Source organism: Diospyros lotus, chromosome 8, assembly GCF_014633365.1.
Source record: "Diospyros lotus cultivar Yz01 chromosome 8, ASM1463336v1, whole genome shotgun sequence".
Taxonomy (NCBI): Eukaryota; Viridiplantae; Streptophyta; class Magnoliopsida; order Ericales; family Ebenaceae; genus Diospyros; species Diospyros lotus.
The window spans coordinates 32,391,676-32,451,498 of record NC_068345.1 but is presented as its reverse complement, the minus strand read 5'-3'; the positions used below and the strand labels follow the sequence as shown (position 1 = coordinate 32,451,498).

The 59,823-nt window shown below is 34.6% G+C and overlaps 3 protein-coding genes and 1 long non-coding RNA gene across 7 annotated transcripts; 2 read left to right on the top strand and 2 right to left on the bottom strand.

Annotated features, from left to right (window-relative positions):
* Nucleotides 1–26,401: 26,401 nt before the first annotated feature.
* Nucleotides 26,402–27,653, top strand: LOC127808929 (phosphoprotein ECPP44-like). The gene is made up of 2 exons (XM_052347662.1): nt 26,402–26,812; nt 26,976–27,653. Exons 1-2 carry the CDS (start codon nt 26,561–26,563, stop codon nt 27,363–27,365), a joined length of 642 nt encoding a protein of 213 aa, XP_052203622.1. The 5' UTR covers nt 26,402–26,560; the 3' UTR covers nt 27,366–27,653.
* Nucleotides 27,654–28,453: 800 nt separating this feature from the next.
* Nucleotides 28,454–34,479, bottom strand: LOC127808930 (uncharacterized). Of its 3 annotated transcripts, none has more exons than XR_008025009.1 (4): nt 34,344–34,479; nt 31,958–34,085; nt 29,014–29,165; nt 28,454–28,827 (listed from the first exon to the last, which is right to left on the bottom strand). It is a non-coding gene; the product is annotated as an uncharacterized LOC127808930 (long non-coding RNA). The 3 variants fall into 3 exon arrangements; XR_008025008.1 differs by lacking the exon at nt 34,344–34,479 and having other exon boundaries at nt 31,958–32,026; nt 33,744–34,329; XR_008025007.1 differs by lacking the exon at nt 34,344–34,479 and having other exon boundaries at nt 31,958–34,325.
* Nucleotides 34,480–34,561: 82 nt separating this feature from the next.
* LOC127808928 (neutral ceramidase 2-like) lies at nt 34,562–45,096 on the top strand. Of its 2 annotated transcripts, none has more exons than XM_052347660.1 (8): nt 34,562–35,377; nt 35,462–35,670; nt 35,786–36,088; nt 36,219–36,745; nt 36,851–36,976; nt 37,116–37,179; nt 37,718–37,887; nt 38,496–45,096. In XM_052347660.1, the coding sequence occupies exons 1-8, from the start codon at nt 35,043–35,045 to the stop codon at nt 39,048–39,050; spliced, it is 2,289 nt and encodes a 762-aa protein (XP_052203620.1). In that variant the 5' UTR covers nt 34,562–35,042; the 3' UTR covers nt 39,051–45,096. The 2 variants fall into 2 exon arrangements, with proteins under 2 accessions (XP_052203620.1, XP_052203621.1); XM_052347661.1 differs by having other exon boundaries at nt 36,228–36,745; nt 38,496–45,095.
* Nucleotides 45,097–51,221: 6,125 nt separating this feature from the next.
* Nucleotides 51,222–58,786, bottom strand: LOC127808927 (alcohol dehydrogenase-like 7). Its single transcript, XM_052347659.1, has 10 exons — nt 58,634–58,786; nt 58,365–58,501; nt 57,954–58,000; nt 55,565–55,890; nt 53,989–54,071; nt 53,745–53,820; nt 53,390–53,454; nt 52,993–53,088; nt 51,885–52,049; nt 51,222–51,620 (listed from the first exon to the last, which is right to left on the bottom strand). The coding sequence occupies exons 1-10, from the start codon at nt 58,683–58,685 to the stop codon at nt 51,504–51,506; spliced, it is 1,164 nt and encodes a 387-aa protein (XP_052203619.1). The 5' UTR covers nt 58,686–58,786; the 3' UTR covers nt 51,222–51,503.
* Nucleotides 58,787–59,823: the final 1,037 nt, after the last annotated feature.

The following is a 59,823-nucleotide window of genomic DNA, read 5'->3' as shown; positions in this document are numbered from 1 at the left end:
ACGAAATGCTTGGAAAGATAAATAGATCAAAGAGCACAACCACAAGAAACACAAGGATTTATAGTAGTTCGGCTTAACCCAAGCCTAATCCACTACCTTAGTTCCTCACTAAGGATTTTGCAAACAATCCACTAAAACCCCCTACTTAAACCAAGTAGGTCCTTTAGTCCAAGACTAGGAATTACAACCCCTTGCTTATACAAGCAAGCCCTCTAGCACCTAGCTAGGAATTACAGCCCCTTGCTTTAACGAGCAAGTCTTCTAACACAAAGCTAGGAAAATAAAAGTGATACAAATGTAAACGAAATGTTAAGAGTTGGCACTCTTAGTTACAAGTTCTCTCACAAAGAAATTAAGGCTTGAATGAATTAATACAAGTTAAAATCAAAGCCTTGAAGAGAGAAAAAAAATTGAAGCCCAATCACTGTAAATACAAACGAAAGTAACAGTAAGCTCAAATTATTTCATTCTCGTCCATTAGTCTTCTCTTGATCTCCTTGATATGTATATATAAGCATACCAAGAATCTTACACAAAACTAGCCTTTATTGAGCCGTTGGAGAATGAGAAACTAGCCGTTGGAGATTGAAAAACTAGCCGTTGTAAGTTTCTGTGAAACACATAGTCGACAGATCAAATGGGTTAGTCGACTATTTCTTCAAATAAAAATAGGCATAGTCGACAGATAAGAAGACATAGTCGACTATTCCTCAACCAAAACTTCTCATAGTCGACAGATTCTTTTACATAGTCGACAGATCAAATATTATAAAGAAAATTTTGAAAAATAGTCGACAGAATAAATAGCATAGTCGACTATTCTTTCACAATAGTCGACATAATAAAAAATAGTCGACAGAACAATAGGCATAGTCGACTATCCTTAAGCACATAGTCGACTATTTATGGGCATATTCGACAGATTGAATCACACAGTCGATAGATGAAGAAAATTTTCAACAGAATGAAGCTTGACAACATTACAACATATTTACATTTACTTTAATACATAAATGTAAATAAGAAAGTACCCCCCATTTGGATTCAATAAAAATATCAAAAAAATCAAAATCCATAAGAATAAAAAAGTAGAATTTGGGTTTTAGTAGGAAGTTAGGATTTTGTGATTTTACCACCTTCAAGATATACACTTTCTATTTCTTGAAAAATTCGTTAAAAATCATTTTATCACTAATGAATGTTAACTATTGAATTACCGGGAGTTAGTTTTCTAAAACTAAAACATTTTCATATATGTCTCCTTATAAGATGCTCTAACCTTCCAGACTTAAAAAAATATGACTTTGAATTCTCGATTTTTGAAATTTATTTGGTTTTCATTCTCACAAAATAATACTTGATTTTGAAATTGATTTATGTTGAAAACCACAACATTGATTCATAACTTAGGGATTAAATAAAATATTATTTTTCATCATCAAAACTAAGTATATAAAAGTAAAACAATAGACACAAACCCCCGTAGGCAACCAACAAATAAAATCCACTTGGCCAGTTTTTAATAAATTAAATTTAAAGTAAATCGTTCAAAATTCCAAAATCAATTAACGGTCGAAACGAACGAAGGGAGGTCAAATAAATTGACAACGAAAGGGACGTTGTATAGAGCATAAAGAACTTGCCTTTACAAAGATATCCTTAGACTTGTTTCGACCCAACACGGTAAAAATTATACAAATTGCAATATCCTAATAATTTGCCAAAATTAACAAAATCGGACTCGAAACGAAATTTCGACCGTACAAAATATTTATTACTAGCTTGTCTACATACTTGGCAAATTAAATCTTCAATTAAATTTGATTTAATCTGAATTTCTTCACCAATTTATCCCAATTTCTCACCCGCGCCCGCTGTTTCTTTTCTTTAATTTGCTTGTTGTTCGTTGCAAGAAAAATGCCCGAAACAGGGCTTAAATAGGAGCAAAAATGAGCGGAGGAGGAGAAGCCACGTGGCAGCCGCTGGGAGGCCACCACCTTAACCGAAACAGCGTCGTTTCCGACGCCCAAGGCTGATTAAAATCAGCTAAATTCCCTCAGCCTAGCGCGCCTGCCCGCGGATTCGAACCCACGGCTACCCTCGCGCCCGCACGCCACCTTCAACATTAATACGCCTTACATTATATTTGAGGTGACTTTTCGGCCCTTTCTGAAATTCGCACCAGCACCCCCCTAACTTTCATTATTCACACACACACCCCCTATGATGCGGTCACCAATCAAGACTCGGCCCAAGGCCGACCCAATCAAATCAGAACAGTATCACCAAAATAGTAGTATCATAATGTTATTTTAATACTTCTTAAGTTTTAGAATTCTACTTGATTTAGAATTCTACTTTATATTTCTACTTGATTTAGGATTCTACTTCATGTTTCTACTTGATTTAGGATTCTACTTCATGTTTGATTAGGGTTTTATTTTTATTAGGATTTCAGTTGACTTTTATTTATGATTTATTTTTATTAGGATTCTAGTTGGATTTTATTTTCCAAATATTAGATTGATTTGGATTAGCCAAATACTATACATATGCATAGCATCTAGAGTTTGTAATCAAGTTTTAATCAATCAAATTTCAGCAATTTATTTGGGTTTTCTTAGCAAAACAGTCTTGTTTTTGCGTCTTCTTGAAAGTCAAGGTTCGGCCATTAAAGTTTGCTCTTTCAAGGGTTTGTTTTGGTGTGTTTTCTTCACACTCGCGCTACACGCTGCGTCACCCTATAATATTTACATTAACACCCGGAACTTATAAAAATTCCACAATTTAATTTATTTCAATTTTTTCTTATTATAAAATATTCTAAAATAAATAATTAATTACCCTAATTTCTTATTTCCTTAAAACCACATAATTTATTATTATTTATAACAACAAGTTATATTAATATTCCTTTTAAATTAAATTACCCCAATAACGAATAATTAAATTAAATTTCCATTTACGGGGCGTTACAACCATGTTTCTGGTTTGTCAATGTAAACGGATTTTGTGTAACAATTTAATTCTTTGGAAGTCGTCCCAGCATTAAAATTTTCAATTAATAATTATTTTTTAACTTTAAGTTTTATAAGAGCAATATGTAAAATCATGTATGGATAATCAATTTTCAAAATTTGATTAAATTGATTATCATCATTTATATAATTAATTGATTATTTAAATTATCTTTATTTTATATATAGTATAATTATTTTATTTTTTTATAATTTTAAATGTTATAGTTTTATATAATTTTATATTTTAATTAATTTAATTTATTTTTTAAAATTTTAAATGTTATAATTTTATATATAACTTAATTGATTATTATCATTTATTTAATTAGTTTAACCGTGCTTTTGGTTTTCAATCAATTAATTTTAATCATGTTTCTGGTTTGTCAATGTGAATAGGTTTTGTGTAACAATTTAATGTTTTGGAAGTCGTCATAGCATTAAGTTTTCCAATTAATAGTTATTTTTTAACTTTATTTTTTTTTGTTACTTTAAAAAAAATTTGACCTGTCTTAAATGTGGTAATTAATTGTGAACGAGAAGATGTGAAATCATGTATAGATGATCAATTTTAAAATTTTGATTATTATAATTTATATAATTAATTAATTATTTAAATTATCTTTATTTTATATATGTCAGTTAATTAATTTAATTTTTATTAAATAAGTCGTTTAAGCTATTTTGACAAAATTAATATTTTATATAGGTTATTTATATTTATTATATGTTTTTATATTTATTTTTAAAAATTTATTATGTTTTATATTTTTATTATCGAAGGAGAGAAATATGTAAAGTCATATATGAATAATTAATTTTAAAAATTTGATTATTATCATTTATATAATTAATTGATTATCTAAATTATGTTTAATTTATATATATATTGTTTAATTAATTTAATTTTTTTTATAATTTTAAATAAAAAATATTTTTTATAGGCTATTTAATTATATTTATTATATGTTGTCATATTTTTTTTGAAAAATTTATTATGTTTTATATTTTTATTATTGGTAGGAGGAATATGTGAAGTCACATATGGATAATTAATTTTAAAATTTTGATTATTATCATTTATAATAAATTTATTATTTAAATTATCTTTATTTTTTATATATATAGTTTAATTAGTTTAAATATATTTTTTTTATAATTTTAAATGTTATAATTTTATATATAGCTTAAATATTATAATTTTATTTTTTAACTTTTTTTTTTGGTTGTTTTCTTAAAAAACTCATGTATGGATATCAATATGTAAAGTCATGACAGTGTGAACAGATTTTGTGTAACAACTTAATTTTTTAAAAGTCGTCTTAACATTAAGGCTGCGTTCTCTTTACTTTTAATTTTTAGTTTTGAATTTAAATTAATTTTTAATTTTCTGTTTTGATAGTCTATTTTTAGAAAATTAAAAACATATTCTCTCTGTCATTTTAAAAAATTATTTCTCAAAATAAAAAATTAAAAAAACGTGTTCTCTTTAAAATCTTGAAAATAATTTTTTAATAATATTTATTCAATAAATTTGATTATGCAGTAAATTAGAAATATTTAATATTAATATATTATTAAAAATATATATACATTTTAAAGTTAATGAATTTTATAATATTTTTCTCATTATAATAATAAAATATAAATAAATGTATTTTGAGTTTAGAGTTTATTTTGGATGAACTCAAATCAACTTTTGAGTTCATCCAAAATAAATAAATATGTTTTGAGTTTTGAGTTATTTGTTGTTTTGAGTTTTCTTTATAATTGTTTTTTGTTTTCAAAAATGCATTTTTAAAAACAATAAAAAGAACGCATTTTCATTATTTTAGAAAATCAAAAATAAAAAATAACTTGAAAATAACAAAGAAAACGCAGCTTATGTTTTTTAGTTAATAGTTATTTTTTAATTTTTTTTGTTACTTTCTAAAAATTTTGACTTATCTTGAATGTGGTAATTAATTATCAGAAGAAAGATGTGAAATCATGTATCGATAATCAATTTTGAAAATTTGATTATTATAATTTATATAATTAATTGATTATTTAAATTATCTTTATTATATATATAATTTAATTAATTTAAATTTATTTTTTTATAATTTTAAATGTTATAATTTTATATATAACTTAAATGTTATAATTTTATTTTTTAACTTTTTTTTGTTGATTTTTTAAAAATTTGACATGTTTTGAATGTGATAATTGATTATAAGGAGGAATATGTGAAGTCATGTATGGATAATCAATTTTGAAATTTTGATTATTATCATTCATATAATTAATTTATTATTTAAATTATCTTTATTTTATATATAGTTTAATTAATTTAAATTTATTTTTTTATAATTTTAAATGTTATAATTTTATATATAACTAAATGTTATAATTTTATTTTTTAACATTATTTTTTTTGTTGCTTTCTTAAAAATGTTACCTATCTTGAATGTGATAATTGATTGACAGGAGAAATATGTGAAGTGATATATGGATAATCAATTTTGAAAATTTGATTATTATCATTTATATAATTAATTGATTATTTAAATTATCTTTATTTTATATATAGCTTAATTAATTTAAATTTATTTTTTATAATTTTAAACGTTATAATTTTATATATAACTTAAATGTTATAATTTTTTTTTAACTTTATTTGCAAACGTAGTGAAGTTCTTAATATGATGAAGTTGGTAATTAATCCTAATTTGATCTTTAAGTGCACGTGTATGCTAGAAGTAAGTCAGGTTAGTATAGTGTTTAAGGTTTTAAGATTTGCAATGTGTTAAGAATGACTATGTGCTAAAACATGTTCTAACGTGTTATGCTCACTTTTCTCAAGAGTAAGAGTCTGATCTTTATTGAAAGATTGAAAAGACCGAAATTGTGGAGAAAAATGTGCTTCATTAATTTTTAGAATTTAATATCTATATTTGTAAAATAAGTTTGGGGGTTCCTAATATATATGATGTAACTATTAATTAATGACATTATATTCTAGATTTCTTAATCTAATGATGAGATTACTACGTCGCTGAAGTTGGGTCGTGAGTTATAGACACATTGAAAAACTATGAAGGGTGTTTTGCTAAAAGGTCTCTCATTGGCGATTTGTTGACTAATGCAACTAAGAAGATTCGATCGATGATCAAGAAGGAGGATAACTGAAAAAAGTTTATTTGATTGGTTTCAGATTACAATGTTTTTTTTTTATTTTTTATTATGACCTATTCTTATAAAACTTTTGAGGTTGTTTTGTTAATTGCTACTGAATTTTATTTGTTGGCTTTTGTTATAATTTCTTAGGTTTAATTTTATTTATTGGCTTTTGTTATAATTTCTTATGCAAGATAAACTTGGTTTGCTGATTTTTTATTTCTAAATATTTTGGTTATTGCTGAATTTATATCTAGGCAATTTGTTTGATCTACATGTTTTTTGTTTTATTTTATTATTTATTTATTTTACTGATTCACACTTATGTATTTGCTCATTTTTTATGTTCTTTCACTTCTATTTATTTGTATATTTTTTTTAGTCCACTAATTTATAGTAGGTGTTTAACGTTCCTAAGTACATTCTTACTTGCATTCTTTTTTTTTTTTTTCATTGCACAAATTATTCTTTTCATCGTATTGTACAAGAATTTACCATAATTGAACTATAGTTTAATAACATACACAATATTGAAATCATAACGAACGAAAAATATTTTCAATCAAATAATTAATAAAATGGATCGAGAAATCATCATTTATACTAAGTAATCAACTACCTTGCTACTAAGAGTTCAGAATAAGATATGCCACATTTTTAGTGTTTCATGCATCAAAGTGAAAATAGTGTATTAGAAATGGTAGACATTAACCTCACTCTAACAAATCACGAATACTATAGACGTTGGATATAATCTTTTGTTAAAGACACACATATGTGTTAGTAGAAAGACTATAATAAAAGTATAAAAAAGGTCAGACAAAAAGGGCATACATATTTCCAGAATAATTGAATAACTAATTTTGTTGTATGTTTGTTCATTTCCCATCATTGTAATATGATTATTTTGTTTATTTTCTACTTCTTTATTATGATGTTCATTTGTTATAACTACTAAATTATGTAACTTTCACTTTAACGGTTAATTTTTTTGTTGTGATATCTGTGTATCGTACGGATGATGCACTAGTAAAAATAAAAACACCACTTGTAATAATAAATTTTATAAAAAGGTAAATTCATTTTCAAATGCATTGATAACTTATAAAATACTATTAATCATTTTTGTTATTGTAGTTTTAGTAGAAAGAATTTTTTTAAAATTAAAATTAAAATATTTTTATTTACGTTCAACTATATCACAAGAAAAATTATGTAATTTTGTCATATTGTCAATTGAAAAAAAAATACTTTATAAACTTGAATACAAAAATTTAATTAGTGATTTTACATCTCAAAAAATAAGAAAAATAATTGTTCAATATTTCTTATTATTTTGTATATTATTAAAGGGTCACTAAAATAAAATAATTGTCCCCTACAGCTTCACAAACTTTTAAGCCGGCCCTCTTATAGTTGAGAAAAAAGAACAAAGAAGTAGAGAAAAGCGAAGATGGAAGCAATCAATCATTGAACACTACAGCCCAAATGAATAAGACAAATACAATAGTGGTAACTGTTGCAAAAGATGATTCACCCATAATTTCTGGCAATGGTTAGAAATTATAAGTGAATCACTAGGTAGAACTAATCTCAAGCAAACAATGATAATTTTTAATTTTTGAATTTTTATTTGATTTTATTGATTAAATATAATTTAATTTATTTCATTTGAGATTTAATTAACTTAATTTACCTTTAATTAATATGTTTATAATGGAAGGAGGTGTGCAAGCAAAATAAAAAAAAAATTGATAAGGATCTATAGGATTATTTTCAAACCATATGCAAATGGCTAAAACTATAGGGCACTTGAAGACAAATTACCCTTTGAGACTAAGAACAAAATTTAGTATATTGTTTAAAAAATTAAAAGTTTATTATAAAATTGAAACAAAACTAGAAGTTAGGTATACTATTGAAAAAAATTAAAAATGAATTAAATTGAAATAAATAGTATTTTTTAGGTAACTTACCATTTATTATTCGACAAATGAATGAATACAAATTTTTTTTCACGAATTTTTGTTTTTTTTTATACCGATAAATTTCACTCTTTTGAAATTTGATTAAATTGTACCAACTACTCCAATATTTTTTGAAATACCACTGACCTCCCAATGAAATGAATTAACTATTTTACTCTATGTATAAACTATTTTTCTTCATCTCTCTACTCTTTTTTTCTTTCTCCAACAGGATTGCCATTTATGATCGCCAAACCAAATATAGCAATCCAAATCCAAATCCTTGCGTCCAACGCTGCTCGCCATCACCAAAATGGTTTGCCAAAAAATTGACGAAGATCAAAACCATCGTCTCATATGGAAACCCAAATTTGCCCAACTATCTTCGCCATCTCTCCCCACCACAACGACTATTAACGTCGCAGAGGGTCGATGCATGTAGTGATAATGAAATCAATTGTCAACAAAAGTTACAGACGCAGCGAAAACACATTCAGAGAAGACGTGCTGAATGATCGACGGAAGCAGCGACGGGGACTGGCAAAAGAACGATCGGCGAAAGCAGCAGTGTGGACCAATAAAAGAATGATCGACAGAAACGACGACGACAACCAACAAAAGCTTCATCGGCAGTGACCTGCTAAACGAGCAGATCGGTTTGCTATTCATCCTCATCCAGCAGATTGGGTTTGTGATATTTCCTTCTTGTTTTATTTATTTATTTTTTTTATTTTATATATGCGTGTATTTGATTATTTTATATATTTAATTATTGATTATGTGTATGTGTGTATCTAATTATTTATGTATTTAAAAATTATAAGTAAGGTAAAACAAATATAATTGAAGTTTATTAATAAATAAATTAAATAAGAAGTGAAATGGAGAAGAAAATAGGGAGTGTGATTGGAGCACATATAGTTTTCAAGGTAAAATCAAATTAAGGTGTAAACTTTATATATATAAAAGTAGGATAGTCTTGAAAAAAGAAATTTCCCTCCAAAACTTATATTAATGATTTACAATTAATACTTATTGCATTAATAATTTATATTTTATAATTTACATTAATAATTTAAATATTTCAATTGCTTTGAAATAATTAGTAATAAAATTTTCCCCCAAAACTTGCATCAATGATTTGCATTTAGTATTTATTGCATTAATAATTTACATTTTATAATTTGCATTAATAATTTAAATATTTCAATTGTTTTAAAATAATATGTACTAATTATTGTAAAATTAATAATAAATTTTAAATACATGAATTTTTTAATGTTAATCATAGGTTTTTCAATACATTATTATGTGAATATTAAATATTTAATTAATCTGTCAATCAATCAAAAATAAATACTATTTATGAGTAATATGAATAGACACTTAAAGTATTAATTAAGTCACAGAAAATTATCCATTAAATAAGATTTTATCTTTGTATAATATAATAATATATAATATATATTATATTAAAATATAATAGTTTGCAAATTTTTGTTCCTTCCAAAAATTTGCCAAACTGTTTTTTGTCTCTAAAATTTGTATTAAATTTTCATGGGTTTTATGAGAAATATTAACAGACAACTTAAACTATTAATTAAGTTATAGAAAATTATTCATTTATTTCAAATATTATCTTTATATCTTTATTCTATATATATTTATATAATATTAAAATATGATAGGCAAACAAAGTATTATGCTAAGTGTCAATCAATGGTGAATTTTTTTCCTAAAAAACTTGCATTAAATTAAATGTAGTGATTAATTAATTATTAATTACTTTAATAATTATATTATAGTCTTGAAAATATGATATCTTGACAAATTCATAAAAAATTATCTAAGGTTATCAAATGCTAGGGTTTTTCAATGCCAATTAATATTTAAGGTATCACATTTTTAAGACTATGGAAAAAATCAAAATTTATATTTTTAAAATTTTGTTATTATTGAAAAAACTGATTTTTACTCATATTTAAGAGTTTTAATTTATATTTATAACTATAATATAATAAATAGAAAATAATGAACGTCTTTGAGTGGATATATTCTAGATTTTATAATATTTATTTATAAATAAATATAATATAATAAAAAATTATAAGTATTTTGTCAAATGACCTATTTAATATGTTAATTATTCTTGAACACATTGAATGGTAGTATATTGAATTAAAAGTGTTGTCCATTAACATATTGAATAGTGAATAATTAATTAAACTTAAATTTTGATAAATGATTAAAGATTAAAAAAAATTATAATCATCAATTCTGTTAAAATTATTTAAAATAACAAGTTTATTTTTTTATTTTTAAATTAAACCCTCTCGTATATCACACGGGTTCATCACTACTTATTTATAATAATATAATAGGGATTCAAATAGAGAAGTCCCATCTCATTTTTTCTTTCAATCACTTTGGTTAATTTGGATAACTAGCGACTATCTTGTTTGCCATGCTCTTTCTTTTTCTCTCATCTTTCTTTAGGGCCATGTTATGTTACCTGTATTGAACAACTTTTATGTTGCCCAACACGAAATGCCAAAGAGGAGGGGTTGGGTGTGTGGGTCCCACACCCCCTGTCTCTTATTTTCCCTGCATTGGGCAGCAAAACGGAATCGTTTTCCTTTATTTTTCACTTTCTTCTCATCATCTTTCTTCCTCCCTCTCATTCCCCTATCTATTAAGTCATGATGATCATGATAAGAGTTTCTAAACAAACCTTCATCATTGTAACGACTCGCCTCTCGGAGCCTCCCCATGCACAAAGAGGATCCGTGAGAAGGTAATTACTAAAATGATATCGAATAATAACACAACTACACTCTTACTAAAATCACAATCTTATTGTCATAGCACATCTCATAATCATCTTTACAAAACCATTCATCACTTGGGCCCACCTGGGCTTACATAACATATATCTAAATCAAAATTATAAACATTACACAAAAACATCCAGGATCTAGATTCGGGAGAACTCTGCACTTGCTATCATGACTCAACGATCTGGACTCAACTCTGCCATATGCACTTGCGATCTCAGGATACTCTTACCTGGAATGATGGAAAGCAAACGTGAGTCGCAAGACTCAGCAAGCTCATGAAAGAAAGGCTATAGGTTTAGGATATGACTCTTCCCATGACATCCCATGCAAATCATGCCAATGCAACGTCATGTCATGCTATGCCCAATACCTACCTTATTTCTAGATGCACAAACATATAACAAATCTCACATAAACGGTCCTTGGGGCCCACATAAAACACACACTGGCACCTAAGTCCAACATACATACCTGTTGGCAGCCTTTTATAAGCCACCCCCAGACCATTTCCTTTACATGCCCATTCATGTCGCTCATATCATAATCTGTTGCCGTAGGTCTCACCCCAAGGTCTTTATGTTGCTGTGGGTCTCACCCCAAGGTCTTTATGATGTCGTGGGTCTCACCCCAAGGTCTTACCACGGCCACATTGTGGACTATGCAGCTGTGGGTCTCACCCCAAGGTCTTACCGTGACCACGCCTACCACTCATACTTATCACCTAAAACACACATTCTCACCATGCAGTGCAACAAATAAGAAATGCAACGGCTTTTGTAGCATAAACGTGATGACAAGGCCTCTCATAAACCAAACATTAGGCCATGCTACGCCCACATAGGAATACACACATGTGGAATGCTCTAAATGCACCGGATCACCTAGGGAACCCAAGTTGGCTCTTGGACCGACCGGGTCATGCAAATGCTCACACACCCCGTCACACACAAAACATGTCCCAATAGTGAATGCAACCCAAGCCCTATGTAGCACACACATCATGATATGCACAAGCCAAGGCGGGAATCTGGCAGTACTAGCTCTTCTGGCCCGTCTAGCGCTTATCGTAATAGCCAATGACTGGCGCCCATGCATCCAGCCATCAACTGCTACGACCCACGATCGACAGTCAGTGACTTTGTACCCCATATCCTTAAGATACACATAGACAATGTAAGGCCCGCTTTCGAATATTCCCGCTTAGAATAGGATACTCGAAAGAAGGTCCTTACATAAATGATATAGAATAAAACTGAACTCACATAACAACTCATTTCATTTCTAGCAGCGAAAGTTTAAATAAGATTTAATTACATTCTCAATATCACATGCCTCTAGGCTCGATGGCCATACAAAATATTAAGAGGCTCAAATGCCAATAAATATAACAAATCCTCATCACTATAAACATCACCAAATAACTAACTAGGATCTTTGAAGCTAGGACGCGTCTCTATACACCACTATCCCTGGGCTGCAGTCCTACTGGACTCGCCCCCAATAACTGTCTTTCCTTTACCTGGAATGGCAAAGAAGATCAAGTGAGCCACAAGGCTCAGCAAGTTCGAGAAATAATGAACAATATATAGGATCCAAGAACACGATGACACCAAGAAGAGTAATCAATGACTCCACAATTATATACAAGATTCATAATTCATGAATTTATCAATTCAAATTAATATATCATGTCACCATGTATCACTATGCAAATGTGCATACAATTTCAATATCATTATCAATTCTCACAGGCTCGCAAGCCATCAATCAATACATGCAAGAGTGCATCATTTTATTTCCAATATCAATTTCCCTAGCTCTCAAGCCATAAATCAATGCATGCAAAAGTGCATAAGTTTCATATAACCTCACAAATAAATATGGAGCCAACCTACCGGGCTATGGCCACCTCGTCCCGCGTCAAGTGCTCTAGGGTACCCTTTCTCCCTCCGCGCAAAATAATAGGTGCGCAAAATATATACATAACATGAACATGAATGCATTTTCCAATCACATGCATTTAAATTTTTGTTTCCTCAATATTCATACTTTCAACACCACTTACCCATACCAGGTATTTACCATCATCAAATAGATTCAACATATCTTACTTCAACATTTTCCACATTCAAGATGTAACCTTTGACACAAATGATTCATGTAAGTTATAATATCGGAATAATTTGAGAAATGTTATTGAAGGTTAAATCTTGATTCGCCAATTGAGGAGTATTATAGATTTAATAACTATTTTTCCCATCATATGGTATTTTGTGACTTCATTTAACCAGTGACAGTATGCATTTACTTGTATTCGTGCTCATAGCTCAATTTCATGATTAGGCCCCATGCAATTAAAATACCACACCATGCGTGTTTGCTCATTGACAAGCTAGTATTGATCTTTTACACAAATAGTAAGTGTTTAATTTGATGACCATATTCTGAGAAATATTTAAAAGGAATTTCACTAAGGCATCTCATAATTTGGATATTTTTGGGATCATTTAAAATAGATAAATTGCATTCAATACACTTACCATGGTCACGCTTTTATATTCTTATTTACTATCAGATTTGGCTTTGATTTGCTAAAAGAGTGTATAGCTTAAGGCAATTTGATTTCCAGAAGATGACCGTGCTAAGTTGCTATTTAATAGGTATATATATATATGTATAAGCATGTATAAAGTTCATTTGAATTTGGAGTGTGATATTCAAAGGCCAGCAAAGGTATTTGGATTTAAGGCATGGTATTCAAATACAGTTGGGGTTATTCGTATGGTTATAAGGTACATATGCAAGGGGTTTCAAATGAAACAGTGAGGCAATTCGAATGACGTATATAAATGTAGGTGAGTATGATTTGAATGGGTTAAGAGGCATTCGGATGAGTTATATGCATATATGCAGATCAATTCAAATAGGGTCTGAGAGTATCATTCGGATAAGTCAAGGGCATTCGAATGGGACAGCTGAAATTTGAATGGATCTTCAGGATTAAGGGCACACCATTCGAATGGCAGCCCAGCCATTCGAATGGGCTTATGATATATATATATAGGCGATTCAAACAGTAAAATTTTCAGATTTTTTTATCCAAGAATGACGGGGCCATTACAGACTCAATTTATATCCAAATAATACGGGTAATATATCAAAATGAATCCTAAAATGTCTAGTTTATAACCCAACAAACGGATCTCAATTTGGAAATGGGAAGAGAAAGTTATAGGCCCAAGAACACCAGGTAGTCGGATTACACGAACAGATTTCATGACAGAAATTAATCGGGTTGATACGGGCCCAAAACATAACCAAATCATTCAAATAATATATTGAATCGAAGCCTATGAAGTCTATTTTCCAACGCATCAAACGGATCTTAAATTGGATATCATAACAGAAAGATATACCTAAAATAATGAAGCATGGTCAGAACTGTTACAGCAAATCGCAAGTTTAAGAGGCACATTCGAATGACTTCTAACATATTCGAATGATAGAGAAATTCATTCGAATGAGGGCACTGTTGCATTCGAATATTAGGAAAAAATCACAGTAATATGAACAGTAAATCATGAAATTCATTCGAATGAGGGAGGAACTCATTCAGATCTCATTCGAATGGGACTATTCTGGACAGATTCGACATTGCTTGGTAAACAGGGCATAACTTTCTCGTCTGAGCTCCGATTGAGCTGATTCAAGATGATATGGAAAGCCAAGAAAAATATCTACAACTTACATGTTTTGAGTTTAAGAGATTCGGGACTCATGAAGGTCGAAATTGGGTTTGAAGTTGCTGCTATTGCAATTTGTCCAGATATGGCTATCTTTGAGTGTAGCATTTGATGGGTTTTATATATATTCTTAGATGAGGCTATCCACATTCTTTTACCCTTATACAAACTCGCTTGGATGAGACACACACCCTTCAGATGTTACTCACATGACTTCTCAAGAATCATTCAAATAAGATCCCCGTATATATATATATATATATATATGTGTGTGTGTGTGTGTGTGTGTACATGTAATACACTGTTCTTTCAAATGTAGAACGAACAAAGTTCATCATTCTTTTCTAGTTGTATAAATGCCATTCCCGAAAGAAACTTGGGATGATTCAAACCCCAAAGAGACATCAATGAGACCATGAGAAAACAAGTAGAGAATCCAAAGACACAACAACAGGGGCATCACATACAGCAAGAGACGTTTATATATCTATATATATATAAGCATATATAATCACTCACAATGACTAATTAACAAGGCTGAGAGATAGGGACTCGCACGGGAACAAGAAATAATAAGAGAACTTGCACCGAAATAAAGGATGAGTGCAAGAAGAACTTGCCTGATGGAGTCGCTCCAACAAAGGAGAAGCTAGGACTCTGCCTTGAAGCTCCAGACGCAACAGATAGTGGGAGAAGAAGATGAAGTGCTATGATGAAATGTTAAATAAAAAGATGCAGATGAAGAATGAGATATGGCAGGTGAAAAAAGCTAGACGTTGGCAGGTTACATGGAAGAGGAAAGCTTCGGGAGCAACAGAGGGAAAAAGGAGAGGGTTACAGGCTTGCATGCTGCATCCTGTCAAATTACCAGATTGCCCCTCACCTTTATAGTAGTCAAAAGAAAGACTAAGGGCACTATTGGCATTTGATGGCCAATTTATTTTGTGATTATTTTATTTCAAAAATTTCAAATCTCATTTCCTAATTGGGCTCAGCCCATACCGTGGGCTATTCCATGGCCCAACTCATCAACCCAAATAAATTATCATAATCCAAGCCAATATAATTAAAACTTTTGAACACATCACAATAGCCCAATCCACTTGGACTTTCCCCACATTTTTGGATCCCATTTAGATGGGCTACTAAATTCTTATTTCCACTTACACTTTATTTCATAAAAAAAAAATATTTTCAATCCTCAATTAATTAAAGCAAAAATTTTTTTGAGCCCATAATAAAATACTCGAAAACACCTAGACCCCCTAACGGGTCGTTACAGACAACATTAAACTTAGTCACTTAAACTCATCATTTCGCTCACTTTATCCATAATAACATAGACATCATTATGTCATTCATGTTCTCATCTCTTCTCATACGCAGAAAACCATCTCCACATTCACAACAAATTATTAACATAACCTCATTAAACCATAATCAACTCTTCTAAGAACCTAACCCCAATGGGTTCGGCATTATTCTCAAGGAAAGTGGAGCGATACAAGGCTCCGTGACAGTCAAAATGAAAGACACCAAGATATCTTTGCTTAACTTATTTCATCAAGAATAACCTCATTAATAACATATAAATCATAGGGTGGTTGCCACGCGGAGTATTATTATTAAAGCGTGGAACCGAGTCAAAGTGAGGGAGAGTTTAAAATATCAAAAATAACGAAGACTCTCGCAGGAAATGAAGAACATGAGAAGAGGGTTAGGAGCTTGCTTGAAACCGGCTAATTCAGACCTCTCTTGCGCTTCTGTTGCAAAGTAAAATGTTCTATAAGAAATAACAAGTTCACGACTCAAATTAATTGAGTTTAATCGCACAACCCACAGAATCTAACCGTGAAAAATCCATAATGTAAATATATAATACTTTCAGTAATTAAACCACTCACCGAAATACTTTAAACATCGAATGACCTCAAAAAATCCCTTAATTTCCTAACTTTTCTTCTATTTTCTTCCAAATTCCTCCAATTTATTCACTGTGCGCGCTGCTGCTTCTTCCATTCTTTCCTTTGAAATTGCTGCTCGAAGAAGGCCAAAATCGGCCTTTAAATTACGCAAAATAAAGGGCAAAGGCGTGGCCACGTGGCAGCCGCTGGGCTGCGCACGCGGCCACCGCCTTTGGGACCGAAACGATGTTGTTTCGGTCCCTCCCTGGCTGATTAAAATCAGCAAAATCCCCCAGCGCGTGCACAGCCTCAGCCAATAATCGATCTCGCGTCCCCCCACCTGCACACGCGCACGCATAACCACTCGGCTGCCACTCACCTTTAACCATTATACGCCTCCCACTATATTTAATGTGATCCTAAGCCTATTTCTGGAAATTGCACCAGCACCAAAAACTTTCGAAAATGCCACTCATGCCCCCACACTTCTTTTATTCCTTATTACACTTACACCCCAACTTTCCAAAAATTCACCTAAACAATTTTATTTTAATATTTCCTTATTTTCATAAATATTTCCAAATAATTTAATTAATTACCCTAAATTTCCTATTGTCTCAAACAACATTAATTATTATTTTCTCTTCATTCCTCAAATATTTCTTAATGAGTTCAAACACCAAAATTTAATAATCAATATTTATCTCCAAATTTCGGGATATTACAATCATGATTGATTCGGATTTGTTCAAAAACCTTAATCACTGGCGACCAATCAATTAGGTATTCTTCAAAAACTTGTATAGATCAGTCACAACTAATTAGGTAGAATGAAGAAAACCTGCCTCCCCTCCTCACCTCTCCTTTCACCCAAACCCAATTTAAAGAGTTCTAAAGCATGGTGATTAGGCATTTGTGGTGTGGCCATCAGCAGAGGCAGATATGGGGGAAGTCTGGCCCTCAGATCCACAAGTCGTGGTAGCCCCTCTTCCCCTAAATGGGCCAAATCCGCAAGGTAAGATCCAGGAGAAGATCTAGGGGTTGGCACGGGCTACAACTTGTGCCTGTCTTCCCCCTCTCTAGATCCACCCTTGGCCACCAAAGATATTTGGGTAAGGTTGCTAATGGTGTAAACAATGTTAAAGCCGACAAAATCCAATCATAAAGTCTCTCTCCTTCCTTCTCTACCTTTTTTTTTATCAAAAAATTATTTCTCTCTCTTTTCTCTTTAATGAAACTTGAAGCATATATGGTTTCCTCGAAGGAACCCAAAAGCTTTTGGTTGAATAGTGGCAAACAATTGTTGCCCAGTAAACTCAACCAAATTGCTAGGCAACCCAAAAAGATCTCCGTAAAACCTTTTTAATTTTAGTATTTCTTCTAAAAAGGATATATGTAAAACCCAGTTTATTTTTTTTTTATCATTTTTTTATATTTATCTAACTTTTTCCCATTGAGTATCTATACAAATAGATTAAAAACACAAATATATTAGATCATTTACTTTATGTTCCTCATTTTCAACAAAATTTTCAAACAAAGTTTTTGAAACTTTACCCACCCACACAATAGCTTGAATGAAGCCCTAAGTGTTGGGGTATTTTTTTTGGGTCCCTTCTTATGTGGAAAAAGCCAAAGCCTTTGTCTCATGAGCATGAGGCCCACAATAGTTTCTGTAACATTTCAAAAATTTGGAGATAAGTAATAATTATTAATTTTATTATTTGATGATATTTTGGAGTATTTAGAAATTTTGGAGAAAATATTTATTTATGATATTTTGAGGAAGTGAGAAATTAAGGTAGTTAATTATTTTATTTGAGAACATTTATGGAAATAAGAAAATACTAAAATAAATTAAATTGGGAGATTTTTGAAAATTTCAGGGTGGAAGTGAAATCAACAGAAATTATAAAGCGGGGGTGTGTGCGTAAATCCAAGAAATTGGGGGTTGTGGTGCGAATTTGGAAAGTGGATTGAGGATCCCTTTAAAATTAATAATGCGCGCATATATACTAAAGGAGGCAGCAACTCGGGTGGCACGCGCGCAAAGGAGGAGGCTGGTGGTCGGGGGTTTGAGCCAGGGGGTTTGCACGCGCAAGGGGAGAAGAAATTGCTGATTTTATCAGCAAAGTCGTTTCGGGTTGAGGTGGTGGCAGCCATGCGCGGCTGCAGACGCGCCACATGGCGGCCTCTAGGCCGCCCATCTCGCTTACGCCCCACGCCTTCTCCGTTTAGCTTCATTTTAAGGCCAATTTTGGCCCCCTTTTTTTTCCATTTTAAAGCTAATCCAAGCAGCTGAAGCGGGGGAGAAAAGGAGGTCACACACAGAGGAAGAAAACGGAGAAATTATAGGAAAAAATAAGGAATTTTGACATTATTTAGTGTCTAAAAATATTCTGGTAAGTGAGTAAAGTTAGCATAAATGTTATATGTTGAAGTTATAGAATTTATATGGCTAGATTATGTTTATTATGCTGTTAAAATTAATTAATCGAGCCGTTAACTTGTTATTTTATATAGAACGTTTTACTTCGCATCGTGAGCGTAGAAAAGTCAAGAATCAACCGTTTACAGACAAGCTCCTAACCATCTCCTCATATTCTGTAATTCTCGTGAAACTCTTTGTAGTTTCTTATATTTTATTCCCTCCATCACCGTGATTCGGTTCCACGCATTAATAATGTAAAACCATGTGGCTACCATTCCATGACTTATATGTTAATAATGAGCTTATTGGAGATAAAATAAATTATGTGAATGATGTCTTGGTGTTATTCATTTCGTCTGTCACGGAGTTTCGTATCGCTCCGCTTTCCTTGGGAATGATGTCGAACCCGCTGGGCTAGGTTCTTTGAAGAGTTGATTATGGTTTAATGGGGTTATGTTAATAATTTATTATGAATGTGGAGATAGCTTCCCATGTATGAGAAGAGATGAGAATAAGAATGATATAATGGTGTTTATGTTGTCATGGAGAAAGTTTGTGAAATGATAAGCTTAAAGCAACTAAGTTTAATGTGTGTCTAAGGGTATGGGGTACAAAGCCACTTAGTGTCGACCGTGGGTCGTGGCAGTTGATGGCTGGATGTATGGGCGTCAGTCATCTGCTGTTACGATAAGCGCTAGACGGGCTAGAAGAGGTAGTACTGCCAGATTCCCGACTTGGCTTGTGCATATCATGATGTGTGTGCTGCATAGGGTTTGGGTTGCATTCACTACTGGGACATGCTTTGTGTGTGATGGGATGTGTGAGCATTTGCATGACCCGGTTGGTCTAAGAGCCAACTTGGGTACTCTAAATGAGCCAGTGCATTTAGAACATATCGCATGTGTGAATTCTTATGTAGGCATAGCATGGCTTGATACTTCGTTTATAGGGGCCTTGTCATCACGTTTATGCTACAAAAACTGTTGCATTTCCTAATTGTTGCATTGCCTGGTGAGAATGTGTGGCTATAGGTGATGAGTATGGGTGATGGGTGGTGCCCACCACAGAACATAGGCTGTGAAAGTGGGCCACGAAAAGACCTTGGGAATGACACCCACGGCGGCAAAAAGACCTTGGGAGTAAGACCCACGACGGTAAAAATACCTTGGGAGTGAGACCCACGGCAATAGTAAGACCTTAGGGTGAGGCCCACGGCAACAAATTATGTTGAAAGTGACAGGAATGGACGTGTAAGGGAAATGGTATTTGTATGTTGGACTTGGGCGCCAATGTGTGCTTGATGTGGGCCCCAATAACCGTCTATGTGGAGATTGCCATATACTTATGCATCTAGGGATAAGACAAATATTGGACATGGCATGGTATGACCTTGTATTGACATGAATTGCATGGGATGTTATAGGAAGAGTTATGTCTGCAACTTACAGCCTTTCTTTCTAAAGCTTGCTAAGTCTTGTGACTCACATTTCATTTGAGCACCATTCCGGGTTCAAGGTTCACCTAAGTTGGCAGGTGCGTTCGGTAGAGTTGGGTTGGGTCCTGATCGTCAAGTCAGGATAGCAAATGCAGAGTCCTCCCAAGACTAGGTCCTAGGTGTCGTTGTGCTTGTGTTAGATTAATGTTTTATATTTTTGGGCTGGGTGTATTCTATGGAAGCCAGGTAGGCTCATGTTGTGAATGATTATGTAAGAATGACTATTAAATGTTTTGCGATAAAGAGTTATGGTTCCTAAAATGGTGGGATGTGAGTTTTAGTTTGTGTTATTGTTCGGTATCATTCAAATAATGACCTTCTCACGGATCCTCTATGCGTGTCGTGGTTCCGAGAGGCGGGTCGTTATAGTTTCATACTTTTCTTTCATTTGTTAGGTTAAAAAAGAAAGAAATAAATATGATAGCTATTTTTTGAAAAACAAAAAGAGGAAGAAATCAGTTTGAGGGGACTATACGGTTTTGATCAATGCATCATTCGTGGCTCGATCTTGTAGATTTTTGGTTTGCAGTGACAAAGATCTGGTTCTTTATTCTAGATGGTCAAATTGACAAGTTGAGATCTACAACTCCAATTATTGGTCGCGAAACGGAAGGCGTCTTGCGGCGGCGGATCTGGAGAAGAAGGAGGCGGCAGGTGATGGCGCGACCCGGATCTAGAATGAGGCTGCTTGCGACGGCCCAACTGGACGAAGGCGATAGTGACGGCGATATGGAGGAGGGGCGACGGCTGCGGCGACGATTATGGCAAAGCAGAGCTTCGGAGAAGATAATGGGAGAAGAGAGCTTTGAGGGCATTTTGGTATTTTTTTTGGTCAATGCAGTAGCGTTTTTTGGCAAAGCTGGGGGTTACTAGCTTTTGCTAAACGCTATTACAACAGAGTATAAGTGGGGTAGCTTTTACGCTTATTATTGATCCCAAACACTTAAGCATCAAACGCTATACAGCTTATCAGCTGCAAAATAGCTTATACGCGGTCAAACCGCTAAGCCAAACAGCCTTTTACTATTAAAAGTTTTCGAATTAAAATTATAGTGCTCAGTTTTGATCATCCTGACAATCACAGGATCTTTTGTGGTTTGATCGTGTTAATTTATTAGTCATTAGAAAGGGACGTGTTGGACTTCGACTTACACAGTTGGATTGTCTATTTGTGCTACACATATTCTGTTTTGCATTCTTGATCAACGAACTTTTCTGATGATATTCTTCATAATCTTTGTTATTACTTTGAAATTGTTCAAAGTAGTTGATTGAAGTATATATTGCTACTATTGGACTAGTGGCTGTAATTGACTCCTTTTCATATTATTGGAGCGTTTTTCACATAAAATTTGTGTGACATGATTGATTATTCTTGCATCGTTTATTATTATACTAGGTATATAATATAGCGGTGGTTTTTGCATTATTGTGATCACTCTTTACATGTTCAATCAAGTGAGGGAGATATTTTCTGGATAAATTTGATTTTCTCTCCCATCACAGGTTCAATCAAGTGGGGGAGATACTTTCTTAGAGTTGTCCATTGATGAATTTGGTTTCTCTCCCATCACTAAGCACACCCTAGCTCATCTCGTCATACCTTCAAACATTGGTGGACAAGGGTGGTCAGATCTCATCACCAAGCACGCATCCTTTTTTTGTCAATCGAGATCCATCTTTGGACCTTATACTACTATGGTTTTCAAAGTAGATGGGTGTTAATTTGGTCATTTATCAAAAGCCTAAAATGAACATTACCAGTTTGTTTTGAGAAATTTATACACATTTTTATACTAATATCAATGAAGATTGTTATGGTTTTTATACTAGACTAGATTAATTTGGCTGGTAAAAAATTGGGTACTAATCCGGAAATCGGACCAAAAAACTAGTTAATTTTTTCAGTGAACTGTCTGCCTGCCATTGATGAACCATCTAAACTCTAAAGCCCCCAACAGTCCAACTGACATGTTGATATTTTGCTTATCATTTTTGTGTAGCTTAATTTGCAGGATTTCTTGCTATGATTTACTTTGTGTTTGAGAAAGAATTGTGAAGTGTAGTAACAGTTCCAAGGATAGACTGGTACCATCCAGATCGGCTTGCGCGCATATTATTATTAGTAGTATAGATATAATTTTTTTAATTTTTGTATTATATTTTAAATTAATATATATTCATTGTATAAAATCATCTTGTTTTTTAACCATTAAATCGTAAACTTTGATACGTGGCCCAATCTATTGAGCATTTGGCTAATTCCTTTAGTATATTTAAACTAAGCTATTAATTAATTAATAAATCGAGATAGAGCAAAAAATGTCTGAAATGGGCTGGGCCCACTATATGGCTATTTAACTTTGGCTTGGGCCTGAAGCCCAATTCCAGTTCGTTTAGGTTTAGCCCACGCAGGTATGAATTTTAGGACATATTTTCAATTCTTAGAAAATATTTTAAAATTAATTCAAACATGAGAAAGAAAATATGAAATAGTTTGATGTCAACATTATTATTATTCTGTTTGCAATGAGTTTGAGACCATTTCATCAATTTTTGTTCAGTAGGTGCATTTTATTTTAAATAAAATATATTTAGTATATTTCATTTTCAACATTTAAGTAATTTTATCATTTAATTAAATAATTTTAAAAATAATACATTTATCAATAATGAATAAAATTAAATAATTTTAAAAATAATATACAATAAATACATTTTATCAAAAAAAGGCAACATCTATTTATTACTACTGCTTGCTTATAATAATAATAATAATAATAAATTTCTAGTTGAACTGATTACTTACAAAATTCTTACTTTTTAATTGAATAAAGGTAGTGTAATGGTTGTCCTACACTACGTATACTTTATTTATTTTTTATTTTTTAAAAATGTCCAAGTTTCATCCGATTAATCTTCAGAGATGAGTGACCTTTCCCTTGTTGTATTCTCGAATAAAGTCGAATACAGACACAATTTTTATACATTTAAGATTAAATATTTAATATAATCTATGCAAATATACTTTATTTTTAGTTTAATTGATAATGAATAAAGCTTCATTGTTGAAAGTTATCCGAAACAAGCTCAAATGTTAAAATAGCCACAAAGAAATCAAAAGACCTCATGGAGATAAAGGGTTTTTAAGAGATCCATTAATCAAACTTGGCAAACTCACCTAGAAATCTTTTAGAAAGCCCTCTCATGGTGTATTCCCACAAGAAACCTGCAAAATTATTTTTAATTTTTTTTCATCAATTGTTTAAAAAATAAGAATTATCTACGGTAGTCCAAATCCTAGACTATCTCAAAATATTGAGAATGATTATTAAATTTTTTTAACTCTAATTATAAATAAATGAGTTCACATTCTAAAAAGAAGTAAGTCATTCTTTATTAGATTAAGAGTTCTGCACTTTTTTATATAATTATTTTTAAATAATTAATTTAAGTATCAAAATATTTATATAGGTAATATTATATGTACTCTCTAACTATTTCATTTTTATTGGGTTGTCAAAGTTTGAAATGATTTTTATGATAAATAAATTTTATAATTATATTTGAGCAACAACATAGATAAAGTACATATATTTCATCTTATTTTTAATTTTAAAATAATTTTATGAGTTTTACTAATTAAGGGTACTTGTTAAAGTGTATTTGATGAATTTTATTTTAACATTCATAAATTTTTATTAGTTGATAATAAATATATTATATTTTAAAATATTTTATTTACTAATAAAAGTATTCAACTGCTTAAAAGCAAAGTGTGTTAAATACACGTTAACAAAATTAGTTAACAGAATTTTAATTTTATTAGCCAATAAAACATTAAAAAGCACGATATATTCATTATTAAATAATATAAATATTTTTAAATTAAAAATAATATGTCGTAAATATATTTTATCCAAATATAAAAATATTCCTGTCACAGCTTAATTATTATCTTTAAAATAATAATTAACAAACAATTTGAGTTCAAATATCCAGAGACTGCATAGATCGGGCCACATTGGACCGACCACCTATCCGCCGTGGACCCCAGCCCAATGCAGGGGCGGCTCACGAGGCGTACCATGCATCTCCAAGTCGCAGATCTCAATAACTCCTCCCACCGCTCCCCCACGCTATGCCGACGTGGCACTTTCGGTAACGTTAAGCCGTCTCTTACCGACTTTCCAGTATTCATCTAATCGAGGCCGACATCAGGGGGACCACAAGATCAAATCTATCGACACGCGTCGGCTATCCAATGGTTAAGTACTCAAGTGATGACAGCGTGTCCCGCGGCTCTTTCCTTTTGGCTTTTGACTCGTGGCGCCCATGATCGCTGCCCCCATTTTACGACCACTCACACTCGCTCCCGCTGGCTGACACCTAAGCAAATTAATTTGCTGGGCGGCCAGGTGTCAGATAACTGACGGTCCCGTAATATAATTTGCCATAATTAGAGAATACGAGAAGCCAAGGTGGGTCAGTTCATTCCAAAAATAATAAATTAATATTAGGCAACGCATTCCACCTAATTTTTTAAAGGAATTTAAATAATTTAGTAATCGGAGATTAAACACATTTTATTTTTAAGATAATGTTAGACTAATACTTAATTTGCGTAATTATACTCTCAAGTAATTAGTAATGCATCTTCATAAATTATCACTTAATATTCAAATATTTGAAATTTTAAAATGTTTATATTTTTAAAAAATGATTATAATCTTTGAAAAGTAGTTAATAGTTTAAGAATAAATGTTATTAATTCTTTAAATAAATTTGTGGTTAATTCAAACTGAGTGTAAGTCCATCATTAGCATATTTTTTATAATGTTAATGAGTACTTTTAACATATTTATTAAGAAAATATAAGTGTATCATATTTTTAAATAATATATATGAGATTTACTATTTTTATTTCGGAGGGTATTTATTTTTTGCAATTCAAAAGTTATAAAATATTTTAAAATATAAAATATTTATCACCAACTAATACAAATGATTAGACTTTAAAAATAAAATATAATAAATAAATATTATTCAAGAATGAATTATATTTATGAAGGACAATGGGTCCTCTCACTTGCGTACCTATTTGATAAATGTTCAAAATATATTTTATATCTATATTTTTTAAATATGTAATTAGGGTTTATTTAATAAATATTCAAATAAACTTTATCTTTATAAATTAAAATATAAATAATTTAAATAACAAATATAACCCTAATTTATTAATCTATTGTCATCCCTAGCTACTAACATTTATATTACTTGTTGGCATTTAAATATCTATTATACCTTATTTTTTAGACTTAAAGCATTTTCTAGTAAACATTATCGTTGAGGTAATGGTTAACACTACTTTTATTTAAAATCACCTGAGTTTGGAAAACCCATCCATCCCTAATCACTGTCCTGAGTACTTTATAATGGTAATAAAGTATAATAAATATATATTATTTAAAATAAAATGTAGGACATAAGCTTTATTAAAAAAAATAAAATATATCCCCACTTGCATGAATTAACCTTATTCTTTAAAAATAGGTAATATTATATATTTATTTGTTATAAAAGGGGAAACCTCTATATTATTATATGGGAAAAGAAATTGAAGTGATTTGTTTACGTAAATAAATTTGAGTGGAAGCCATTGCCAACTGGGTTGGGGTTGTCCTTTTCAAGTTTTCTTTTCCCATTTTCCTTTTTTGCTGCTGAGTGACATGCAGGTGTCGGGTGGCATCTCCTCTCTCTCTCTCTCTCTCATTAAGCCTTAATCGCGTCTAGTCCGCGTGTTCTTTCTTCTATTCTTTCTTCTATAAAAAACCCCACCACTCCCTGATTGCCACCATTCCAGCATCGACAACCTCCGAATTCCAACCAAGAGTACTACTTCATAGCTACTTTTACTTTACAATTGTTCTAAATTAATCACGAACCTTCGCTAGCTAGCTACTTTCTTTGTTCACTCAAATCTCTGTTTGTGATCGATCGGAGAATGGCCGAGCAGCCGGAGACCACCGTAACTACTGTCACTGCTGAAGAGGTTATTGAGACCAAAGATCGGGGCTTGTTTGGTTTCATGGGGAAGAAAGAAGAGGTGGAGCAGCCGAAGCCCCACGAGGAGGTGGTGATAGCCGAGGAGTTCGAGAAGGTGCACGTGTCAGAGCAGGAGCCCAAGGCGGAGGAGAAGGAGAAGAAACCTAGCCTGAGCGAGAAGCTGCACCGATCCGATAGCAGCTCGAGCTCTGTAAGTATATCGATCTTTATATATACGTCTATATATCCAGTTTTTTAGTTAATAATATATATATATATATATATTATCATCATCAACTGAATCTTACTTGCCGGAAATGCATAATATATATGTGTGTATGTATACCTCGGATTGACGGATTTGGAATTTGCAGTCGAGCGATGAGGAGGAAGCTGGAGAGGGAGGAGAGAAGAAGAAGAAAAAGAAGGGGCTGAAAGAGAAGATCAAGGAGAAAGTTTCAGGGGAAAAGAAAGAGGAGGAGGACACATCAGTGCCGATCGAGAAGGTGGAGGCGGAGCCGGAAGAGAAGAAGGGATTTCTCGACAAGATTAAGGAAAAGCTGCCGGGGCAGCACAAGAAGGGCGCCGAAGAGCATGTACTGCCGCCGACAGAGGTAGAGTCGACGTATCCCCAGGAAGTAGAGCCCAAGGAGAAGAAAGGTATATTGGAGAAGATCAAGGAGAAGCTTCCAGGGTATCACCCGAAGAGCAGTGAAGAAGAGGAAAAGGAAAAGGAGAAAGCGAAGGAGCATGAGTCCCATTGAGGCGCTTGCTTGCTTTCCCAGGCGCAGCTTTCTGGTTTCCCTGCTTGAATTATTAAATATATTAGTTGGTGCTCGATCTGCTTGATTATCATTTTCGTGTTTCCGTTTATATTTGATGAAAGTATATATAAGTGAGCATATATATATATATATATACACACACACCATCACTACCACTACCAGTCTACCACTGCTGTTGTATGTTTATTATTATTATTATTATGTGTGTTGTAAGCCGTTCCCGCGCGTTTGTGAGATCATTTTGTCAATGGATTTGTTGTTTGCTTTTGTGGTCTTCTTTGAATATCTATCTGCCCGGGCCCCACTCTGTTTTTTCTTTCTTTTGTTTCGACCAATATCACTTTAATTGCCAGCGGAGAGACCTTGAGAGACACAGAATCTCAAGGAGGCTTAGAACTTAGAAGGGATTGGCTTTAGAAGGTAGCTAGCTAGCTAGCTAGCTATAGAATATGAAATATTTTTACAAAAATTTAAATTCCAAAGCGTAAGTGTTCGTGGCTGCTGCTGCTGCATGATGGTCCTTATTTGAAAGAGGTAGTTGAATGGTAGTTATTTGATAGTGCCGTGAAATAGCCATACAGAGAGCATGGAAAGCAATACGGGGCCCCACTTGCCAATACCCTCCATCAGTCAGTCGTCACCCGCCTTATCCCCTGGTTCCGATTTGATTTATTTATTATTAAATGGCCCACACCTCTACTGATTGAGCAACTTCTTGCTTGCGCCTTCCCACTCCGCACACGTCTTATTATTATTATTATTGTCCATTATTACGTGACTTCCTACTAAAATTAAAACATGCATTACACTACTCTGGATAACGTTAATCTAAATGTCTATTTATTAAAATTTATTTATGCCTCTATTATGAGAAGGTAAAAGAAAATTACCCATATACCTCGTTGTCAATGTCCTTGTCGTGGTAAAAATGCATTCCACTCAGCCAAATCATCCAAATTTATATATGTAACGTATATAACAAGTCAAACTAGTAATGAGTTCATTCCCATCATTATCATGATTAATTCACATTGGAATCAAATAGGCCAGAGGGGGGGGGGGGGGGGGGGGGCTGTCGGCAGACTCATTCATCCATGATCATGATCCATCACGGTCTCTCACTCTCATGACATCCATTCCGCAATTACATTATGTATTATTGGATTTACGTGCTTGATTTCTTTTTTCTTTTTCTTTTTTTTTTTATAATTCTATTAATAGAAACATGACTTTGGACTTGGGAAACAATCCAACCAGACCTCCTTGCATTGCATTTGCAAATTAACTTAGCTTAGCAACAAATAGTGCTAATCTATTACCATTTAACCGGATATGAGTAAGTTATTTTTGCAGTCCTGACTCCAACCTCCACAGCTTTCCTGGATTGAACCTCTCCTGTTGGAAATAGGCTTTCAAAATGCCCCTTCTCAGTTGCCTGAAACTGAAAGCAACCAAATCTAAAGAATGCTTAGTGGTACGAGCGAGAACACAAGTTGATTTTTAATTTTTTTTCAAAAATCATAACAAAATGCAACAGAAACGGATCGATTCTTGCTAGACACAAATGAATCCAATCATATGCATATATATATAAAACATCAAATGAAAATAAAATAGTAATTGTTACCTCTTCCGATGATATTGCTGTCAGTTGATGCTTCTGTTACACCTCAAACCCAAACATTCCGGCCATCCTTTAAGCTCCCGTGAACACTTCACGAGTTGCTTTCGAACCGCCATCCACAATCCACCATCAATTGCTCCAAATTTGCAACTTGACTGACCAAGCCACCCCCACAAATATAAGAGACCAAGTTAGTCCATGTTTAAGCAATCACTGAAATCTTCATTAGACCCATGTGCTAGACAAGCCCATAGGAAAGTGACACAAGGTTGGGCTTTGGTTCTCAACACAAATGGTAATCATCTCACAATCTTAGGATCAAAAGCAAGCAAATGGGAGCAAAAGAAGAAAGAGAACAATAAGGAACAAAGAAAAAAGAAGAAGAACAATGCGAGGAGCTGAAGTCGAGAGAGACTCTTGCACATCTGGGATGGGGCACGATCGTGTGACCGAAGGATAACTCTTCTCCTTTTTTTTTTCTCCCTCTAACGCCTCTTTTCTCTCTCTATCTCTTCATTAATGAAGAGGCGAAGGAGCATTAAATGCTCTATCACTGTAAGACTTGCACGCAAGCAAAAAGCCTACTCAAAGAAACTATTGACCGTTATAAGGGACCTATCGATCATTTTAGATATTTTGCCAAAAACGGTTGATCGTTTTAGAAAACCAATTGACTATTTGTCTAATTCAACAAATTAAAACTTTCAACAAATTACATCAAGACTCGTTATTAACTCTTAATTGTTTTTTCACTAACTTTTAATAGTATGCTCATTAACTCTTAAAAATATCCATGAACTCTTAATGGTCTCCCACTGTTAACTCTTAATAGTTTATTAATCTCATTGTTAACTCTTAACAACATCCATAATCATTTACTCTTAATGATGATTGAGAACACATGCAACAATGTATCACTAATCCAATGGTATGCCTAGTTTGCATGTGACCTTCTAAGTTCACAATCATATATCAATCAGGAGAATGTCAAACTCTTTGATACCGATCGAACACTTCAATCTATTAAGAGAAATTCTCCATTTTTTCAAAACACCACAAAAGGTTTTCAATGACCTCTAACATTATATCAGGACAATCTTAATGGCAATGAAGTCAAACTTCTTGTAAACCTATTTGGGCATTTGATTACCATGCATTAATTATAATCCTTCCACTGATTAACATCCCAACCGAGTGAAAGTTATGAACTGATCAAACTCACAGGACTCTATAACTATGCCAAGATCTAGTTTGGGGTGATCGAGATGACACATCAGAACTTCTTCCGACATCGAAACTCATTTTCAATTGTACGTGCCTTGGCCAAGGACTCCTATAATAACCAACCAACTGTTTTCTTCACTTCACTAAGAAGATTCATTTATTGCCAACTGTTTTCTTCCCTTCCAGTAGTTTTACCATTTCTCAAGTTTCATTATCATTCAATGTCTTATCTCTTCTAGCACAACTTCCTTCCAATTTGGATCTTGAAGCGCCTCATGAACATTTCTCGAAATATGAATCACATCAATCTTTGCAACAAAGGCTTTGAAATTCCCTGATAATTTAGTATATGTAACATCATCTGATATAGGATATTTGAAATTTCTCATACAAAACCTTATCCCCTTCCTTATAGCAATCGAAAGATCAATGTTATTGGTAGGTTCTTCTTTTTCTCAACATGATTCATTTTCCTCATCTTCTTCTTGATTATTTGTAGTCATAGGATCTGCCATTGATTTATACTCTTGAGTTTGCATTGGAGCTTGTGGTCTCTTAGAGTAAACCAGAATTGGATTTGGGTCAATAGTGTTAGATTCTCTCTCTTGACGCATATCATCACTGTTTTTTGACACAAAATCAGATTTGGAAGGAAAACTTGAAGGAATTGAGTCAGATTAAGAAGGAAACGTTGAGGAGATCAAATGAAAAGGGTCAAAGAAACAAGATTCCCCAGGTTTGTCTCCTTAAGAATTAATCTCCCCCTAGAGAAAAACATTGAGGTAGAAAGTATGATTTTCAACAAAAGAAACATCACATGAGATCATGAACCTTTTTGTAGAAAGATGATAGCACTTATAGCCTTTTTGTGTGGAGGAATAACCAAGAAATACACATTTGAGAGCTTTAGGATCAAACTTGATTCGGTTGGATTGAACTTTATGAACAAATACTACACACCCAAACACACGGGGTTCAAGAAAATTATGAACCTGAGAGGAGGGAAAGACAGATAACAATGCACTGAGGGGTGTTTGATATTGAAGAACTTTGGAAGGAACACAATTAATAAGGAACGCCGATGTAAGAATGGCTTCACCCCAAAAAGAGTGTGGAACATGACTAGCAAACATGATGGATCTTGCAACTTCCAATAGATGACGATTTTTTCTCTCAGCAACCTCATTTTGTTGAGGAGTATACACACATGAACTTCGGTGAAGTATTCCATATTATTGGAGATATTCATTGAGTTCATGTAAGAAATACTCTCTACCATTATCCGTTCAAAGGATATGGATAGATGACCTAAAAACATTTGTGATAACCTTATGGAATTTTTTAAAAAGTTCAGTCACTTCAGATTTTTCTCTCATCAGGTAAACTCAATATACTCGAATGTGGTCATCAATAAAGATAACAAACCATCGATCCCCAGTTAAGTTCAACACCCATGATGGTCCCTACACATCACTATGAATGAAGTGGAATGAAGTAGAAGATTTGTATGTGTGAGGTGTATAAAATAAACGGGTTTGCTTAACAAGAATACAAGAATCACACTGAAATGATGAAGGATCTTTATTAGCGAACAACTGAGGATACAAATGCTTTAGATAAGAAAAAATGGGGTGACCTAATCTATGGTACCACAACATAACATTGGATTTAGAAAACAAGGAAAAAATAGTAGGTAATTTTGCTCTTAAAGGAGAACCAACACCTGACAAGTTTCTTTAAGTTGACCATTTCGCTTCTCAGCATTCCCAATCGTCCTTTCTGAAAACAAATCCTGAAATTTACAATAGGAAGGGAAAAACATTACTGAACAATTCAAATCCTTGGTTAGTTTACTCACTGAAATTAAATTGCATTGCAGATTTAGGACATGAAAAACTGAATTCAACTTCAACCCATTGAGTTCTATATCTCATCTCCCTATTGTTGTGCACATGGATCCATCTGCTATAGTAATACCAATACTTTCCTTACATGGTTGATAGTTACTGAATCCTGTAGTGGAGCTCGTCATGTGATCAGATGCACCTGTGTCCACTATCCAAGCATCATGTGAGTTTTTACATGACAATAAGGAAAATATACTTTTATGCGATGTAAGCACTGTAGAGCTAGTAGGGACAATTTTGGAGGCATCAATGATTGAAGGAGTTATGAGTTTTCGAATGATTTCCATTTGTTCTGTTGTAAATGGTTGGGAGGTCACACCAATTGTTGTCTCAGCCACATAGGCATTTTTTTTTCCTTTGGCTTCGTGGTTTTCAATCTGGAGGCTTGCTATGAATATCCCAGTACATTTCTTTGGTATGATTGGGCTTCTTACAATACTCACACCATAGCCGTTTGTCCTTTCATAAGTTGTTTTTGGATTATATCCTTCATTTCAATTTGCAGTAAAGCAGATCCTTGTACTGCTATCGATGGATGAGTTTTGTACTGAAGAAGACATTACTTTCCTCCTTGTTTCCTCACGCTTGAGTTTAGCAAACACCTCCTTCATGTTAGGTAGCTTTGTGCCAAGAATACGTCCTCAACGTCATCAAGGTCTTGATTCAGGCCTTGTAAGAAATCAAATATTTGATCTCTTTCCACCATCTTATTGTATAGAACTCTATTACCCGAACACTTCCATTCAATATTGTGAAACAAATCGATTTTATACTAAAGTTTTGAGAGTGTATTAAAGTACTCAATGACAGATAATGTACCTTATCGAATTCTAGAGCGAATTTTAAAACTTTGAGATATATCCTCCAGATCTAAGTACATTTCTTGTACTGCATCCCACACTTCCTTTGTTGTTTCATAGAATAGATATAGGCGCCCAATTCTTTGCTCCATAGAGTTTATCCACCATGCCATCATAATAGAGTTTTCTGCTTCCCAGACACTATAGGTGTCAGAATCCGATGGAGATGTTGTCATTGCTCCTGTCAAATATCCATCTTTCCTCCTCCCTTGATCACAAGCAATACCGATTGATACCACTCTCTAAAATTGCTCCTATTCAATTTATGATATGTGATTTGTATAGCGAATTTTCAAACTGACTAGGTACTAAAGACACTTGTGGGGTGGAGATAGTCGGGATACTTGGCGATTCTAATGTGGATGAAGTGGAGTTTGTCATTTGATCAATAATAATGGTTGTTGATATTCACGTTAGTGACAATGATATGAAGCAAACCAAATCTGAATATGAATAGTAGTAGTCTCACCAACAAATCTAAAACCATATCTGATTAAATGAGGATTGGATAGAACGTGCTGCAGGCAGTGGATGAGAGTCACTGGTGTACCAAAAGGAATAGTAGCTGATAGCAGAAAAAAGAAAATGGCAGAGGACGGCGGCCGATGGTGGCGAACGATGGCGTATGGCAATGAAACCTTAGGGATCTAGAAGCACTTAGAAAGACTAGTTCAATTGTGGTGATAGTGTCGTAATCGGAGCACTAGAGAGAGAGATCGAAGCAAATGAAGTTTTAGCTTACTATTCTGATAGGCGACGCGTGGCGGCTTCAGTGGTGGCTGGTTTTGGCGGCCTGACCAATCTAAGGTCGATGACTGCAGTGTTTACGCTAACAAAGGATGGTCGGATATGGCCGACAGCACAGCTATTGAAGGTGATGGTGTGGCTACTGAAAGCAGCTGCTGAAAGCAACAACACTTGGTGGTGTTGCTAGTTCCGATGGATGCGGGAGACTCTTTCCCTTCTCTCCTGGCATTTGATGATAGTGGCGGACTTGACTGTTAACTCCATCGGCAAATCGAAGGCAGCCGCTGCAACTTTTCGTCTGGTACGATTGGAAGTACTAGTCACGCGATGGATGGTTCTGATACCATAAAACATACAATAACAATACAAATAACAATGCAAATGATATCTTCCACATCCTATCTAATCTACATACAACACCTTATATACACACTAAAATATAGAAAAGTAAAACCCATAAAACATGGATACATGTATCCATATTTCATAGAAAAGTAAAACCCATGAAACATGGATACATGTTTCCTCAATTTATGGGATCCCATAAAATATGGATCCATTGTCCCCATTTTCTACAGAAACCAAAAAAACTTACCTGTCAAATGGACCGACATGCATGTATGCAAAGAGAGGTTTCAGCCATGGCGATCGAATCCTACCAAACCTTCTATTGATCCGAAGAGAGAGAGACACCCATCGTCGCAGCAACTAGCACCACGGCCATGGCCGCCAAGGGGGAGGGGTGATATAAAGCATTTTGGTAGTTTATGTGTTAACTAATGGTTCGAGAAGAAAAGGAAATGCACAGGTACTCTACCCATATAAATCTCAGGATACTGAACATATATTGTTCCCTATGTAATATACATAAAAATGTGTGCGCGTACATCCTTCTCCTGGCAACTATATAATTATGTAGAGTCCTTGACTAATTAATTCATTAAAAAGACACTAAAATTCAAGAGAGAACAACGCTAGATTTACAGCAGTATATATATATATATATATATATATGAAAGTGAAGCCTTTCGATCATTCAGCACAAATTCAGAAAAGCCAAATCTCATCGGCAGAGGAAGATAGACATCAAACACACTAGACAAGAACCCATCTTTGTCAACCACTCCCTCATCCGGAGCAACCCAAGAACAGATACTCATGTGCCAACCCATAAAACTCTACAAACCGCCAAATGCTGAACTTAACTAAGAACTACGCCAATTCCCGAGCCAAAATATAAATACGACGTTAATCAAGATGAAACTCCTCAACCAATCAGAAAGACTAGTAGTTCATGGCCAGAAGCAGGGTGCTGCAATGCCCATCTCCGGCATCACTCGTTGGAGTTCTAGCTGTTGTGTATGTTGTGGCTGTGATTTTCGGAGGTGTTAATGGCGAACTATTGATCGGAGTGGGCAGCTACGATATGACGGGGCCGGCTGCAGATGTGAACATGATGGGATACGCCAATATGGATCAGAATACTGCCGGCGTTCACTTCCGGCTTAGAGCAAGAGCTTTCGTGGTCGCGGAGAGCCCTCAAGGCGCAAGGTTTGCTTTTGTAAATCTTGATGCTGGCATGGCTTCCCAACTTGTTACGATCAGAGTAATCGAGAGGCTGCAGTCAAGGTAATTAGATATGCATGAATCCTAGCCCATGCACTGATTTTTATCCCATATTTATCTAAACAAAAATTGTGTGTTGTAAATTAGGTATGGAAACTTGTACACCGAAGATAACGTGGCAATAAGTGGAACCCATACTCATGCTGGGCCCGGAGGATATTTGCAGTATCTTCTTTACTCGATTACTTCTCTTGGATTTGTCCCACAATCATTTGATGCCATTGTCACTGCAATTGAGATGAGCATTGCCCAAGCTCATGAAAGTCTCAAGCCCGGTTCCATTTTCGTCAACGTAGGTGAGCGTTTTTCGTCTCTAAATCTCTATAAATGATCCTAATAAACTGCACTTGCACCAACTTATATGTAGGAGAATCCTTTCAGTCAATAATACATAATATGGTCGTTTTGCAGGAGATGTGGAGAATGCTGGAATAAACAGAAGCCCGAGCGCATATTTATTAAACCCCGCGGAGGAACGAGCCAGGTATGGCCGCGATGTCGACACGGAGATGACGCTTCTGAAGTTTGTGGACGGAGAGAGCCGGAAGAGCATTGGAGCATTCAGCTGGTTTGCCACCCACGGAACCTCCATGAGCCGGAACAACAAGCTCATCAGCGGCGACAACAAGGGTGCCGCAGCTAGGTTCTTCGAGGACTGGTTCGCTTCCTCCACCACAAACTCCACCGCCTCATCCCCTAACACTAGCACATCAGGTATGTCAACTTTGATCTATCCATGAAGACATGACACTACCTATAATTGAAATGTCATGCCATGTCACTGCGCCAAAGAGGTTGTATGAGAGTTGCATTGAATACTTTCCCCTTTTAACACGATAGTCAGAAGTTGCAGAGAAAGATAATGGAAATTTGCTAGAAAAAGCATCGAATATCAAGGCCACGGGAGGGCAGCCTTGCAAGAAAACAACTAGCGAAGGCTTCAAGGTGAGGAAGAACGATGGGTCTCTGTTTGTAGGGGCCTTCTGTCAATCAAACGTTGGAGATGTGAGCCCCAATGTTCTTGGAGCCTTCTGCACTGACAGCGGATTGCCTTGTGATTTCAACCACTCTTCCTGCCACGGCGACGACACTCTCTGCGTGGGCCGTGGGCCTGGGTACCCAGATGAAGTGCTAAGCACGAGGATCATAGGAGAGAAGCAGTTCAAGAGGGCTGTTGAGCTATTTACATCTGTTGAAGAAGAGTTGACTGGGAAGATAGACTGTCGCCATGTTCATCTGAATTTCACAGATTTGGAAGTGGACTTGAATGGAAAGGTGGTGAAGACTTGTCCAGCAGCCCTGGGCCCAGGTTTTGCTGCTGGAACTACTGATGGACCCGGTATGTTTGGTTTTCAGCAAGGCGATACAGAGGTATCATCTTCTTTTGTCTTTCAAGCCCATATTGGAGCATTAATTTCCTTGACACTCGGGTTCACAGTCCATAACATAAATTCCTATTATTTATTTTATGAACAGATCAACAAGTTGTGGAAAAAGTTGAGGGACTTGCTGAAGGAACCAAGTGAGTATCAGGTAGACTGTCAAAAGCCTAAGGCCATTTTGCTTGACAGTGGAGAAATGTTTGAACCCTATGCTTGGTCGGTAAGGCAACTTTCTATTCTGTCCTCAATCCATGCATCAGCCAAAACCCGAACTTCCTCTATGAAATTAGGCTTTTTTCAAATAAAATTGCTAAACGAAAAGGAGATTTTCTAATTTGCTTTTGTGGATGTACATGCAGCCGGCAATTCTGCCAATTCAAATGCTGAGGTTAGGCAGGCTGATCATACTCTCTGTTCCAGGAGGTTTGATTTCCTTCACACAACTTTTTCCCCCCAATAAACGGTTCATGTCCATGTTATAGTAGCTTCCACACTAACAATAACAGGAACACTCAAATTTCCACTTTTATCACCAATATTTGGAGTTCTGGTGCTACCATTGATGACACAAGCTTCTTTAGGCTCAAAACCAAAGACCAACTGGTTTCTACCCAAACTTAGGCCGGCCTGCATTCAAATATTCCTACAACAAAAAGTCCCAGCATGGCTATACAAGTGGGAAGTCCCACCTAGCCATGATTTCTTGTTATCTTTTACTTTCAAACCAAAACATTCAACATTCTAACTTTTAATTTCAAAAATGCTACTGCCTAGTTATTCTTATTCCAACTATTTACCTAAACAAAGTTTTGCAAGAATAGTATTTAATTATCCAGAAAAGTCCAGATGTCCATCTTAAACTTAAACTACTTTCACTCTACAACCACCAAGCACCAAATAGCATGAACTGCATTCTTTTGATAGAAGGTAACAGCCTCTAACCTTCTATGAGATATTACAGAGTTCACTACAATGGCTGGCCGGAGACTAAGGGAGGCAGTCAAAGAGACACTGATAAGTGAGGGCAATGGTGAATTTGACAATACAACCCAAGTCATAATAGCAGGCCTCACAAATACTTATTCGCAGTACGTTGCAACTATTGAGGAATATGGGCAACAACGATATGAGGTACAAAGTTGCTTGTGACAAGATCTCTTTCGTTTAGTAGTTTAACAATGTTAATTCCTGAGATCATATCTGTCTTCCAGCTCCTTAAATCTTAATCTAGGAGTCAACCATATCTTTAAGGGTTCAGCAAAATCACTATTTATTCTCCAAGTAGACAAAGAGCCCATTTGATTATGGTTTCTGTATTTTCACTTTATTTTATTTAATTTCATAATTGAAAAAAGTAAAAATTTCAAATCAATTGTTTTTGTTTTATGTTTATTTGCATATCAACCAAAATTCTTGAAACCAGCTAAGAGGAGAGGATTAGTTTACCAAACTCATCCTCTTTTAGTTTATCCGTTGTCAAAAGAAGAAAACAATTTTCAGAATGATAACCAAGCCAACCCAAATAACTTTTTTAGACTTTTCATTTGTAATATGATCCAAATTTTCAATTCATCAAAAACAAATAGGACGCATCCCTAACTTTGAGATACAGGCTTTCATCTTTCGGGTTCATGAGTTAGCACTAGATTAGTTTCAAGATACAATGGGGGTACACAATCATCAAGTCATGACTTAATGGTAAATTGAAGTAATCTGCCTACATATAATGAACTGTACAGGCTGCTTCAACACTCTATGGCCCGCACACATTATCAGCATATATTCAAGAATTTAAGAAACTTGCAAAAGCGATGGCCAAAGGAGAGAATTTACCCCAGAAAGGCCCATCACCTCCAGATCTCTCCTCTGTTCAGCTCAGCCTCTTGCCAGACCCTTCTGGTGACTCACCTCCCCCTGGCATAGACTTTGGTGACATGAAAGAAGACATATCAGTTCCTAAAAGCGGTTCATTCAGAAAGGGAGATAAAGCAAGTGCCACGTTTTGGAGTCCCAACCCCAGATATGACCTGTTGACCGAAGGCACATTTGCTGTGTTAGAGATGCTTCAAGGGGAAAGATGGGTTCCAGCTTATGATGATGACGATTTCAGCTTATTCTTCAAGTGGAAATTAGATAACAGCAGTTTATATGGCTTAGCAACCCTCGAATGGGAAGTTCCAGAGGAGGCTAGCTCTGGGATTTATCGCTTGAGGCACTTTGGATCATCAAGGAAAACAGATAAATCCCCAATCAAATACTTTACTGGGGCATCTAGTGCATTTGCAGTGTCTTAAGATAACAATCCAGAAGTGCACCACTTCCCCTAGATGAAATAAAACTACGAGTAGCTGAACCTTTTCTGTATCTATCAGAATGCAAATCAGGTAAATAATGATTTGCATTTAAGAGTTTTAAGAATTATAAAGTGGAGAAAATACTTTGAGATTTTCCAGAACATTTAAATAGATTTTAATTCAGTTAGTTGCAAAAATACTTGGAGATTCTCCACTATATTTAAATAGATTTTAATTCAGTCAATGTGAAGTAGCTCTCTGCTTCTTAGCTAAATTCGTTATAGAGGAAGAATCCCTCTGAAAATGCCATCACATGAATAGCATATCTAACAAACTTTGCCGTATTCTTTTGTATTTTGTTTCTGTTATATTGTTGTTTTGTATGTTACTATTATTAGTTTGTTGTATAGTTAAACCAATGGCATAATTGTAAATTCTTGTAATTAGATGATGTTTTAGTTTTAGGGTATTTAAAGCCAAAATCAATGAATAAAATGGTCAATGAGGCATTTTACATACTCTCTCTCTCACTCTCTCTCCCTCTGTTTCTAATATGGTATCAGAGCGAATTTGAAGCCCTAGGTTGCCTTCCGCTTGCTTCACCTCTTCGTTTCTTCTTTTTATTGACGTCATGTTCTTCTTCTGACTACCGTAGTGTGAATCTCTAGTCAGAGGTCTGTATTTTTTTTCGATTGCTTGCGACTCTTCCTTGTTTGGAGATCTGCAATCAACTATTTCTTCTGGTAATCGCGAATCTTGCGATTTCCTTTATTCTATATCTTTCTTTGTTTTTTCAAAATCTGTTCGTCCATCTTTGATTTATAGCGACGGAAAATCTATCCTCTTCCTCGTTAAGGCTCAATTCCGCCATTGACGACATAACGAGTCCTTTTTTCTTACATCACTCTGACAACCCTAGCCTGGTCCTGGTGTCTCAGCCTTTGACAGGAGATAACTATGCTTCTTGGAGCCCAGCAATGTGGATCGCATTATTGGTAAAGAATAAGCTAGGGTTTATAAATGGTTCGATTTCTCGACCATCAAGTGACACTCTTCTTCTCAATGCTTGGATCAGAAATAATAATATGGTGATTTCTTGGATATTGAACGTTGTTTCTAAGGAGATATCTTCAAGTTTAATTTTCTCTGATTCTGCTCACGATATATGAACTGATCTAAAGAAAAAATTTCAACAAAGTAACGGACCTCGAATTTTCCAACTTAGGAGAGAATTGATGAATTTGAATCAAGGATAATTATCCGTGAGTGCATATTTCACAAAACTTAAGACTCTCTAGGAAAAACTTAGCAACTATAGGCTGGGGTGCTCATGTGGGAAATGTACATGTGGTGGTACTAAATCCCTAGCTTAACACTATCAAGTTGAATATGTAATGTCTTTCTTAATGGCTAAATGATTCTTTTGCACAAGTTAGAGGACAACTATTGCTTATGGATCCAATTCCCCCAATTAACAAAGTATTTGCTAATATTTTACTCTTGTATTTGCTTATGGATCAAATTCCCCCAATTAACAAAATATTTGCTAATATTTTACTCTTGTGTTAGTTTTGATGATGAAAAAAAAATTATTTATATCTCAAGTCAAATATGATTTTCAAACAAAAATCAATTTCAAGTACCTTTGTAAAAATAAAAATCAAATGAATTACATGTATAGAGATTTACAAAAACAAGTATTAAGATTTAAAAGAATCTCTTAAATGATTTTTATAAATTGGTTTTGAACTATTGAATAAATGAGGCAAAACATTTTCAAAGGCAAGAGACTATGCACGCTCTTTATAGATTGATATTTTTGTCTTTGATATAATTTTAATGATGAAATTCAATTGTATTTTATGATGAAATTATTTTATTAATTTTTATTTATTTACTTGGTGCTCTAATTTCTTTTATATGATTTATTAAGTAGCAAAAACAAAAAAGTTAATTTCATCGTACAATTAAATGTCAAAAATTTTGTTATAGATTTTTTGATGACATTTAAAATATTATGTTTCTATTTGATCAAAATTGTTGAATGAAAATTAAATCCAACGCCAAAATATCTTGTCATAAATTTTTTAATGACATTTGGAATATTATATTTTTACTTGATTAAAAAATTTATTATTAAATAAAAATTAATTTCATCATGATAAATTTGCATTTGAAATATTATGATTTTTATTTAATTAAAAATACTCCAAAAAGTTATTTTTCAAAGAGCTTAAAAATAAAAATGAACATTGCTGCCCTTAGGATTCAAACCACGCCACCAGCAAGCTTAAGCCTTAAGTACACGCAAGGAACCACTCCAACTAGAAACTCCTTTGTTCATTTATGTGCACAAACTTATATTTCTTTCAATTTGTTGACTAATGCTTTCAATATGTCGACGAACTCATTTTCATCTGTCGACTAACCCTTGAATCTATCCACTAAGTCGTTCGATCTGTCAACTAACAAAATATTTGCATTGAATGTGTCGACCGATTTTCACTCATCTGTCGACAATTTGTGTCTCTGACAACCTCCAACGACTAGTTTTCAAAATCCAACGACTACAAATGGCTAGTTTTCACTTGAAACTCTTGGGATGCTTATAAATATAAATCAAGAATGATTTAGAAGAGGCTAATGGATGAGAATGAAGTGAAGTGAGCTTACAAATTATTTTCATACTTCTCAATTGTATTTGTGCTTTCATAATTTTCTCTCAAAGGCTTTGATCTTCATTTGTATTTATTTGTTTCAAGCCTTATATCATTTTGAGAGACTTGTAACTAAGAGATTTATTTCTTAGATTCTCTCTTATTGTACATTTCTTGTATTTCCTAGTTTTGGTAGCTAGAGGGCTTACTTGTCTAAGTAGGAGGTTTTAGTGAATTGGTTTAAAATCTTTAGTGAAAAGCTAAGATAATGGATTAGACTTGATTTAAGTTGAATCATTATAAATCTTTTGTGTTCTTTATCTTTCTTGCTTTTTATCCTTTAAGCATTGCATTTGTCATTCTATACATATTTTATGTTTTAACTCACTAAAACTTTATTTGTATCAAAAAGATTTTAAATTCTATCATACCCCCTCTTGGGTGTGTGTCATAGCATTTCAAACCTATAATTTGCCCTGGTTATACAAAAAGAAAATCAGAGGACTATTCTTAGTGCAAAAGGTTCTAATCCCATTGCATTTTCTATTAAGCATAATGTGAGCAAGCATAACCAAAATAGATTTCAGAAAAGGCCTATATGCATTCACTGTGGGTATAATGGACACATAGTAGACAAATGCTATAAACTTCATGGATATCCCTTGGGGTACAAGCCCAAGCAACAGAATAATCCTAACCAAACAAATTCTAACGCTAAGTCTGTTGTTGTTAGTCAAGTTTCTGATGCAAGAAGTGGTAATTCTCAAGAAATTAAAAGGTTTATGCAGTCTTTGAACCCATGGCAGTATCAACACTTGCTGAATATGTTGAGTTCTCACCTAACAATGCCTAAAACAAGTACAAAGTCTGATACTTCTACTGATCAGGTGTCAGGTACTTGTCTCTCTATATATGAGAGTGTGTTGTTTAATCCTAAGTATTGGATATTGAATTCTGGAGCCACTAGCTATTTTTGCTGTAGCAAATCCTCATTTGTTGAACTAAGGCCTATTAGAAATGCTTCTATATCTCTCCCTGATCATACTAAGATATTAGTAGATTTTGTTGGCACTGTGAAGCATACCCCACATATTTTATTGAAAAATGTTCTATATGTTCCTCAATTCAAGTTCAACCTAGTCTATATAAGTGAATTAGTTGGGAAAAATGGCTTAAGTCTCAACTTCTCTTCTCATGCTTGTATTATTCAGGACACTCACAGTTTGAAGATGGCAAAGGTGATTTGATTGAAGGCTTGTATGTTTTTTATGTCACCAATGATGCTTCTTGTGATAGGATGACTAATATGGGATGTATTCAAAACTTTACTATCGCTCATGTGATTGATAAGAGTACTTGGCATAATAGGCTAGGACATTTATCTTTTAAGAAAATTGATACTTTAAAAGATCAATTGCACTATAGCAATCTTGGACTTGATTTTTGTTCTATATGCCCTTTAGCTAAACAGATGAGGCTTTCTTTTGTTTCAAATAATCACATGTCTTCGTGTGCTTTTGAACTTGTGCATTGTGACACTTGGGGTCCTTATCATACGCCAACTTATGCTGGGCATCGATACTTCCTCACTTTAGTTGATGACTGCACTAGATTTACTTGAGTCTTTCTTATGAAACACAAATCTGAGGCTAGGATCATTATTCCCAAGTTCTTCTTTTTAATTGAAACTCAATTTAATAAAGTGATTAAAAAGTTCAGATCTGATAATGCCTCAGAATTATAATTTACTGAATATTTTGCCTTTAAAGGTGTCATTCATCAGTTTTCATGTGCAGGCCTGAACAAAACTCAGTGGTGGAAAGGAAACACCAACATCTCCTTAATGTGGCTATGCACTTCTTTTTCAGTCCAGAATTCCTATAAAGTTTTGGGGGGATTGTATTCTTACTGCTACATTCTTGATTAATAGGACTCATGCTCTGATTCTACAAAACAATTCGCCCTATCAAGTATTGTATCATTCCCATGTGAATTACTCCTTGACTCTACACTGCCTTCTCATCGAACAAAATTTTCTCCTCGAGCTATAACATGTGTTTTTTTGAAGCATATTATACTGTAGCGTACAATAGCTTTAGCTATAGCTTGTGCCATGTTTGTTAGTTGTAGCTTGTGCTATATTTTTAAGTTAAGTTGTATAGGCTTATTTCATTATGTCAGTGTAAGAGCTTTAGCTGTTATATATATAAACAGCAAAGCTAACTAATTACGGTGTGATTTTCATTCTCTAATCAGAATTACGAAGTTAAGTGCAATTTTTTTCTCTTCTGTTTGTTCATCTATCCTAGGGTTTATTAAGTTTTGACATGGTATTAGAGCATTCAACGTAAGTCATGGCATCTGATTCAAATCACTGTACCTCATCTTCGATTCCTCCTCGTTCGTCTTCCTCTCTTTCTTCGACTTCGCATACTAGTTTTGGTGCAGTTGCGAAAGCTTTGAATTATGTACCGATCAAGCTCGACAACAGGAACTACATATTTTGGAAAGCTCAAGTTCTAGCTACTATTCGAGCATTCGATATGATTCAATTTCTAAACAATTCAACACCTCCTCTAAAGTTTATTATGGATCCAGACAGTGGCGATGCTGAAGCTACAAAATTGAATGATGATTATATGGATTGGTTGCGGTCAAACCAGTTTCTTCTTGACTGGCTTTTCTCGACCATTGGTAGAGATGTCCTGGCATAGGTGATTCATTGTGAATCATCTGCTGAGGTATGGTCTACCTTGGAGAAGCTATATTCTAGACAAACCATTGCAAAATATTTTCAATTAAAGCAACAATTACGTTCAGTAAAGAATGAATCTCTATCTGTTAATGACTATATTTTAAAGATCAAAACAATAAGCCATGCTCTTGCAGCCAAACCTCTTCCTGATAAGAAGCTATTACTAGCTATCTTAAATGGTTTAGATCATGACTATGAGACTGTTGTTAGTCTCATAACATACTAGATGGATGAAATAGATTTAGAAAATGTGCAATATCTTCTTTTGATGCATGAACAGCGGTTAGTCACACAGAATGTGTCACATTTGACAACTACTTTTGATTCACCTATGTCATCTTCAATGTCAGTTAACGTTGCTTCTTATTCCTCACAAAATGGAAATGGATCTATTACAAACACTAGAGGAGGTTATAATAATCGAGGAGGTCATTTTGGCACTAGATGAGGTAGAGGTAGAGGTAGATCAACTGGAAAAAGAATTTATTGTCAGCTTTGCGGAAAACTAGGGCATTTTGTGGATAAATGTTACCACAGATTTGATAAAAAATTTCATCGGAGTTCTAGTTCTAATTTTGGAAGAGGAAATTCAGTTAGTCAGATCAATTTTCATGATTCTCAGGCATACCTAGCTTCTGTTCGAGACTCTAGGGAAGGCTACATGACTGATTTAGGTTCATCTCATGGCATTGCTTATGGCACCACACCTCAATCATCTGAACCTACATTCCTACCTTATGATCAGTCTGATCCTTCATGGTTTGTGGACTCTAGAGCCACTAACCACATTACCTCCGGTGTTAATAATCTATCCATTTGTTCACCTTATCATGGCAGTGACAAAGTAACAATTGGTAATGGTAAGTCTTTACCTATCTCAGCTATTGGTACTACACAAATTTCTTCCGTTTCTGGTCCTAAATCTTTTATCTTTTTACCTCATGTTCTTCAAATGAAGAAAAACTTGATTAGTGTTTCTAAATTAACTTGCGATAATAATGTTGTTACTGAATTTGATTCACATTCATGTATTGTCAAGGACAAGGATTCCAGACAGATGTTACTTCAAGGACATCTTAGGAATGGACTCTACCGACTGAATTCAGCTTTTGTTCCAGCTGCACCCAGTCACTATGTTCATCCTATTGAGCCTATTGATTCTATTCAATCTACTCCTTTTTTTACATGTAATAAACAGTACAAAAGTACATGTAATAAGCACTCATTTTGTCATGAGTTGCCAAATCATTGTGTCAATGTAGTTCAAACTGATTCTGATGTCTGTAGACAATGGCATGCTCGCTTGGGGCATCCATCAACTTGTGTACTGCAACTTATATTGAATAAAATTCAAGTTCCATTTTCTTCTATTCCTTTTTGCAATTCCTGCAAGCTTGGGAAATTAAATCAACTACCATTTGTTCATTCTGAGATCAAATCAAATAAACCTTTAGAACTAGTCTATTCCGACTTATGGGGACCATCACCTGTTCTTTCAATTGAGGGTTATAGATATTACATGATATTTGTGGATGCAAATACCTGGTACACTTGGTTATATCCCTTGAAACTCAAATCAGATGCTCTACCCACGTTTATAACCTTTCACAAATTTATTGAACTGCAATACCAACACAAAGTCAAAGCTTTACAAACTAACAATGGGGGAGAATTTAAGGCCTTTTTACCTTATCTTAGAAACTCTGGGATTCAAGCTCGATTTTCATGTCCCTACACACACCAACAAAATGGTCTGGCTGAGAGAAAACATCGTCATATAGCTAAAATGGGGTTAACTCTATTAGCTCATTCTCATATGCCTCTTAAGTGTTGGGTAGAAGCATTTCAAATTGCAGTATATATCATTAATTTGCTGCTAGCATCACCCATTAAATTTTCCAACCCATTTAAGTTGTTGTTTGGGAAATCCCCTAACTATTTTCTTAGACCTTATAACAAGCACAAATTTGCCTTTCATACTACAAAATGTGTGTTTCTAGGCTATAGTCATTCTCAAGACGGGTATAAATGCTTGCATCCATCTAAAAAGATCTATGTATCAAGGCATGTTCAGTTTAACCCTAATGACTTTCCCCAATCTTCTCTGTTTGTATCTTCTTCTATTTCTTCATCTTCATCGTCTACTACGAAGTTTGGGTTATCCACTTCTCATTTTCAGTCTCTCCCTTTTCAAAATTGCCTAAGGTAGCACCATCCTTAATTCCTTCCTTGTCAATTACAATTTTTGATCAGCAAGCTGTAGCTTCGCATGCTATAAGTTCTCCTTGTGAACAACCATCTGCTCAGTCTTTTCCTCTTCCTTCTAAGCAGCTTCTTTCAGTTTCTAAACCTAAATCGCCTGCAACTCATTCCATACATCCTATGCTTACCCGATCTAAAGCACAAAGACTTGTCACTGTCTTTCCTCATGCCTTAGTGAGTAGCCTAGAACCATATTCAGTCCATGAGGCTTTGCTAGATTCTCGATGGTTGCAGGCTATGCAAGAAGAATTTGCAGCCTTGCAGAGGAATAAAACATGGGATCTTGTTCCCTTTTTAGAAGATATGAATATCATTGAAAGTAAATGGGTGTTTCAGGTAAAGTATAAATCAGATGGCTCTATTCTTAAGCATAAAGCAAGACTGGTAGCTAAGGGTTTCCTACAAACACCTAGTGTAGATTATGCTGAAACTTTTAGCCCTGTTGTGAAAGCTCCAACAATCAGAGTATTGTTTTCCTTAGCTGTCACTTTTGGTTGGGATATTCAACAAATGGATATCAATAATGCTTTTCTAAATGGTGACTTGGAAGAAACTGTTTACATGACTCAACCTGAGAGTTTTGTGAGTTCTCAATATCCCTCTCATGTATGCAAATTATGAAAGTCTATATGGTTTAAAACAAACACCTCGTGCTTGGTATGTGAAGCTGAAATCTACATTTCAGAATTGGGGATTTACTAGAGCTACATCAGATGCTTCTCTTTTCATTAAACGGACAGCCTCTTATGTCTTGTTTGTTTTGGTCTATGTTGATGACATTCTTATAACCGAGTCTGATTCTACTGCTCTTCAGCTGTGTATTAAAGATTTGAACAGAACGTTTGCATTAAAAACCCTAGGTTCAGTCAATTATTTCCTAGGGTTTGAGGCTTTTAGAAATACAGCTGGAATTTACTTAACTCAAGCCCGGTACGCTATGGATCTGTTGAAGAAATCTGACGTGTATGACAGTAAATCTTGTGTAACACCTGTAACTTCTAGGTTTTCTCTTACAAATGAAGGTGAAATGTTTTCTAATCCATCCTTGTATCAAACCCTAATTGGTTCTTTTCAATACTTAACATACACTCGACTGGATATTGCTTTTGTGGTTAATAGATTAAGTCAGTTTTTGGCAACTCCTAAAGTGCAGTACTGAGTTGCTTGTAAGCGGCTACTCAGATATTTGAAAGGCACAATGGGTTATGGTCTTTTATTCTCTCCCTCACCTGAAAATTTAACTATTTCAGTCTACACTGATGCAGATCATTCAGGGTGCAAGGTTATAAAGCGCTCAACCAGTGGATTTTGTGCATTTCTTGGTTGTAATCTGATTGTTTAGGGCGGTGGTTGCTCGGTTAGTAGGGGAAGCTAAATACCAAGCTATAGCTCAAGGAGTAACAGAATTACTATGGCTAAAGTCATTATTTTCAGAGCTGGGGTATTCAGATACTATTTCTTCTAAGCCTATTGTGTGGAGTGACAATTTGGCTGCTAAGAGTATGGCTGAAAATCCAATTTTCCATGGGAGAACTAAGCACATAGAGATTGATATTCATTTCATTTGAGAAAAGGTTGAGAATGATGAAATAGAAATTAGATATGTGCCTACAAAACATCAGATTGTTGATATTTTCACAAAGGGGCTGACTAAGGACCATTTTCAATTTTTGTGTAGCAAGCTTGTCTTAAAGTTTTCTCCAGTACACAAGGATTGCAGTTCAGGAGAGTCCTAATTGAGGGGGAATGTTAAAGCATATTGTACTGTAACGTACAGTAGCTTTAGCTGTACCTTGTGCTGTGTTTGTTAGATGTAGCTTGTGCTATGATTTTAAGTTAAGTTGTATAGGCTTATTTCATTATGTCGGTGTAAGAGATTTAGCTATTATATATATAAATAGCAAAGCTAACTAATTGCAGTGCGATTTTCATTCTCTAATCAGAATTACGAAGTTAAGTGCAATTTTCTTCTCCTGTTCGTTCATCTATCCTAGGGTTTATTAAGTTTTGACAGTGTTTTCATAGGATATCCTCCAGGTGTCAAGGCATATAAAGTGTATGATATTAACACCAAATCTGTCTTCGTTTCCAGAGATGTGGTGTTTCATGAACATATTGTTCCTTTTCACTCTATTACTTCTCCTAATGAAGTCATATATCTCTTTCCTGATGTGGTTTTGCATGTACCTTTCTATGATTTGCCTTATTGTTCCTCTATTCCCTTGAATACCTCGTCCATCTTAATTGAGGGTCAGTCTATCATTTCCATTTCTAATTCTGGTGGTTTTGTTCCTATATCTATCCCCAGGACTTCTAGAAACATTAGACCTCCTTCTTATCTTCGTAACTATCATTGCAACCTATTATCTCATAAACACTTTCCTTCAACTTCGTCCTCCTATCCTTTGCAACATTTTGTTTCTTATTCTAAATTTTCTCTTGTTCACAGCTCATTCCTTCTTAATGTTTCTTCCAATTTTGAGCCTCAATTCTATCACCAAGCTGTTCAATATCCTCACTAAAGAGATGCATTAGCAGCTGAGTAGAATGCCATGCATTTGAATAACACATGGACTATCACCTCTCTTCCTTTGAATAAGCATACCATTAGGTGCAAGTGAGTTTACAAAATTAAGTATAAGTCAAATGGCTCCATAGAGAGGCATAAGGCTTGTTTAGTGGCAAAAGGGTATACTCAACAGGAAGGGCTGGATTTCTTAGACACTTAATCTCCTGTTGCAAAACTTATTACAGTGAAGATCTTACTTGCCCTAGTTGCTATGAAGCAGTGGGCTTTTGTTCAATTAGACGTCAATAATGCTTTTCTAAATGGAGATCTTTTTAAGGAGGTCTACATGGATTTACCTTTTGGGTATAAGCCTCAGGTTTCTAGTATTAAGGGGGAGAAGTGGTCTGTCGATTACATAAGTCCATCTATGGTTTAAAATAGGCTTCTTGGCAATGGTTCTCAAAATTTTCTCATACCCTTGTTCAATTTGATTTTTAGCAGTCCAAATCTGATTATTCCTTGTTTACCAAAGGTAATGGCTCTTCTTTTGTGGCTCTTCTTATTTATGTGGATGATATAATCATCTTCAATCCAAATTTGACTGCCATCAATTCTCTCAAGACATTTCTACATAGCCAATTTAAATTGAAAGATCTCGGTCGTTTGCAATATTTCCTTGGATTAGAAATTGCTCAATCTAAGAATGATATTTTTCTTTCTCAAAAACATTACACTTTGCAACTCTTGGAAGACATGGGTTTTCTTACTAGCAAACCTACATCTCTATCTATGGTTCCTAATCTCAAATTGAGTTTGCATGAGGGTGAATTACTTGAGGATTCTTCTCTTTATACACGTCTCATTGGCCGATTACTTTACGTTACCATTTCCCGACCTGATATCACTTTTGCAGTTCACAAACTTTGTCAATTTGTGTCTCATCCTAGAAAACCCCATCTCGATGATGTCCATCATTTGTTCTCAAAGCTACTTCGGGTTAGGGATTATCTTTTCCAACTTCTTCTTCCTTGCAGCTTCGGGCTTCCTCGGATACTGATTGGGGTTCATGCTTGGACACTCGCCGATCAGTTACTGATGCGGACACTGATCAAGACCTGGCCCAAACCAAGGCCGAGCCGACCACGCCGGAATAGTAGCACCAGAACAGTATTTTAATACTTCATATGTTTTAGGATTCTACTTCATGTTTCTACTTGATTTAGGATTCTATTTCATGTTTGATTAGGATTTATTTCTATTAATATTCTAGTTGGATTTGCATTATTTACCGGCTATTGTGTTTTTCTCGGTGATTCTTTGGTCTCATGGAAGTCTAAGAAACAAACTATTATGTCCCATTCTTCAGCTGAAGCTGAAGCTAAATATCGTGCTTTAGCCTCTACTACTAGTGAACTTACTTGGCTTATTCAGATTTTGGTGGACTTTCAGGTTCTTCCCTCATTTCCTGCTTTGCTTTTTAGTGATAACCAAGATGCTACGCACATTGCCAACAATCTGGTATTTCATGAATGTACCAAGCACATCAAGTTTGATTGCCATTTTATTCGAGATAAAGTTGTTGTTGGTCATATCAAACTTCTTTCCATCCAGACATATCATCAATTGGCTGATTTGTTTAACCCAAGGCTCCCCCGACAGCTCAATTGTTTTCCTTATTGTCCAAGATGGCCGTTCTCAATCCTCATTGTCCATCTCAAGGGAAGAGTAACAGAGTTTGTTGTATTCTTTTGTATTTTGTTTCTGTCATATTGTCGTTTTATATGTTACTGTTATTAGTTTGTTTGTTTTACTGTTTAGTTAGTTTGTTGTATTGTTAAACCAATGGCATTCTTGTAAATTCTTATAATTAGATGATGTTTTAGTTCTAAGGTATTTAAAGCCGAGATCTATGAATAAAATGGTCAATGAGACATTTTACATATTTTCTCCCTCCGTGTTTCTAATATCTAATCATAAACAAAGACGCATTTTATTACCCAAAAGCCTCTCTTTGCTTTGTTCTGTTACTATAACCAGTTGCAACCGAAAGATCGCAAAATATCATGATTTTACCGTGTTACAAACAATGATCTCAGCACAAAGAAAGAAGCAGATAGGAGGCTCTTTGCTTCAGAAATCTAAAACTAAAAATCAACCAAAATGAAAAAATCTAGCCAAACACCAAAAGTCATATGTTTTGGAGTCACAGTTAAGCCCACAATAAGTTGTCTCTAGGGAAAACATAAACAGATAACAAGAGAGGAAGTTATTCATTTCTTCATCCAAATCACGCACCGGAGAGACTTTCCTTCCATAAGTAAATCAATAGCTTTATTGATGTCTTCAAAGGTCACCTCATGTGTGACAAATTCATCCAGCCGCAATTCCTGAAAGCATAATTAGTTAAAGGGATGAGTTGTGAGGTGCCACTATAGAGTTAAGCAACCCTTGGTGTCTACAGCTCCCATTCTCATAATTGTTTATCAATTATTTAAATTGACAACATTATATCACTTAATGTAGAGTCAAGAAACCAGCCCACTTAAAGCACCAGAACTCTCAAGATTAAATAAGAATTTCTTAACCAAGAAAGAGTTCTCTTCCTATCCAGACAACATTTAAAAGAAAAAATTACTAAAATTTCAGTTTACCTTGTCCATATACCATTTGAGAAGGACTGGAATATCAGATTTAGCTTTTAGACCTCCAAAAAGCGAGCCCATGATCTGCTTCCCACCGTGAAGGACCTCAAAAGAACTGAAGCTCAACTTTGCTCCTGGCTTGTCCACTCCAATTACAACTGTCTTTCCCCAACCCTGAAGTTTGACTAGGAGAATTAAATTTGGGATTTTCAACAAATACACCAAAAAGTTGTAAGATTTTAGGACTCTATCCTTCCATACTGGAATATCTGCAGAAATAGTTTAGGGATGATTTTGGAACCAAAAGATTTTTATTGACGGGGAAAGTAGATTAAAGGCAAAAGATAAGTGATAGACCAAATGCTTCCCGCAATCAAAGCACTTTTTCATAAAATTCCTGATGTAAAATTCGGTAATCATCTCCTAGAGTACTTATAATCTTAGCTGATGAGCATTATACAAAAGAACTTTATTTTCTTGCATGCACATATAGCATAAAAGCTGTGACAGGCACAATTAAACCCACCTCATTCACTTCCACCAGAAAATATCAAATTCATTGTTAGAGTTATAATCTTAACAATTTCAACAAATGTTATCCAACCACATTCAGCAAGCTGAGCATTGATGCTAACACTATTAAACACCTGACCACCAAAAGCCTTTAACTTTTAGAGAGAGATAAATTACTTATACATTCATGTGCAGCCAAGCTACACCGATGGGGCCAAACACATGGAAGGTTAATTGTTAGATGGTGAGATTTTTTTTGGCTAGCCAGTTAGATGGTGAGATTTCAATGCTGGAACTCCTGAATGCATGGAGGTGTTAAAACTTTTTTCCAACCATTCAAAAAGCCCATACTTGTGAAAGAGGTGTATCTTTATTATTTAAACCTTCAAAAAACACATACCCAACATAATACTACCTCCTGAAAGGTCAAAGCTGTATGATGTATACAAATTGTTTAATCAACAATTGGCACATTGGCAGTTGCATTATAGGAGGTGTGTAGTATAACACAAACACAGACAGAGGCAAATGATATGAGCATGTGTGTATAGTTCATGTTGTGTGCGTGTGTGTGTGCATGTGTGTGTGTGAGAGAGAGAGACACCTTTCGGCAGCAAGCATATGCTTCATGCACCAAGGATGCCAAACCAACACATTCAAAGCAATAGTCTGCACCTCCACCAGTCATATTCTTTATGAGCTGCTCATTGTCAAAGAAGAATGAAGTAATAATATTACAACCTACTATTTTATCCTTTATTGCAACTTATTAACTTAATGTCCAAGAAGATAAGAAATAATTAATAAAGTTTATTAAAAATAAGCTATAAAAAATAATTAGCCAACATACTTGCTGAAATATTAAGTTCCATGTGAGGCACAATCTAAACCATGCATGTATCTCTTCTTCAAAATTTAGTATTCTATTCCAATACTTTAGATCAAGAGAATGAGGGGGATATGCATTGAGCCAACAAAAGTGCTTGAGTTAACAAGTTTACCTCGCTCACAGGTTGGTCCGTGCAGTTTGCAGGGTTCACAAAGTCAGTTAATCCAAACTTTTTCCCTGAGTAAAAAAGAAACTACCATTATTTGATGTCAAACAGACTCAATACATAGAGGTTGCTTCATCATTTCAGAAGATTGTTCAAAACTTCTAATTTAAGTGTCCGCAAATCACTTCATAAATGCATTGGCAAATAAAGCCCAAGATCCATAATCAATCACGTGAGATCACATGAAACTTGCATTCCACAGAAAAGGAAGGGATCCTTCGTCTGCATTATGATGGTTAAAGGCTAATTGTCCAAAGTAAAACAACTAAACACCAAAAGAAAATTGAAACTGCGTTTTTACCAAGTTCAAATTTTGCAGGGTTCACATCGACACCAATAATTCTACTTGCTCCACATAGTCTGGCTCCCTCTGCAACCTATGACACCAAACTATAAGCATGATAGTAATCACATGACAAGCTTGGTAGCTTTTTTCCTTTTTAGGTTAGCTCAACATAGTATAATATGAGAGGAAGCAACTAGATAGAGAAAAAAAATAGGGAGTGGAGCAGGAGACTTCTACACGAGTTGCTGCAGAACTGTACCGCTAATCCAATTGCACCCAGCCCAAATATTGTGACAGTTGATCCCGGTTCCACATTTGCTGTTCTCCAAGCAGCACCTACCCCTGAAAACCAAGTTGTACTTATTTTTGCATTTTGTTTTTCAGGCTCCAGGGCAATTAGTTTCATCAAGTGAAAGAAAGTGTTTTATGATGCAGAATTTGATCGTAAAGCCAGGAAGCTAGATGCAATGCCATGTCATGAGGATGGACTGGAGCAGATTCTCTCTCTCTCTCTCTCTCTCTCTCTCTCTCTCTCACACACACACGCACGCACGCACGCACGCAAACAATACTAGTTGTGTACACATCAGCACAAACAGGGATACACAATTACTCCCATCAGCACAAACAGGATACACATCTCATAACTAGGAAAGCTACCTTCTTATCTTCAAGTTGACAAACTAGTACTAATGCTGAAATCAACTTTATGCTACTTGTGTGCCTTTGGAGTGTCAGGGATACACAATTACTCCCATCAGCACAAACAGGATACACATCTCATAACTAGGAAAGCTACCTGTCATGACCCCAAGGATCCCCAAGGATAGAGTAGGAAATATAATAGTATTTAGCTTACACGCAATACTATACTTTGTAATTTCCTTTCTTCTTTCTGTTATAGCTATTTGTTTTGGCTATAGGCAGTTATAGTCACTGTTGTAACTGCACATGAGTGCATGTGCAACGCTGTGAGGCTATATAAGCCACAGCTAGAGAGGATGGAAGGGCATGCTTGAATTGTTTGAATCAAACTCTGATTCTCTCTCTACAATTCTCTCCATTCTCCCTCTCGTTTCTCTCTACTGCTCTCCCTCATTTCTCTCTACATCCTTCCCCCATTTCTATCCATTTTTTCCTCTCCAATGTTCTGTTCTTGATTCTATTCCATCAGATCCTTTTGATTGTCAATCCAATCCTAGGCTAAACCCTAGGTACATGACACTACCTTCTTATCTTCAAGTTGACAAACTAGTACTAATGCTGAAATCAACTTTATGCTACATGTGTGTCTTTGGAGTGTGTAAAACTTATTTTATCAGGATTTTATTAGTGAAATGGCAATGCAAATATGCTGTTGAAAATGATATTAGTCAAACTTAAAAAGTCAAAAAGTACAAAAACCATAAAAATAAAGGTATGGGTTGTACTTGAGGGACTAGAGAAGAAGAGGACAAGTGTGGTGTAGAATGGTGCTAGATGAACTCTAGCAAACTAGAACAGAACAATGCATGCCAAAAAGGTCAAAATCATGTTTGGTACAGAGTAGACAGCCATAGATAGAGATAGTTGGAGGTCTAGAATTCAAGTGGCTGACACCACTTACTAGGATTAATGCTCATGATTGTTCTTATCTCTGTGACAAGTAAATTTTCCCAACAATTTCATCTTTGTTGTTGTTTTATACATAGGCCTCCCTATTATTTTTAGTCAAAAAGTGATGAATTTTATTGTACAGTAATTGGGACTCAAATAGTTAGCCAATTAATGAATCTTGGACATAATTACAATTATAACCAACATAATACAAATGTGACAAAATTGAAACCTGTTACCTGTTGACACTCCACAACTGAGGAGGCATGCCCTATCTGGCGGGGTTGCATTGTCAACTTTTACCAAATGGGCAACATCTATCACTGTGTACTCACTAAAACTTGAAATGAATAAGAAATGGTATAAAGTCTCCCCTTTAAGATCGGTGAACCTGCTTGTCTCCTCTCTATGCATCCAAGGAGAGACTGAGAAAGGTAAGTTTGAACACAGGTTGCTCTTCTTGGATTTGCAATCAGTACATTTTCCACAATCTGCCATGTAGGACGGGATGACAAGGTCACCTTCAGTCACCTCATCTACATCCTCCCCAACACTCTCCACAATCCTTACAGCACATTAATATAAAAACCATTAGAAAACTTGTTGGTGAGAAAGCATCCCTAGGGATGTAAATGGCCCCCCAATGGGTTCCCAATTAACCCCATTCAAAATTAAAACAAATATGAAAATTCATAATTGGGGGATATAGGCCTAAGGCTTATTTGAACATTTATCAAAACAAGTCTATAACTGGGGTTAATTGGGCCCCATTTACATCCCCTGCCATGGAGCTAAAAGTTGACCTAACTATGCAGTGGATCAGGTGTGGAGACGTATTGAACTTAATAGCAGGCAGCAAGTAAAACAGCTGCTAAAATCAGTATACATAAATGGGCAAATTTGGGGCCAAAATTTGAACTCTATTTCAGTCCCAAAAAACATCATGCTCATTATTTATTGATTATGTTAAAGAATTGTTAAGAATAAAATTGCTTCTAATTACAAGGATAGTTAGTTAGTTTGCTACAAACAGAAAACACAACCAGTGTTCTGTTTGTTACTGACAGCTGGCATGTCAGTTAGGTTGTTGAAAAGCAAAGAGCAGTACATAAACTCACCATTCTTGCTGATATTCATTAATTTGATTCTCTCATCATTTCCTTCCAATTTTCATTTTCTTTCTAGCTCTTACAAGAATGATGAACAAGTTGACAAAGAAATTCAGCAAGTTTTAGATCAGAGAATTTGTACAAAGAAACATTCAGAATTGCAGGGGCAAATAATCCAGACAAGGCTATATGGCACACTTGCTAATAAAATGGTTAAATACCAAATTGCAGGGCAAAGGTTTTCCGCACAAAGAAATGAGTCCAATGCAGCTAGTGTTGCAATTTGACAAACATTCATCACAAAAAGGTTCCATATCTTCCAGTCCTCAAACTTAATTTCTTTTGTTTGGGATGAGTAAATTCACCAATTGACAGCCTCGGCATCAAAACACTACTACGGCCATGCATTCCAGATGAAATTTCCCAGAGTGCAATGAACTTTAGGGAAAATAATACTATAATTTTAATATATTACTGAATAATTAGAAAAGGAAATAGTATATAATAATTAAACGTTATTGCTATAGTCTAAGGAAATGATTGAGAATTCAGGAGTTCATGATTAAGTTGAGCGCTAAAGGATTTTCAAGGAGACATCAAAAATTCAAATTGTGGTTCATAGAATAAAAGATAATAAACAACTAAAAATCTACCAAAACCATCATTCAAAAAACAAAAGGAAAAGATAAAATTACAAAAAACTAGAATAGCAAGAAGAACAAAAAAAATAGAACAAAAAAAATAGATGTAACGGTGCCAATGTTTGGTTTATTTTGTTGCTTCAGTGCATGGTCTACTCTGACAAGCTCAATTACAACAAGAAGTAGAAAAATCAGGCCTTGAGACAGATACTTTAAATAAAAGAATCAAGGGAACCTCAACCTTAGATCAGCAGAGGGAAGTGATGTGAAAGGAGAAAGATAAGAAGTGGAAGAAAAGGATTCGTTCACTTGTATATTTTAAGTTACCAAAAAAAAAAAAAAACAAATAAACATATATCTCCGTCAAAAAAAGAAAAAGAAAAACCTTCTTTATGAACCATGAGAAATGAGTACCGTTAAGCTATCTAGTTCATAACATGAATCTGGATGGGGAATAAGGAAAGCTATCAAGAAAAAAATAAATGACATAATTAAAGTTACATTTACTAATTTAGAATGAGTTGGGAGACTGAGAAAAAGAAAAATGAATAAGGTACTTGTGGCTAAAAAAATCATTTTGGGCTTGGTTATGCATTAAAGATTCTCCTTTACTTTCCCTGGAGAATCACAATTCAAACACGGAACTAACAAATCCAACCTTCAAACCATAACAGTAATCAAATTATGAGAGTTGAGCCCGAATTTCTGAACCACTTCACTCAACACAAGGATTCCAAACAGAAACAAGATAGAACTGACTTCAGACCGAGTATCAGATTCCCTGTCTATCAGATTCCAAAGTCAACCAAAAAATAAAATAAATAAAGACAATTTAGACATGCTTCTTAAGATAGAGGGACTGGCATAATAAAAGTTACCCGACAGATTCGTGACCCATAATTCTTGGAAAGTATCCGGGAGGATCCTTCAACAAAAAATGGAACAAAAGGCCAATTTCATCAACCAAACAAGTAAGTTGCAAAACCACTTTATGGAAGACAAATGAAGAAGACCTCATATTTCTCTGTTTTTCCTCGGAAAATCTTTTTCCCTAGGGCTATATTGGGAAATAGGATTGTAAAAAGAACGTTAATTAATTTACATATGCATTTTTCTTAAGTGCTTCATGCACTTGAGATAACTCCCTTTTCTTTTATCCCTTTCACAAATCCGAGTCCCAAAAAATAGAAAAGAAAATTTTCTCACTCACTTTGCCTTCTCCTCTCCATTCCGCTTCCACAAGTTCCAAAATGGACAGATATTACTGGTAAGAAATTCAGACTAATTACCTTGAGTTTCATGAAAGTGATGTCGCTGTGACAGAGAGAGGAGCATATGATTCGAACCCGAACCTCGTAACGCTTCGGAGGGGCCACAATCACCTCCTCTATCACCAGTGGCTCTCCAGGTGCTCGACTAATCGCCGCTACAGATTTTCAAGCTATCAATATCAGGAAAGAGGAGGAAAAGAGGGGGGGGAAAAAGGAAAGAATTCCAATCCTCGAGTAAACGCGCTTTTCACAAATCGTCACAGAAACAATAAAGGCTGGATCGTGACCTCTGCATCGGATTGGCTTCCCGGCCGTGTTTCGTGAATCTTGCACCTCCATTGCAAAGAAAACCGGTCCAGACGTTCACTCTCTCTCCTGGACTAGTGACAGGGTGTTTGGCTTAAGGTTTGATATAAGCTGTTGATACAGCTTATGCGATATTAACAAATAGCTGGTGAGGTGTCACCTCACCATCGTTAGGTACACCTCACCATCGTTAGGTAGGTGGCTTAAACACTACCATACAGTGTTTTACGAAAGATGGTGGACCATCATTAGGTAGGTGGCTTAAACTCTACCATACAGTGTTTTACGAAAGATGGTGGAGAAGATACAGTGTTTTACGAAAGATGGTGGAGAAGAGCTTTTGCAAAATGTTATTTATATATAAGTTGTGTTAATTGAGCAGTTTTTTTATTTTATCCTTATCATTTTTATTAATTTCGAGTCATGTCCTTCTTCTTCGATCTCCGCCTTCCGCAACCTATGACCCCAACTCTTCCAGCTGCCACCGTTGACCATTGTTGTTGCCCCTATCGGCCACTTCCCTTTGGCCATCATCCCTATTGTCCACTATTCCCATCTGTTTCAACTTTTCCCCTGTTACCGATCATTCGTCGCCGCATCAACAGCTACCCACTACTGTTTCCACCCTTATCTCCCCCATATGTGCCCCCATCACCCATTATGTGTATGTATATATAATACATAATACATATAATAAATATTGTATTAATATATTTTTAATAATTATGTATAATTTATTAATATCTAAGAATGTGTTTGATTGCACATATTTACCATAAAAAATGTATAATTATTACAATATTTTCTATGAAACACAATCAAACACTCTTAACTTTTTTATAAAAAAATGTGTATGGTACAAGCATTTAAAAATTCTTTTCATAAAATTCATTTTCCAAATGGGTGAGGTGGTTTTTGTTTTCTAGGCAAATATTATCTAGAATTAAATTCTAGGTAATGCAATCAAACACACCCTAAGAATGTGTTTGATTGCACACATTTATCATAGAAAATGTATAATTATTACACATATTTTCTATGAAAACAATCAAAGACTCTTAACTTTTATATAGAAAATATGTGTATGGTACAAGTATTTAAATGTTCTTTTCATGAAATTTATTTTTCAATGGGGTGTGATGGTTTTTGTTTTCTAGGTAATGCCACCAAA

What these genes read in the sequence shown, in the direction of transcription:
- LOC127808929 (XM_052347662.1), top strand. Translation starts at nt 26,561, where the DNA reads ATGGCCGAGCAGCCGGAGACCACCGTAACTACTGTCACTGCTGAAGAG. An exon ending in CCGATAGCAGCTCGAGCTCT is followed by an intron (nt 26,813 to 26,975) that starts GTAAGTATATCG and finishes TGGAATTTGCAG; the next exon opens with TCGAGCGATGAGGAGGAAGC.
- LOC127808928 (XM_052347660.1), top strand. Translation starts at nt 35,043, where the DNA reads ATGGCCAGAAGCAGGGTGCTGCAATGCCCATCTCCGGCATCACTCGTT. An exon ending in ATCGAGAGGCTGCAGTCAAG is followed by an intron (nt 35,378 to 35,461) that starts GTAATTAGATAT and finishes GTTGTAAATTAG; the next exon opens with GTATGGAAACTTGTACACCG. An exon ending in TTGAACCCTATGCTTGGTCG is followed by an intron (nt 36,977 to 37,115) that starts GTAAGGCAACTT and finishes ATGTACATGCAG; the next exon opens with CCGGCAATTCTGCCAATTCA.
- LOC127808927 (XM_052347659.1), bottom strand. Translation starts at nt 58,685, where the DNA reads ATGGAGGTGCAAGATTCACGAAACACGGCCGGGAAGCCAATCCGATGC. An exon ending in TGGGTGCAATTGGATTAGCG is followed by an intron (nt 53,821 to 53,988) that starts GTACAGTTCTGC and finishes TTGGTGTCATAG; the next exon opens with GTTGCAGAGGGAGCCAGACT. An exon ending in TCAAATGGTATATGGACAAG is followed by an intron (nt 51,621 to 51,884) that starts GTAAACTGAAAT and finishes TTATGCTTTCAG; the next exon opens with GAATTGCGGCTGGATGAATT.